We start from the raw sequence: 60,948 nt of genomic DNA on the forward strand, positions 1-60,948 counted from the left end.
GCTGGTGGGAATGCAAACTGGTGCAGTCACTCTGGAAAATAGTATGGAGGTTCCTCAAAAAACTAAAAATAGAACTACCCTACAACCCAGCAATTGCACTACTAGGTATTTATCCAAGGGATACAGGTATGTTGTTTCAAAGGGGCACATGCACCCCCAATGTTTATAGCACTATCGGCAATAGCCAAAGTATGGAAAGAGCCCAAATGTCCATCGATGGATGAATGGATAAAGAAGATGTGATATATATATACAATGGGGTATTACTAGGCAATCAAAAAGAATGAAGTCTTGTCATTTGCAACTACGTGGATGGAACTGGAGGGTATTATGCTAAATGAAATTAGTCAGAGAAAGACAAATATCATATGACTTTACTCATATGAGGACTTTAAGATACAAAACAGATGAACATAAGTGAAGGAAAGCAAAAATAATATAAAAACAGGGAGGGGGACAAAACATGAGACTCTTAAGTATGGAGAACAAACAGAGGGTTACTGGAGGGGTTGTGGGAGGTGGGGTGGGCTAAATGGATAAGAGGCACTAAGGAATCTACTCCTGAAATCATTGTTGCACTATATGCTAACTAACTTGAATGTAAATTTTAAAAAATAAATAAATAAATAAAGAGTTCATACAAATTCCTAAGAAAAACACTAAGAGCCTAATAGGAGATGGAGCAAATTGTATATTAAAGAGGTTTCCCAGAAAAGAAAATACAAATGGAAAGGAAATATAAAAAAAATTAACCCAGCACACCACCAAGAGTGAACCCTAATGTAAATTTTTTTTTTACTGTTTATTTTTGAGAGAGACAGAGAGACAGCCCATGAGCAGGGGAGGGGGCTGGTTGGAGAGAGAGGGAGAAACAGAATATGAAGCAGGCTCTAGTCTCTGAGCTGTCAGCACAGAGCCCAAAGTGGGGCTCAAACTCACAAACTGTGAGATCATGACCTGAGCCAAAGTCGGTCGCTTAACTGACTGAGCCACCCAGGAGCCCCAAGTGAACCCTAATGTAAATATAGACTTTGGGTGATCATGATATATCAATGTAGGTTTGTCAGTTGTAAAAAAATGTACCACTCTGGGGGTGACTGGGTGGCTCAGTCGGTTGAGCGTCTGACTTCAGCTCAGGTCATGATCTCACGGTCCGTGAGTTCGAGCCCCGCGTCGGGCTCTGTGCTGACAGCTCAGAGCCTGGAGCCTGCTTCGGATTCTGTGTCTCCCTCTCTCTCTGACCCTCTCCCGTTCATGCTCTGTCTCTCTCTGTCTCAAAAATAAACAAACATTAAAAAGAATTTTTTTTAATAAAAAAAAATGTACCACTCTGATGCGAGATGTTGACAATGGGAGAGGCTGTGCATGGGTGGGGACAGGGGACATATGTGAAATCTCTGCACCTTCCTCTCAATTTTTCTGTGAACCTAAAATTGCTCCAAAAAATAGGCTAAAAAAAGACTATAGGAAAAAAATATTAACCTCACTAGAGATCAAATAAAGGGAACTATTGTACATGGCAAAATGCCCACTTTTTTCTATGAAATTAACAAAGATTACAAAACTGAACAGTCAGTGGTGATGAAGGCATTATTATATAAGGTATTATATAAGGTATTATATAAGCACTCTCACATACTTCTGATGGGAATTAATCAGTATGTCATCTCTGGAAAGCCATTTAACACTATCAAGCATGTTGAAATGTTCTTTTTTTTTTTTTTAATTTTTTTTTTCAACGTTTATTTATTTTTGGGACAGAGAGAGACAGAGCATGAACGGGGGAGGGGCAGAGAGAGAGGGAGACACAGAATCAGAAACAGGCTCCAGGCTCTGAGCCATCAGCCCAGAGCCCGACGCGGGGCTCGAACTCACGGACCACGAGATCGTGACCTGGCTGCAGTCGGACGCTTAACCGACTGCGCCACCCAGGCGCCCCAAATGTTCTATCTTTTAATCCAGTACAAAATATCCCCAAATTTAACACTTATAACACAATAACATTTTTATTGAGATACATTTGACATATAATAGTGTACATTTAAGGTGTATAACATGTAAATTTGATACATTTATGAATTTTGTGCCATTTATATATGTAATTGCCATTATAGTGATAATTAGCACCTGTATCACATTATATAATTGTTTCTTTTTAGAGATTAGAATAATTAAGTTCTAGTCTCTTAGCAGGTTTGATGATTATAATACAGTATTATTGTCTATATTCCCTATGGACAATAACATTTATCTCACATAGTTTCTGCAGGTCAGATATCTGGGAGTAACTTGGGCTAGACGGTTCTGTCTCAGGGTTTTTCTTTTTCTTTTTTCTTTTATTTATTTATTTTGAGAGAGGGACAGAGACAGAGCACGAGTGGGGGATGGGCAGAGAGAGATGGAGACAGAATCCAAAGCAGACTCCAGGCTCTGAGCTCTCAGGACACATGCGGGGCTCAAACTCATGAACCATGAGATCATGACCTGAGCCAGAGTCAGATGCTTAACCAACTGAGCCACCCCAGTGCCCCAAGCGTTTTTCAACTGTTCACCATGGCTTCAGTTATCTGAAGGCTTGACAGAGGCTGGAGGATCTGCAAACAGGACAACTCATTCACATAACAGTTGGCCAGTAGCTTCAATTCCTTACCACACGGACCTCTCCATGGAGACGCTGAAGTGTCCTCACGACGTGTCAGCTGTCTGCTGCTACAGTGAGTGATCCCACAGAGGGGGGAAAAAAAGAATGATTTTTGTAGCCTAGCCTCAGAAGTCACACTTCATCATGGTTTCAATATCCTACTGGTTAAACAAAAAGGCTCTGTTTAGTGTGGGGTTGGAGGTGGAGAAGACTTTGACAAGGGCAAGAAAACCAGAATGGGATCACTGCAGTCATATTGGAGGCTGGTCACCACAGTCTACTTGTAGAAAACCACTTTAATCAAATAATCTGAAATGCAGAAAAGACTTTATGCATTAAGATAATCATCAAAACAATATTGATAATAGTAACAATTTGGAATCACAGTATTCCAACAACAGAGCTGGTCAAGTAAATTAGAGCATACCTATCCAATGGAACATGATACCCAAACATTCGTTCATAAAGATAAATGTTTTAAATTATTGTAGAAAATGCTTACGCCCTGGTGTTATGTGATAAAAATTATTTAAACTATAAATATAATACTGAGTATTTATTATGTGCCAGGAACTGTTCTAAGTGTTAACATGTATTAGTTAACTTAGTCCTCACAATAGCCCTACAAAGTAGATTACTGCTATTATTCCGTATTATAGCTCAGGAAACTTGAGTTACAACTGATAATAAGCAAATTGCCCAGATTACCATAATTAGAAAGTGTAAAAGCCACAATTCAAACCAAAATTCTCTGACAATGTTAACCAGTATATTGCCTTAAAGTATCATAGTTTCATGTAAAATATACAATTTTCATATTTCTATATATATATTTTTATGTATAGAAAAAGGACAAGAAGAAAACACACTAAAATATTAATGACTGCTACTTCTGGGTGATGGAATTATGAGTGATTATTTTTTGCACTTTTCTTCATGTTCAAAATTTTCTAACATAGGTGTATATCATGCAGGTCATCAGAAATAGTACTTTCTGGGGCGCCTGGGTGACTCAGTCGGTTGAGCATCCGACTTTGGCTCAGGTCATGATCTCACGGCTCATGAGTTCAAGCCCCGGGTCAGGCTTTGTGAGGACAGTTCAGAGCCTGCAGCCTGCAGCCTCCTTTGGATTCTGTGCCTCCCTCTCTCTCTGCCCCAACCCACTTGCATTCTGTCTCTGTCTCTCTCAAAAATAAATAAACATCAAAAAAAAATTAAAAAGAAAAAGAAATAGTATTTTCAAGGAACTACTGCTGGAACACTGTGCCTCAATGCTAGTAGCAAGAAAGCACAATTTTAAAAACCTCTTTGATCTTGGAAAAGCATTACCAAAATTATTTCATTTTCAGTCATTTTGTGGAAGGTGGAATGTGTTAGTCTATGTGCATGTATTATGTACACAAAACAAAAAGAATGACAATACTTTTGGAGTGTTTTGTGGAGTTTACAAAGCTCATTCACATAGTTATTCACTTGATAAACCAGCTTAATTCTGCAATTAACACCCTTTCCAGCTATTTCTATCACTCTTGAGATGTTTGGAAAATGCCCTTTGTTAATTAGAACTCAACACAGCCAAATTCTTCTAGAACATGAGGTTGTACAACATTCACCGAGGAAAGCAACCGATTGTATGTGAGTACACCCCAGGCAGGATTGAAGAGAATTGAAATATGTTTGAGTTGAATCTTTTCCTTCTCTGGCTAAGTGGTTATTTTAACTGTGTTCCTTTCAAAGCTTTATTACACAGCCACGAAAATACTGAGCTTTTAAGCCTGCTGATGGGAAGCACGTAATCTTATTCTTTAAAGGGGCACTCACTCTTTCAGGTCAATAGGGTCATGTTGCAAGATCCTGAACGTTAGTGCCCAGTTGAATTAGAAAGTTTATGGTTGAATTTGCCTAGATAAGTATCTTAACAATTCAGTTGTCCCCAGCAGAACTTTGTTGAAGGGGAGGTATATTTTCATCATTTCTTGCCAAATTTTAAAGCATGGTATGTTTTATTGCAGAAACTAAGTTATTCTCCCATGGGGCAAGGGGTGTGTGGAGGAACAACTTCCATAGCACATATATGTTTCAGTTTACTTATGTAAGAAAACATAAAAAGGTATTGCCAGATGAGTGGAATGTTTTATTCTGAATCTAAATGATAAAGCAATCTTTTAGAGGGTGTATAATCAAGGAAACAAAGGAAATTTGGGTATTTTTCTGACAGTTGATGGACCGGTTATGTGCATAGGGATAAAGGAAAGAGGCAGTAATTTATTTATTTTTTTTTTTTTAATTTTAACGTTTATTTTTGAGACAGAGAGAGACAGAGCATGAATGGGGGAGAGTCAGAGAGAGGGAGACACAGAATCTGAAACAGGCTCCAGGCTCTGAGCTGTCAGCACAGAGCCCGACGCGGGGCTCAAACTCACAGACCTCGAGATCATGACCTGAACCTAAGTCGGCCGCTCAACCGACTGAGCCACCCAGGCGCCCCAAGAGGCAGTAATTTAAATTGCAGATCTAAAGTCTTCAAAACAAAGGGCACAGTCGACAAGGTGTCTGGTTAATGTAATGGGAAAGCCAATAAGTCAGGTTTCAAAGGAGTTTTTGTTGTTGTTTTTAATGCTTGAATTAGCTGGTTTGTCTCATTTAACTACAGCTTTTTCCTTTATGTTAAAAAGTGACCTTTCCTTTATGCTAAAAAGTATCACAGAATGGCAGGGAAAGCCCCATATAACCCAAAATATGTCCAGTTGGGTTCCATTGGTGTGATCTTCTGACTAGCTGCAAACTGTCATATGCTGCACATTATGTTCAAACCATTGTAGTACAGGAGAAAAAAGCAAAGGTGACTACAAATTCTTTGCAGAAACTTTAACAAGATGCTGATTCTAGGGGCACCTTGGTGGTTCAGTCAGTTAAGCGTCACTCTGGATTTCAGCTCAGGTCATGATGTCATGGTTCCTGAGACTGAGCCCGTGTCAGGCTCCACACTGAGCATGGAAACTGCTTGGGATTCTATCCCTCCCTCTCCCACTCTCTCTGCCCTTCCCCTGCTCTCTCGTGTGTCCACACACTCTCTCGCCCTCAAAAAATAAAAAAATAATTTAAAAAAACAATTAAGATATTGATTCTACGTCCCCACCTCTTGAACCTGGGCTGGCCTTATGACTTGCTTCGGACAATGATGGGACATTAGCAAATGTAATGCAAGAAGCAGCTTGAAAAACATTCATGCAGTGCGGCTGGTCCTTTCTTACTGTTTTTGGCAGTTGGTTTAGTCAAAATGTTCAAAATGTTTTTGATAAGAGATATTTATATTTACTCGACAAGGAACTATGCAAGATTTATGAAAGTCATGAAAATGAATACATTCCTATCTGTGGCCTGGAGGAAAATAAAGTAACTCAAAAAGAAATAAGGCAATAGTCCTAAAAATACTCAATAGGATCCCAAGTAACAAATAGGTTATACTGTAACAATTATTTATAAGTCAGTTGTCAGAATCTTAGAATATGTATCCATGCATATATCACAGTGTCTGGCAAAAAAAGAACACAGTGTCTGGTGTCCAAGATATAGTTCTTGAATAAACAAATGAATTAATGCATGTATGAATGAACGCATGAATGAATGAATCAATGGAAAGTATAAATGGCTGTTATATTTCCTGACCTGTAGCAAGAAAGAAACTTGATGCGCCTTGTGATGGTTAATTTTATGTGTCAAACTGGCTTGGCCATAGTACTGAGTTATTCAACTTAACACTAACTGAGGTGTTTTTATTTTTTTTCTTTTTTCTTTATTTTTTCAATGTATGAAATTTATTGTCAAATTGGTTTCCATACAACACCCAGTGCTCATCCCATTGAGGAGGTGCCCTCCTCAATACCCATCACCCACCCTCCTAACTGAGGTGTTTTTAAGATATGGGTTTGAAGATATGGTTAAGATTTACAGTTAGTTGACTTTAAGTGAAAGAGATTATCCTGAGAATCTGGGTGGGCCTCATCCAATCAGTTCAAGGCCTTAAGAGCAAAACTATAAGAGAGGGATAAGAACAGAAACATCAAAAATTGGTGAATTTATATGAAGTTTATTGTACTGTTATTGTAACTCACTGAAAGTTTTTTCAGAATTAAAAATTTTTGTAAAGATAGGAGGAAGGTAAATGGAGTAAAAGTGTTCAAAGACCTCACACTATCCATGAAGTGGTAAAAGTACTTACTTACATTAAAATTTTAATTAATCAAGGATTCATGTTATAATTCATGTTATATAACCACTAAAAGAATAGTAAAAAAAAAAATAATAATAACTAACACGCTAATGGGGAAAGGGGTGGGCAGCAAAGAAAGAATAAAGAACAATTACTTCAAAAGAAAGGAAGAAGTGAGGGGGGAAAAATAGAACACACTGGATAAAATAGAAAACAAATAGTAAGATGTTATTTTTAAGTCCAAATGTATTAGTAATTACATTAATTGTAAACAGACTAAAAGAGAATGGTTGTCAGGCTGGATTTTTTTAAAAAAATGATTGTTTTTGGGGCGCCTGGGTGGCGCAGTCGGTTAAGCGTCCGACTTCAGCCAGGTCACGATCTCGCGGTCCGTGAGTTCGAGCCCCGCGTCGGGCTCTGGGCTGATGGCTCAGAGCCTGGAGCCTGTTTCTGATTCTGTGTCTCCCTCTCTCTCTGCCCCTCCCCCGTTCATGCTCTGTCTCTCTCTGTCCCAAAAATAAAACGTTGAAAAAAAATTTTTTTTAAATGATTGTTTTTATAATAAAAGTAAGACATTATTTGCCGTTTTCACTCTGTTGACACTTGCACTGACGGTGGAAAAGGCAGTGGTGGGAAAACTGCTGCTGGTCCCTTAGCCCAAGTCAAGGCGGCAACACCAAACTGTACTCACGCCATTGTACTTTGCCCTGCCAGGCACTCACCAAAACAAAAAGTCTGTTTCACTTAAGAATGCCCTTGATGAAGCATTAAACATTATTCATTTTATGAATCCAATTCTCAAGTACAGTTCTTTCTAATTAGCAGTCTTTTCCACTAGTCCTCTTCTCACCTACAAATCACCACTTTGGGATTCTAATAAATGGCCGATTGGTTTTGGCTTGAATGCTGCAAGGTGAGAGGGAATGTGTTTCCTATAATAGTTTATTGAGCAGTCATCTATTCCTACTGTCACATCCCTGACCAGCCTCTTAGTACCCACCCACCCCCCCACCCCCCCACCCCCCCCCCCCCCCCCCCCGCCCCCCAGGACACAGGTGCTCACTCCTCTGCAAAGCAAACGCGTGCCATCTTTAACTCTGCTAATTGCTGAAAGCAACATTTCAGCAACTTTGTAATAGCCTGGAAAATACTTGGTAACAAAGCTGGAGATTTCACAAACATTACAAAACAGCTAATACCAAAAGAGCCAGGAGTTTACCATGTTTAAGATAATCAAATCCACATCTTGTGGGTTTATACATTTTATCTAACCTTACATTGAGCACATGCAAGTTAATAAACTATTATGGCTCATTCCAAATTTTACAAACACATATATTTGAACACACCTCCTAAATTTGTTTTTAGAGATATAATGGGCACATCACTAACTCTGAGAATTATGGGAACTACAATTACACATACAACAATAATTACCTTTAAGCTTAGAGTGCTGTGCCTTTCCTATAGACTCATAGTAACCTTCACTCTGCCCTGTTTCACTAAGAAGTAAACTAACTGCTTTTCTGACGAGTAACCACCCTGGCAAGGAGGAACTAGCATCTTATAGAAAACAAACTAAACAGAGCCAGGAATAAAATAACCGACACTGTTTAGGTTGACAAATAATGTGAAAATGCCAGCCACATTTAAAATGAGGCACAAAGACTCAAGGAGTCAAAATTGTATCTGATGGTCTTTACGGTTATATTTTTGGAGACAATATTTCTGACATTCCAACTAATTACCAAGGATGTTCAGGGCAAAAACCAGTCTAACCAACTTCTCTGATGGATATTATTCATAAAGTGTGTCCTACCATCAAAAAGAGACAGACTCATGCACACATTCATGGCAAACAAGCAGCGGTTATTTACATTGTTTAAATGTTGGATTTGCCTGTTGGATTTACCAAGAGGCACACAAGATTTCTAAAATCTTTGATGGCCAGTTTCATTCATCAGTCCCCAGTAGGTGCTTCTAATATAGAAAATGATGGAAAACGACCTCAAATAAATGGTCAATAAGCTTGGGCATGACACAGAAAAATCTAACCTATCTAATCTCTTAGAAAATGTTAAAAGCTGAAGAAGCCTAAATTTGAATTGAGTAAGCTAACGAAGACAATATTTCTGGAAAATCTTTTGCAAAATAAAAATGCCTAGCTTAGCAAAAAAAAAGAAAAAAATAGTTGATAGATTTAAGCTACAGACCTGAGAATCTTAAAAAGCAGAACTTTTAAATGCTGACAAAGAAGAATTCTTATGGGGCAGAGGAAGCAGGTGAGTGGTTAAGAGAATACAACATAAAATATTTTAAAAATATTAAATAGGGGTGCCTGGGAAGCTCAGCCGGTTAAGCATCCAACTTCGGCTCAGGTCATGGTTTCACGGTTCGTGGGTTTGAATCCTGCACCGGACTCTGTGCTGACAGCTCAGAGCCTGGAGCCTGCTTCAGATCCTGTGTCTCCCTCTCTCTCTTTCCCCTGCTGCTCATGCTCTTGTCTCTCTCTCCCTCTCAAAAATAAATATTAAAAAAAAATGTTTTAATGCATTAAATAAAATTTTCTGCCCTCAAAGAATGTATTATGTTCACTTCATGCACACTTTATTCTCCTCTCTTTGTTCTATTGTCTTTAACTTCTTTGCCAAATGCTAGCCAATATTTAATTTTTTTCCTCACAGAAGGAAACCACACTAAAACTGTTATTAAAAGAAAAGTGGAATCGGTATATATGCACTCATATTTATATACCAGTAAAAAAGGACGGTGAAAACCAAGTCAGGAATAAATGAGAAAACAGTGGTAACCAAAGCTAAAAACTCATTTTTAAGAATCAATCACATAGTGCCAATAATATCAAACATTTATCGAGCACTTACTATGTGCCAGGTATCATCTAGCATCTGTCATGTACAACCCCACGTAAGGCTTACAACCAATCTGTGTGTCTGCTGGATCCTCTGAGAAGCACATGGAGCTCAACTGGGGGACAATGCTGGTGAGAAATTAAAAAGGAGGATTAGGCAGGCAGTCTTCAGATCACACTGCCATCTGACACTTATCAAAGGAAAGGGGGAGGCGACACTTTGGATACGGGGAGCCTCACTGAGACCTCGCTGCAGTTTGACAAAGCCTTGACCATCAGGAACTCTTGAAGCAACATTTGCCCACCAGAGGGGTCTCATCCTGGGCTGAAATGCCTACACCCAACCCCCACGGAGCTCAGTCACTAGTTGGGGGCTATCCGGGAAGATCACGACTCAGCTTCAGAATCCAAGGTGGCTCCTGAAGGTGCTAGGAGCTAAAGCACTCCTTAGAGCTGAAGAGCAAGTCCCTTCCTGCAGGGAGATCTGAGCGAACTCACAGCCACCACCGTGAGGTAGGTTTTATCATGATCCCTGTTTTTCAGAAAGAAAAACAAAGGTTATGTAAATTTCCTGAAGTTACACGAATAAAGAGCTAATAAATGTCTCTTCTGTTCCTTGTGGCTGATAGTAAAAATTACTTTATAGTTTATTGAAGTTTTTAGAAATGTTCAACTTTCATCAATAAGTCGTTTAAAAATGCCTATTCAGGGAGCGCCTGGGTGCCTCAGGGGGTTGAGTGTCTGACTTTGGCTTAGGTCATGATCTCACAGTTCGTGGGTTCAAGCCCCGGGTCAGGCTCTGTGCTGACAGCTAAGAGCCTGGAGCCTGATTCGGATTCTGTGTTTCCCTCTCTCTCTGCCCCTCCTCTGTTCATGCTCTTTCTCTCTCTCTCTAAAAAATAAACAAATATTAACAAAAATTTTTAATGCCTTTTCAAAATATTAAATGTTTGATATTGTTTTTAAACCTGCTAACTAAACAAAAAGACTGCCATGTAACAGTTTTCATTTAAAAAAAGCAAAATGATGTGGGAGAATATATTCCAAGGTCCAGAAATGTTTAAATCTTATTTTCCTTTTCTCCTCAGTCAAAAGGTGGTGTTGTTTTCAACAATTAAATCTCTGGGCTTCAGTCAAAGGTGATAAGTTTCAATGTGGATGAAGAGTTTACAAGATAGTTCTAAACATCTGAAAACTGGAATTGCAGGAAAGTGCTCAGAGACCCGTCATTACAGTAGCACTCCCAAGTGCTGTTATTACTATTTTATTGCCAACACACTGGTGTCTTGTCTCCTTCACGAGGGAGGTAGGAAGGGCCAGAGGAAATAGTCAAGCAGCAGGCAGTCTAGCAGTGATAGGTACCATTTGCCTAATGACATTTTCTAAATCTATTTCTTTATTATCTAGAGACCCTTCTCCTCTCCCTTCAATTGTCAGGTTTTTTGGACTCTGAGGAAAACACTGCTTGGAGCAAGCAAGCTGGAGAGCCCAGGTGGCACGGGCCTTCAGAATTCCAGACTCCTCCACTCTTGCCCATGTTTTCACCACAGTCTGTCATGGGAAAGAAGAAGGGCAGAGGAAACCTAGAGAAGCAAATTTTAGACCTAGAGTTGGGATCACCTTTGCATGAAATGTAATTCTTCTGGCTCTTTCGTTTTGTTTTTAACATAACTTTTTTTTTTAATGATTTTTTAAGTTTATTTATTTATTTTGAGAGAGAACGAGAGTGCAGAGGAGGGACAGAGAGAGAGACAGAGACAGAGAATCTCAAACAGGCTCCACTCTGTCAGTGCAGAACCCAACATGGGGCTCAAACTTACAAAACGTGAGATCATGACCTGAGCTGAAGTCAGACACTTAACCTGACTGAGCCACCGAGGCACCCCTATTTTTAACATAGCTTTTAAAAAACACATCCTAGGAGCATGTGGGTGGCTCAGTCGGTTGTGTCTGACTCTTGACTTAGGCTCAGGTCTCAGTCTGGTGGCTCGTGGGTTCGAGCCCCATGTCCGACTCAGCGCAGACAGTACAGAGCTTGCTTGGGATTCTGTGTCTCCCTCTCTCTCTCTCTGCCCCTTCCCCCTCTCGTATTTTTTTTTTCTCTCTCTCTCCCAAACATAAAAACAAAACAACAACAAAAATACATCCTAAGTTTATTGTGGAAAAATCAGAGAATACTAGGAGGGAAGGAAGGAAGGAAGGAGGGAAGGAAGGAAGGAAGGAAGGAAGGAAGGAAGGAAGGAAGGAAGGAAGGGAAATGAGGAAAGGAAGGAAGAGAAAAAGGAAAAGAAATAAAAAACCACTACCCAGAGCTGTCTGACATGTTACTGTAACCCCTTCCAGTCTCACTCTTGTGTATTTTGTTGTTATTCCTTAAATATTATTTTGTAACTAGCTCTTCTTTACTCAATATCATGAACATCTTTTTACGTCAATAAATTAATTTCTACAAATTTGTACATATGGCTCTAGCACAATGTATTCAAAGAACATCCCATCGTTGAACTTTTAAAACTTTTTCTCTTCCTTCTTTTGTTATATTAAAAGTAACTAGTGAAAAAAACTAGTGAACATCCTTGTAGCCAAATTTTCTTGTAAATTTTTTGAGATAAAATTCACGAATAAAATTTACCATTATAACTGTGTTAAGATAAGATGTACAATTCACAAGATTGTGCAACCGTCACCACAGTTCCAGAGCATTTCCATCACCCCAAAAAGAACCCCCATACTATTCACAGTCACTTCCAATTCCCCTCTCCCCCATCCCCTGGCGACCACTAATCTACTTACTGTCTCTATGGGTTTACCCATCCTGGACATTTCATACAAATGGAATTATGCTATATGTAGCACTTTGTGCCTGGCTTCTTTCACTTAGCAACACGTTTCAAGATTCATGCAGGTTGTGGCACTTCAGCGCCATAGGAATCATGGCGTGCCTCATTCCTTTTTACGGCTGAATAATATTTGGGTGACATTTGGGTTGGGTAAATGTCAGATAAAAAAAGATGTTGGGTAAAAAAAGATAAAACCATAGGGGAAAAGCTGCTGTAGCTCTTCTGCCACATGCTCATGTGGAAAATGGCTTATGTAGCAGGGAAACATAAACAGCCACTGAGAAAGAACAGGACTAGATTGGGAGCTCCGCAGCTGAGGACAAAGACAAGGCTATTGGAAGCTGGGGTTGGGAATGGACAGTTGGATTGACAAGCTTTTTTTTTAGTTTGTTTTTTATTTTTTTAATTATTTTTTTAATTTTTTTTTTCAACGTTTATTTATTTTTGGGACAGAGAGAGCCAGAGCATGAACGGGGGAGGGGCAGAGAGAGAGGGAGACACAGAATCGGAAACAGGCTCCAGGCTCTGAGCCATCAGCCCAGAGCCCGACGCGGGGCTCGAACTCACGGACCGCGAGATCGTGACCTGGCCGAAGTCGGACACTTAACCGACTGCGCCACCCAGGCGCCCCTAGTTTGTTTTTTTAAATGTTGTTTGGGGGCTCAGTCAGTGAAGCGTTCCACCCTTGATCTCAACTCAAGTCATGATCTCGCAGTTCCTGAGATAAAGTTCCAGGTCGGGCTCTGTACTGACAGCACGGAGCCTGCTTGGGATTGATTCTCCCTCTCTCAAAATGAGCAAACATTAAAAAAAAAAAGTAAAAATAAAAATGTTCTTCCATTATCTTTACAATGAGAATACAGCTTGGCTTTGTAGCTCTGGTTATTTGTTCAGAGGGAAGGACAGTAATGTTCAACACACCAATTGCACCCTACATAACCTGAGGAGAATATCGGCAGTCAAGAAAAACTGTGTGAACTTATGCACCTAATACATACATATATATTTTTAAATCAACAAAAGTAGAAACCTGTATCTAACCAAGTAATAACTGAGTTCTCTCACAATGTGAAAAAAGAAATAACTAAAATGTGGGCTTTAAACAAAGTTAAGGTTAGGGCGCCTGGATGGCTCAGTCGGTTAAGCATCTGACTTTGTCTCAGGTCATGATCTCATGGGTCGTGAGTTCGAGCCCCACATCAAGCTCTCTGCTCTCAGCAGAGCCCACTTCAGATTCTCTTTCTCCCCCTCTCCCCACTCAGAAATAAACAAACATTTTTTTATAATTTAAAAATAAACATAGTTAAGGTCTAAAAGCTCTCTTCTTCAGATGAGTAAAAATCAAGCAGCTTGGTTCTCTAAGCTGTCTGGCGAGGCTAATACCAGAAATACGCACAAGGGTCAAGTGGGCAGTATTTTCTGTAGAGTGCACTTTGCAGCTTCACTTCAGACCCTTTAAATCCCAAGCAGTGCTGCTTTCTGACCTCCTTTGACTGGAGAGAGACCACTCCACATGATACTGTTTTCCCCCTACTTCCTATCAATGGCAAGCCTCCTTTTCCATTACATATAATGTGCATTTCACAGGATACCTTGTAGCAAAGATTTCTCAAACAGGACTTGAACAGGGGCGCCTGGGTGGCTCAGTCGGTTAAGCGTCCGACTTCAGCTCAGGTCACGATCTCTCTGTTTGTGAGTTCGAGCCCCGCGTCAGGCTCTGGGCTGATGGCTCGGAGCCTGGAGCCTGTTTCCGACTCTGTGCCTCCCTCTCTCTCTGCCCATCCCCCATTCATGCTCTGTCTCTCTCTGTCCCAAAAATAAAAAAAAAGAAAGAAAGAAAGAAAGAAAGAAAGAAAGAAAGAAAGAAAGAAAGAAAGAATTTGGAATTACTATAAAAACTCAACACGGGACACCTGGGTGGCTCAGTCAGTTAAGTGTCCAACTTTGGGTCATGATCTTGAGATTTGTGAGTTCGAGCCCCACATCGGGCTCTGTGCTAATAGCACAGAGCCCGGAGCCTGCTTCAGATTCTGTGTTTCCTTCTCTCTCTGTCCCTCCCTGCTCACACTCTGTGTCTCTCTCTCTCAAAAATAAATAAACATTAAAAACAAAATTCTTGGGGCGCCTGGGTGGCTCAGTCGGTTAAGCGTCCGACTTCAGCTCAGGTCATGATCTCGCGGTCCGTGAGTTTGAGCCCCGCGTCGGGCTCTGGGCTGATGGCTCAGAGCCTGGAGCCTGCTTCCGATTCTGTGTCTCCCTCTCTCTCTGCCCCTCCCCCGTTCATGCTCTGTCTCTCTCTGTCTCAAAAATAAATAAAATGTTAAAAAAAAAAAAAGTTTTTAATTCTTGAAAAAAAGTCAACAGTTCAAAAAAAACCCACAAAAACCAAAACAAAACAAAAAACAATAACAACAAAACAAACCTCAACAGTTCTACCTGGGTGGCTCAGTCAGTTAAGGGTCTGACTCTTTGACTTTGGCTCAGGTCATGATTTCATGGTTCATGGGTTCGAGCCCCACGTCAGGCTCTGTGCTGATAGTGTGGAGCCTGCTTGGGATTCTGTCTCCCTCTCTCTGCTTCTCCTCCACTTGCTCTCTCTCTCCCTGTGTCTCTCAAAATAAATAAAAATAAAAACTTAAAAAAAAAAACAAAACTCAATAGTTCTTAGGTCTCAGTTCCTCTAAACCTGGAACTGACCACGCCAGGCACACCTCCCTACACGAATTAAATTAAGAACATTCGAAAGATACCATTAAGAGATCTAAAAGGCAACCTACAGAGTGGTAGAAAATATTCGCAATACATATATGTACACACACACACAACTCTTACAAATCAATTTTTAAAAAGACAATCAAATAGAAAAAGAGAAGACATTGCAGATATGTCGTTAGAGGATATACGAATGTCCAAAACACATCTGAAAAGTGCTCAACTCATCAGTCATCAAGGATATGTCGATTAAAGCTAACATGCGGCCAGAATGACTAAAATGATAAGATGCTAAATATCAATTGTTGGCAAGGATATGGAACAAATGGAATACTCACACACTGCTGGTGGAGTACAAAATGGTATACACACCTAGAGAAAGCATTTGCCAATATCTCTGAAAGGTGAACATATGCATATTGTATGATACATTAATTCCACTCCTACTATATACCCAACAGAAGTGCATCTATATGTCCACTAGAAGACACGTACTGCAATGTTCATCAAAGCTACCCAGCTATCTAAGAAAAAGTTAATGTACATTCAGATGATGAAGTATTACACTGTGAGGAAAATGAGTGATCTAAAACTATTGCAACAACATAGATGAATCTCACAAACAAGGTTTAGCAAAAAAAGCCAGATAGAAAAGAATACGTGCTATCCAATTCCATTCATATAAAGTACAAAAACAGGCAAAGTTAATCTATACTGTTGGAAGTCAGGGGAAGGCAGTGACTAGGAAGAAGCACAGGGGGCTTCTGAAAAACTGGTAATGCTATGTTTCTTAAACTGGACACAAGTTACACGGTGTGCTCAGTTATCAAAAGTCATTGAGCTTTACATTTAAGACAGTGCCCTTCCTTTCAGGTATTTTACTTTGATGAAAAGTTTGAAAATAAATGTACCTAAGGAAGCTTAAATTTGGGGGGGTTAACATGTTTCTTTTCTCTATAAAAACTTTTCAAATTATTTTTTAGTTTTTCAGATTTCTACTTACAGAATTTTTGGTATTGGCATCGAAATGGTTTCTTACCAGTTGGCCTTTCCGAGCCTCTGTTTGCTCATCTGTAAAATGAGGATAACAGTAGAATTTAAAAGCCAGTGCGAGGGCTCCTGAGTGACTCAGTTGGGTAAGCATCCGACTTCAGCTCAGGTCATGATCTCAGAGTTCATGAGTTCAAGCCCTGCCATCGGGCTCTGTGCCAACAGCTCAGAGCCCGGATCCTGCTTCAGATTCTGTGTCTCCCTCTCTCTCTGCCCCTCCCCTGCTTGCACTCTCTCTCTCTCTCTCTCTCTCTCTCAAAAATAAATAAACATCAAAAATAGAATAAAATCCAGTGTGATTTTTAGGGGTGCCTGGCTGGCTGGCTCAGAGGGAAGACATGTAACTCTTGATCTCTGGGTCGTGAGTTCAAGTCCCATGTTGGGTGTAGAGATTACTAAAAAAGATAAATAAACTTAAAAAATAAAAAATAAAAGCCAGTGTGATTGTTTTTTTTTTTTTTTTAGTTTTTTTTTTTTTTTTTTTAAAGTAATCTCTACACCCCATGTGGGCTTGAACTCACAACCCCGTGATCAAGAGTCACATGCTCTTCCCACTGAGCCAGCCAGGTGCCCCAGAGCCAGTGTGATTTTTAAAAGTGCTTAGCACAGGGCCTGGCACAAAATGTTCCATGGTAACTTAATACTTTCCTCTAAACCAGTGGGACTGGTTTAGAAACCCTTCCCATGTGGCTACTATAGCATCCTGTACTAATCCCTGTCTTAATATTTCTTACTGTCTAGTTTCCAAGACTGTGAAGCACTTGAGAGCAGGAATACTGTGCAATACACAATATTCCCAGAGTCTAGTTCAGCATCTGCACGGAATAAGAGCTTATTATTTATTAAATAGATGATTGAATATAAATTTCAGACACGTTGCAACATCTATTTTATTGATTACGGAATCACATTCAGTTTCCTTGAAACAGCACTCTTGGTTTCTATCATCCACTAATAATTTCTCCCAAAATATTCTGACTTGATTCTATTCCAGGAGAACCTCTTTCTACTATTTCCTCATATTTTTCTATACCTGTCATATTAGGGCAGCCGTAGACCTTCATTTTTACAACTGCTAAATCTAAATAACTTATTTCTACCCTTCACTCTCAACCTTCCTTAAAAACTTCTGCAAGTAGCAAATTTTTTTTTTTTTTTTTTTTTTCTGTTCTGGCCTAAATGAATGAATAAGCCAGTTTGGTCATTCCCACTAATTTTTACAACGTTTCAACATGATTAAGAAAAAATAATCTGGGGCTAAGAATTGTAGGTATCCAATTGAATGGCAAAGGCAGAAACTAGAAGTTCCCAGGTAAAGCCAGGCTTTTGTTTCCTTTCCACTGATGAGACGGTATGCTTAATAAATTTATTCCTACAGGATGTCCCATTCTGAAAAACACACAATTCTACATGATAAAGGGAAAGGAGAAGAAACAACCATTTGATAAGCATGTATTATAAAACAGTTCTGGCAACTGTCATTCCTCCTTCCTCAAATCTAGGAAAGGTCCACAAACCTACTTTCAAGAAAATTATCTCCTGGACGTGAAAATAAACAGCCCTCACCTCCAACCTTCCATGGCTCTATGGTTTCCAGAGCACTGATCTTCAAATACTTTTAAACTTCTTATTGACATGTAATACACATAGAGAAGCACACAACTCCCTAAACATTTCTCATCTTTTTAGTTTTCATTAGTAAAAAAAAATGAGTATGTAGCTGTTTCATTTTTACATATTACACACATATATAGCACTGTGCTGATATTATGTGTACTATAAAACATAACACATATTAAAGTTTATCAGAAGAAAAAAATTCTTGTAAATATGAAGGGTGACAGATGTTACCTAGACTTACTGTGGTGATCATTTTGCAATCTTTATAAATATCGAATCCTTGTGTTGTACACCTGAAACCACTACACTGCATGCCAATTATACATCAATACAAAAAAGAATGAGACAAAAATAAATAGAAATGGCAGTCTTCTAGGATAAAGACATGTAGAGAAGGAGAATACTTTTTCTCCCTTATAATAATTTAAAATTGCAGAAAACAGTAGGGCTGGCTTTGAGTTCTTATTAAAGATGAAAATTGTCTTGGGTGGGACACCTAGGTGGCACAGAGCCTGCTTGGGATTCTCTCTCTCTCTCTCTCTCTCTGCCCTTTCCTACCCCTCTCTCAAAATAAACAAACATTTAAAAAAAAAAACTGTCTTGGTAAAATAGATCTAGAATCTACAAATAGATTCTTCCAACATTTTAAATCTTACTAAGGCTTACATTTAACCTGAGTGACTACTTAGCTATGGATGATGCAATGGATTAACACCAGTCTTAGTTCCAATAACTAACTACGTTGGTGACCATTAGGCAAATTTCTTTTTTTCTTTTAACAATGTTTATTTTTGAGAGGAGAGTGTGAGCAGAGGACGGGCAGAGAGGGAGACATGGAATCTGAAGCAGGCTCCAAGCTCCAAGCTGTCAGCACAAAGCCTGACACGGGGCTCGAACCCATGAACTGTGAGATCATGATCTGAGCCAAAGTCAGACACTCAACCTACTGAGTGACCCAGGTGCCACAGGCAAATTTCTTCATTTGTAAAATAAGCATACAAAACTGGATGATCCTAAAACATCCTCAGAGTATTATGTGTGACTAGCATCACCCCATGGACCTTGATATAATAAGGGGAGCTATATGGCCAGGATAGGAAAGCTGGTTAAAATAATAGTAAAGGGCTTAGTTCTTCCTGGCAGTTCTATATGGCAGCCTCCTCAATAATTTATAGTTTAGTAGGGATATAGGAATGGCTTTAGTGCTTCAGAAAAAAAAATGAAAATTATAATTTTTTTTAACGTTTATTTATTTTTGAGACAGACAGAGACAGAGCATGAACAGGGGAGGGGCAGAGAGAGAGGGAGACACAGAATCTGAAACAGGCTCCAGGCTCTGAACTGTCAGCACAGAGCCCGACGCGGGGCTCGAACTCACGGACCGTGAGACCATGACCTGAGCCGAAGTCGGATGCATAACTGACCGAGCCACCCAGGCGCCCCAAAATTATAATTTTTAACTATGACAGGTTTCTTCCTTCTACCAATTGACAGACTGACACCCCCAGGATGCTCTAGAAACAGCCAAACACCTCCCTACTGCCTTCCTCCCTCATCACTGGCTTATTCGGAAAAGAAAGAAAAGATTACAAAGAAATCTGACATCTGTCTAATGCAGAGTTTTAAGAAGCAGGGTCTCGAGCTGCAGGAGCTTAAAGCAGCTCTGAAATTCTGCACTCCAGTGCCATGGTCTTGGGCAGCAGAGTAACCAGGGGAAGAGGGCAGCATTTTGGTTACAATGTGAATGGTACTCCCTTGGAGTTATTCCAGCAGGCGAGGCTAGTGGAAGCAGGCAATTGGCCTGGCTTAAACTGTTCAGATTTGGGCCTCGAGGCTAAGAGGTATGCCGTATTATTTCAGCATGTTTTATGAATTGGTTCCACTGTTAAACACAGCCAAATTTTACCCTTCAAAAATCATCCCGAGAGCCTATCTTGGCCACTCCCTGCATTTCAGCACACTTTTGCACAGCTTAATTACTGTGTATCTGGCACCACTTCATGCCCTCTATACACTTTCTCAACCCTGGGATTCATGGGCTGCCAAAGCATAATAATCTTGTAGCGAATACATTTTCTCCTTTAAGCACTGAAACTTAAGAAAGCTTTATAGAGATTTTTTTTGAAGGGGTAGGTGTCTTGATGTGCAATGTTTAAGACCTTTCCTGTGTTCACCATAACTATAGATGATAAAAAATTTTCATTTCTATTGTATCCACTTAGACCTCAAAGATTAAAATAACAAATGATGGCACAAACCTTCCACTGTACATGAGGCCAGGACTTTTAGGATGCATTCTCTCATTTTATTCTTACTGAAATTCTGCTATATTTCCTCCAATTTACAGAGGAGGAAATGAGCTCAGAGAAATGATCTGAGATCCTATAGCCAGAAAGCACCAAAATCAAGATTTGAATTCAAGTCTTCAGCCTCTAATTCCATTGTTTATTCATCTATGTCCTGGTGATATTTACTAATAAGCTCGTGTGCCAAACATAGCCCCTACACACCATGCACATCTTTACTTCTGAATGAAAACCACAGAAAAACCAAGAAAATAAAAGTTAAATGCAACTAAAGGGCAAGAATAAGCACAACACCTTCAGTGAGCTAAGATCCTCAAAGGACTTAAGGATTGCTTGACTTCTCAAGTGTAAGGAACTATTTAGGATATTTAATAGGGTCTTGGGACATAGGTGCTCAATGAATACTTGAAAGTTTGTTTGAAAAGTCTCCAGGCACCTGGGTGGCTCAGCTGGTTAGGCACCCGACTCTTGGTTTTGGCTCAGGTCATGATCTCACAATTCTGTGGGTTCGAGCCCGTGTGGTGCTTTGTACTGGTGGCACGGAGCTTGCTTGGGATTCTCTCCCTCTCTCTGTCCTTCCCCAACTAGCGCTTTCTCTGTCTCTCAAAAGTAAACTTAAAAAAAAAAATTTTTTTTTAAGTCTCACAGTACAGGGGTGCCTGGGTGGCTCAGTCGATTAAGGTCAAGGTTTCTACTCAGGTCATGCATGACTTCATGGCTCGTGTGGTTGAGTCCCACATGGGGCTCTCTGCTGTCCGCACAGAGCCCACTTTGAATCCCGTCTTCCCTCTCTCTCTGCCCCTTTCCCACTAGTGACACATACTTTCTCAGAAATAAACACTGAATAAAAAACTTACAGTACCACCCCACAGACTGCTCATTTACAAAAGGGAAAAAAAAATGTACATTAAAATGGAAAAATCTGGCAGTCATCTTAACCAAATGATCAATCTTAGCATCACCAAACAGTGCCAAGTTAACACTGTGTACATCTTCATGACACAGTAAGAGATAACCACACAGCCTGTTATACTCCTACCAAAAAGTATAACCCAAATCTACTAAAAAAGTCAGAAAAATATCCAGGATATGGGACATTGTAAAATGGATTTGGACACTTCAAAAAGTTCAATGTCGTGGTGGGGGGCGGGGGGAACGCAGAGGACTTAGCAGATTAAAATGTATACAAAAACCTCATTGGCTAGATCCTGGATGAGGAAAAAGTTTAATAAGATATTCTGGAACAACAGGAGCAATTTATCTCCTACAAATCTATGTTAGATGTTATTCATTTATTGTTAATTGTCTCCGGTGGAGCAATGGCATTGTGGCTTCATGTATAAAATTCTTATTCCAAGGAGATGAATACAGGAGATGAATAAGTATACAGGGAGGAAGTGCCGTTTTGTCACAACTTACTTTCAAATGATTCAGCAAGACAAATTAGATAAAATACATGTGGTAAAATGTTAACAACTGGTGGATCTAGGGAGAGGCTATACTCTTGTACTGCCCTTTCAAGTTTAAATATATTTTAAATTCTTGATATTCATCAAGACCAATAGCATAAACTCAACTCTATGAACGACTTCTGAAACTACAAAATTATAACCAATAAATATGTATTGTGCTCCTGTTATGCATTTATTCCTGGTGCCTTCCACAACCTCACACCCTTTCTATATAGCCCATCTCCTGGTTCCATTTACCACTCCTCCCCCTCAACCTTTCAGACCTAAAGGTGGTAACAGCACCATTACCAGTCCCAGTGCAACGGGGCCTGAGAACTGCATTCCCCCCTGGGGTTTCCTTACCCTGTGCACACAGTTTTGTAAAGTCCCTTTACTAAAGTTTCCTTAAATTATCCAATTGCAGTAAGTCATCTATTTCCTGCCAGCACCCTGATTGATAAAAAGCTCTGGAGATAGACTTGGAAGATGCCTGCATATTTTACATAGTGCATGGGATTGTAGGAATGGAGATGGTCTGGGAAGAGGGCCGAAGATGACCCTGGCCAATTGAGCATCCGAGGTAGGAGAATGTAGAAGCTGTAGTTATTAGCCAAGAATGTTTCAAAAAAGAACGTATCCATTAAATCAAGTGCTGTTGAGAGGCTGGATGAAAAAAATGAGGGCTTTGGAGAATTCCCCATGGGAAAGCCATCAGTGATCCCTGGAGTGGTGGGGACAGAACCAACAATGGAGTGGATTATAAAGGCAGTTGTAGGTAAAGAATACACTTGTTACCTTAAAGGTGGGGAGGGATGCATAATTGTTCAGGCTCCTATTTTAATCATACCAATTACTTGCTGAGTAATCTTGAGATTTTTGAGACTTAATTTTTGATATTTAAAACAACCACTCCTTGTATGGAAATAAATTTCATATTTTAAAAAAAATACTCTTGGGGCACCTGGGTGGCTCAGTCAGTTAAGCACTTGACTCTCAGTTTCAGCTCAGGTCACAATCTCATGGTTTTGTGAGTTCGAGCCCCACGTCAGGCTCTGTGCTGACAGTGTGCAGCCTGCTTGGGATTGATTCTCTCTCTCTCTCTCTTCCTCTCTCCCTGCCCCTCCCTCACTCATGATGTCTCTCTCAAACTGAGTAAATAAACTTAAAAAAAAATTTTTTTTAAAAACCACCACTCTTTCTTGTCATTACAAAAATGCAGAAGCAAAAACCATGGATGTTAAAGCTAGTAAGCTGTTAAGTATAGAGAACTGAAGTTCTACAATGGAGTAAATGATTTTTCCCCTTTCAAGCACTGAGACAAAAGGACAGGCTTTGCCAAAATCTCTTCAGTTTTCTAAACTGAAAGATTAGGCTCTTTCAGACTAAAGCCTGCAACTATGTATGTCCAAGACTCCCTAACCCAGCATACAGTAACAAGCAGTTTCTAACCTGGGTGCAAGATATCTGAAACCTAAAGCATTCTCATGATCACAATGAGTAACCAAACTCCACAGCTGAGAAACTGTTAGAACCCTCAGATCCCTTTGAGAACATGAGTCTGTGAAATTATCTTTGATCCAATTTGGCTTTTTCCCCCTTTCCCAGTTCACTGAACATCACACAAAATGACTGCCAGAAGTACCACAATGCTAAATCTGGAGCATTAGGAAGCTGTCATAGGGACGATGGATCAAGAGGCTCCCTGGGTGCCTTCCATTCTTCACTGCAGAGCAAGCAGTTAGCTTTGGACACCTTCATTTATTTTTAGAATATCCAGTTGTTTCACTAAACTGCCTGAAGACTATTTTCTACACAAAAAGACAGTGTATTAATAGGCACAACATCAAAATTAAGAAACAAAACTTGAACAACTGATCTAGACAGTTAACAGCTAACCTCTCAGCCAGGGTAAAACTTGCCTCCCATTTTCATCCTTCAAGAGAGCAAGGTGACCACCTCCAAATGCAGGTTAAGACAGCAGAGACGGGGGCCGATTCAGACAGCAAAGGCTTTGGAATCAGGAAAGTTGATTTTATTTAAGTTACATGACCTTCTTGCACTTCTACTTACTCACCTGTGAACAGGTTTGTGTTTTTTTTCTAAACTTTGCAAAGTTGTTTAAACAATGTTTAAAAGTGCCTGACCCACCGTAGGGGAACTTTTTTTTTTTTTTTTTTGGTACTTGCTACAGAAAGCACTTGTAATGTAGGGCAAAGAGGCCCAATTTCAAGTTAGAAAAGAAAATGAGGTGCTGTGGCAGGTAACACTCTAAGATGTCCCTCATGGGCCCCACACCCCACCTCATGGTGTTCATTGTGTAACCCTCTTCATTAGAATGTGGGAAGGACCTGAGGACACTCCGACTCACCAGCAAACTGGCTCTGGAGACCTGCTGGCTCCATGCACCAAGCAGCCAAGTCAGGAGAACCCAGGTGGTAATGAGCCAAGGGGCCCTACAGCCAATAAGGAATCTGAACTCTCCATCCTAAAGCCACAGGACACAGATGCTGCTGACAACCTGAGCTTAACTTCAGGGTAACTTGGTAACTTCACCGTTAACTAAATTAGGTACTGGCAAATCATCTGCAAGATCCCAAAGCAAATTTAAGCCCTAACGATAGTACAGAAAGTTTGGCCCACAGGATCCACTTTTCCCAACTAATAAGCAATGTTTTTAAAACTTTGATATGGATTACATACATCCCTTTAGATTCCTCATAATTCTATAAAGTAAATAATTCTGGAAAGTAAATTATTTTACAGAAGTTTGGAGGCTCACAAATGCAAAGAGACTCAAATGGCTAATAAAGGGGCAAAGCCAGACATCAGAGACCAGGTCTGACCCCAATGCCCAAATCCAGCTTTCCCTATAACCAATTTTTATAATTTCTTTAAAGTCTCAATGACGATTCCCACTATGCCCATAGACAGTAATAATAAAACCACAACACAGACCTTAAAACACTGGAAACATTTAAAAAGTAATAAAATTAAGTTAAAATAAAATAGAAACAAAATCAACCAACCAACCGTTGAAGAGACTTTATCCTTCATTGTTAAAATCATCTTATCTACTAGGTCAACTCTTGGGCATGTCAATTAAAACGTCTTTTATTTTAAAGTATCTCTCGGTAAAGAGGCCTTTTTCTCTCAGGGCTTGTTGTAATACGAAAGGGTTAAAACTGCGTATCTGTGAAGGTCAAAAACATTCTTACCTAAGAACACCTTTTCAACAAAGCCACAAAACATCTTCTTTTATTTTCTAGTAAGACTAAATTTATTCAATACCCTAGTAAAAGTTTTGATTATAAGTATCCAACAGTATAAAAAGTACAAAACAGATTTGTAGATTTCTAATATATTAATACAAAGTGCATGACTACATACAGTACATCCTACAGGCAAAGAGGTGGAAGGGGAAAAAGAAGGCTGTGGTTGAGGTCTAGTAATAAATAAATAAATACAGAAGTAGAGATGATCCATATTATAGTATATTCTACCACCAATACTGTAGCCAAAATGTACAAAAAAAAAAAAAAAAACCATTTCAAAACAACAGGAGGAAGATGATAATGGCTGGGACTCTTGTAATTCACCTCAGAGGCTGTGGGAGAGTCAACCCAACTCACGGTGTAATCTGTGCACATGGTGGCTTGTAGTTTTTGCCATAAGGAAGAAATACAAAATTTTAAGTTTAGATTAAGAATTATAAAACTATATGGTGCCCGTAAAAAGTGGCTCACTCCTTACTGTCATTTATACTAATTTTTAAAATCCAGTTTTAAAAATAAGCACTGAGTCATGTTATTATAAGGTAGGCAAATGATCCTCCCTAATTATGAGAAGTCTGAACCGGTGATAGGTTATTCCTGAACGTTTAAAAAAGAGGCAATGACAATACTTTGGTTTGGGTTCAAGTAAAAAGGCTTCAAATGAAGATTTTGGAATCGAAGAGCTCCGTGTTCAGGATGCATTATCTAACATCTCAATGTTCACAAAGCCTGACTAAAAGAAGTCAAACCTAACCAGCCCACTCAGCATTAACACACACCTCTTTTCTTTTAGAATTTTACTTTAATATAGAGTGGAAAAAAAACAAAACAAAAAAAAAAACCCCAAACCCTAATAGGTTAAAACCAGTCAAACAACCACTCTACACAGACAAAACCTTCACAAAGGTCAACTGAAGTAATCCAGAGCTAAAACTGAATTGCGCAGATTTTCAATGAAGTCACCAGTCATGTAACACAAACTAAAGTCAATTATTTACACACTAAGCAAGCCCTCTAAGAAATGTGCCCCAAGAAGCATTAACCTTTTTTTGTGTGTGCCATCCTGAAGACTTGTACATTTTTAAAGATAATTTAACATTTTTAATAGAATGTGATCTCTACCATGCGGTAATGCTTTGGTTCTCTTCATTTAGGATTGCTCATCCTAAAACTTGACATTTCCCCAGAGGAGCTTTGATTCTGCTTTAGAAGTTTCAATATAGATTAAAATCTTTATCAAAAATGAATATGGAGGGAGGTGATAGAGGATGCAACATATACACTCAAGTTACCTCTCTGTATGTTTAGAAACTACTCCTTCAAGGCATTTGCACCAGAGAGCTTAGTCTGTCCTGCTTAATATTCAGTAGTACAGGTTTGAATCATCAGAACCTTGGCAAGACCTTAAATTATTAACAACTACCTCTTGGGGCAAGTCCACGTTACTGAGTTGTGACAAATTTATTATCATGAAGGAAAACAAGTATAGCCAGCCATCTTAAAAATGCCCCAACCACTGCTTCTCAATATAGAAAGACTAAAACTACATACGTTTATCATACAACAAATCCCATCTCTGTCCCCTGAAATTCCCCTAGATTCATTCATTAGAAGGGGATTTAAAAAAAAAAAAAAGACTTAAAGAGCACTTTACAGCAGCATTCAGCTTTCCTATGAAATACTCAGCATCTTAAATATTATGTACACTTTTTTTCTTTTAGTAAGCTAGACACTGGCTTCAGAGTTTGTGGAACTGGAGGAGAAATAACAACCCATTCAAAACTATTCTAGAAAGTGTCTTTTGGCAGAATAGCAGGTATCCAAGTTAAAAATAGGAGGGTTTTGTTGCTTTGTTTTCTTTCCAAAATTTAAATCGTTTTTTTGTTCCCCTTCTACCTAAACCTCAGTCACCACTCCTGAGTGGAGATGGGCAGAGGCTCTGGCCCCTGCTCCTCCGGCTTCTCTGCAGCTGCTTTCTTATTGCTGCAGCAAGGCTTGAATAGATGTGTGTCAATGAGAACTTCTCCAAAACGGCCTTTATAGATAATCCCACAACATATTTTCTGTCTAAAAGAAAAAAATGGGAGAGGAATATATTAATATATATTAATATATAATATATTAGGTAGAAAACTAGCAATACAAGGAAACAAAAAAAAAAAGAAAAAATCTACATAATTATAACTAGTACAACATGATCAAAAGGTTCTACTTTTACAGTCTTATCACATTCCAACTGAAAGGCTCCTAGAGAGACCCCAATTAACTGGGTAATGGGAATTACCCAGGTCCCTTAAATTCCACACTGGAACCTTATCAAAGATTAAGGTGTGGGGATCATTCTGAGAGACAGCAGTTTCAGAGGCTGCTCCTGAAGTTGTAAACTGTTTCAAATATACAAATAGGCATTAAAAATGACTACCAAACACCCACGGATCACATACTCTAAGGGAATAATCATTTCCTGTGAAGTCCCCCTGTATGTTTCTCTCCAGTCCCATCCTGCCCAATCTCATTCACTCCAACTTCAATTTAAGCCTATCAGTGCCTTTTTTCTTTACACTTCACAGTTTTAAAACAAGTCTACATCTCTTCATATATTGCTCAACTATCTCCTATTTAAAAGAAACACATGTATGGAATCATACTCTACTGCTGCAATTTTCTCAACATTAATTGAGGTTCAGACCCATTGTCAAAGTTTTATTTCGTTTTGTGTATAGTATTCCACCATGTGAATTTATTCACACTCCTTTTGATGGGACTTTTGCTACCATAAACATGCTGTACACATCAATGTGCGTCTAACGTTTTTTTCTTCTAGGTTATGTGGCTGGTATATAGGAATTGAAACGTGTTCATGTTTCTTCGAAAATGCCAATTATTTATTAATGCAGTTCCCTTCTATCCCTATTTACTACAGGTTTTATTTTAAACCTTGAAGGAACATTCAAATATATCAAACATCTTCAAAGTACTGCTAAGATGACAGGCATTTTTTTCCTTCCTTTACAAACTGTCAGTGTGGCAAATTCTAGCAGTTGACTTTTAATGTTTAAAGCAATCTTACACCCCTAGAATAAATCCAATCTGGTCATGATATACTCTTTTGGTATCAAAGTTATATATATTAGCCTCATAGAATGCTTAGGGCCTATGCCCTCTTTTATTCATAATCTGAAAACATTATGCAAGATCAGAATCATGTGTTTCTGGATTGTTTGGGAGAACGTGCCTAAGATGAGCCTCGGATTTTTGGAGAGAAGACTTTGGCCACTGAATCAACTTCTCTATTGTAACACTATACAGGTTTTCTATTTTGTCTTGAGACAGTTTTGGAAAACTGTCTTCTACTAATGTATCCACTTCATCTGTATGTTCAAATTTACTAGCATACAGTTGTTTTAATGTCCTACTGTCTTTTACATTTGTCTTAATTATAGATAAATCTCCTTGTTTTGTCTAAGGTGCTTATGAATATGATCTCTTTTTATCTGCTTCATCTCTACTAATTTTTTTGGTCAGGTCTTTTTCAAGATCCAACTCTTAGCTTTACAGATCCTGTTCATTGCTTACCAGTTTTCTACTCCATTTATTTCTACTTGTATCTTTAGGACTTCATTGCTTTTATTTTTCTTTGTACTGGGCTTCATTATCTTTAAACTGAATGCTTATCATTTCACAAATTTTTAGTTTTTTCTTTTCTAAGCATTGAAAGCATTAATTTTTCCTCCAATTCTTTTTAATTTCATACCATGTTTTGATTTGTGGTATTTTTCAGGTTTTTTTTTAGTTATAAAGATTTTCTAATTTTTATTCTACTGTCTTCTTGGACCCATGGTTTCTATTTCCATTTTGTTTTGCTAGGTATATTTTTAAGCATATTTTTACATTTTCTGCCCTTCCCTTCTTGACTCTGGAGGTATTCACTCTTTTTATTTAATTCTCAACGTTTATTTATTTTTGGGACAGAGAGAGACAGAGCATGAACGGGGGAGGGGCAGAGAGAGAGGGAGACACAGAATCGGAAACAGGCTCCAGGCTCCGAGCCATCAGCCCAGAGCCCGACGCGGGGCTCGAACTCGCGGACCGCGAGATCGTGACCTGGCTGAAGTCGGACGCTTAACCGACTGCGCCACCCAGGCGCCCCTCTTTTTATTTAATTCTATGAGTGGGGACACAGTTACTCAAGTCCCAAAGTTATTCAACATATTTATATTTAACAAGGCAAAGGATGTTAGGATACCTTAACTCCTATCCCTTTTATTCCCTTGATTTATATGCTACTGTTTTGTAACTCTGTTTTTACCCCCACAACTATTATTATTTTAAGCAATTTGTTTAAATTTACCTAAATATTTGCTACTTTATCTATCCTTCTCAGAATTTTAATCTAGGATCTCTTTTTCTGCCTGTAGAACTTTGTTATTTAGGGTCAGTCTGATGACAACTTCTCAACCTTTTTCCTAGTCAAAGTCTTATGCCCTTGTTCATAAAAGGTTAAGTTTGTTTAATCTCTACACTCAATGTGAGGATCAAACTCCATACCTCAAGATCAAGAGTCACATGCTCTTCCCACGAGCCAGCCAAGCACACCCCCCCCCCCAAGGATATTTTTGCTACACATATATATAATTCTAGGTTGATGGGGCGCCTGGGTGGCGCAGTCGGTTAAGCGTCCGACTTCAGCCAGGTCACGATCTCGCGGTCCGCGAGTTCGAGCTCCGTGTCGGGCTCTGGGCTGAAGGCTCGGAGCCTGGAGCCTGTTTCTGATTCTGTGTCTCCCTCTCTCTCTGCCCCTCCCCCGTTCATGCTCTGTCTCTCTCTGTCCCAAAAATAAATAAACGTTGAAAAAAAAATTTAAAAAAAAAAAAAAAATATATATATAATTCTAGGTTGAGAGTTACTACCTCTTGGCCCACTGAAGATATTAATCTATTATTTTTTGGCTTCCTTTGTCCATACTGAGAACTCAGCTTTTAGTGCTGTTCCTTTGAAAATAGTCTTTATTTCCTCACTGTTAAAGAACTATTTTGTCTTTCATGTTCCATAGTTTCATATAATCATCTATGCGTGAATTCTATCATAAAATAAATGCTTATTATCTCACTTTTAATTTGTTAGTCTTCTCGAATCTGTGAAATAGAAAATAAAATCCTTAGCTGTTTTTCTCTTTCCAAATCTACTACCTCTTTTCGACTTTGGGGTTCCACATTTACTTAGCATTTGGTCTGGTCTCTGATTATTCCTTACTAATTTGCTCACTTATCAATGCTACTTTTAAAGACTTAAAAATATGTATTTCTAGCTTTTACTTTTTTCAGTGAGAGTTGGTCAGAAAGAATACCCAGTCTACTCCATTACAGGAAACATACATTCCCTAACATGATTTTTATTTTAAATCAATTTTAATAGGAAAAGCACATAAATCACAGCTCTCGGCTCAACTCTTGCTTGTCCACCTCCAACCATGTGTGCTACCAGCTGTATGCCAAATGCCATTTAACTGCTAAGGAAGTGGGAAACCATCGCCTGTAATTAAGAAGGTTTGCTGGTTAGAGAGATATTTTGTTGCTTTTACCTTTTCCAGTATGTGAGATCTAAAAAGGAAAAAACTGGCGTTCTGTTAGAGCCAGAAGCCATCTCTGTATCTGAGCCATCATCTGACTGGTTACTATAACAAGGAGACTGAGCTGGGGAGGCACTTGAGGTGGTACTGTGAGCATCAGAATCTGCAATAAAGAGGGAAAAAAAATTGTAATTTAATTTCATTACATGTAACTAAGGCTCAGCATAAAAAACTGTGAGTTAGTAGAAAGAAAAAAAGAATTTATTTTCTATTCACTACTGATATTTGAAGATATTTGTACAAGTGTTTCTAAAAAGAAAATGAGGCCGTAAGCTTCCAGGAAGATAGGAGTAGACATACCTTTCCCCATTCCTCCTGCTAATAAATAAGTACAACTAAAAACCCAGGATATTGCATATAAAACAAACCTAATGACTCTGAAAGTTGGCAACAGCTAGAGAGAGAGCTCGACCTAAGGAAGGACATGGTGGTGCGTTCTCTGGTTTTTATGGGTTTTCTTTTTTGCCTCATAAATCCAGTCTTCGAGCTAGAGAAGCCAGCAGCACAGAAATACCGATGGGTATAGACAAAAAAAAAAAAAAAGAAAGAAAGAAAGAAAAAACAACAACAAAACCCTGCTCTCTAGTCAAAGGGGCAGAAAAGTGGCAGCCTAAGCAAGACAGGAAACTTTTATCAGAGTAATAATTTTATCAGAGTAATAATCACTCTACTCCAGCCAAACACCACAGAAAACAGAGGCCGCAATCCCACCCACTCCAGCAGAGGCCAAGTGGGGAGCCTAAGATTTCCATCCTCATAAGACTGTTACAAAGCACCAACACATCCACCAGGGTGTCAGAGGAAGCCTGTTGAGAAGTCAGGACTTTAGCCATGGCCCACCACAAATGAGTATCCCCACCATGTGCGAACTTCAACTCCCACCCCCATCCCACAGCAATGAGGAGGCTCCTCCCACCTCAGGTGTCAATGAAGGTTAACTGGGGAACCTTTTAACACCACCACACAGTGACAAAGTGATGCCTCTGTCTCATTGCCCCTGATAAAAGGGTGTCCAAAAAAAGACAGTAAAACCAAAGTTTTAAAGAAGATCCATAACATAATTTTTAAAAATCCAAGTTTCAATTAAAAAAAAAAAGTCCCTCAAATCTAGAACCAAAATCTCAAACTGAGTGAAAAGGGAAGTAGATGTTAACACCAAGAGGACAGAGATGTTAGAATGATCTAACAAAGATTTTAACATAACCATGACAAAAATGCTTCAGTGAGCCATTATGAACATGCCTGAAACAAAAATATTATCAGCGAATAGGTCTCAATGTATTTATTTTTTTTTAATATTTATTTATTTTTGAGAGAGAGAGAGAGCGAGCGAGCGCGGGAGAGAGCAGAGAGAGAGGGAGACATAGAATCTCCAAGCTCTGACCTGTCAGCACAGAGCCCAACACAGGGCTCGAACTCACGGACCGTGAGATCATGACCTGAGCTCAAGTCAGACGCTTAACCAACCGAGCCACCCAGGCCCCCCAAACACGTCTCAATTTAAAAAAATAAATAAAAGTTATAAAGAAGAACCAAGTGGAACTGAAATTTGAGCTGCGAAAAAAAAAAAGAAAGAAAAAAAATGCAATAAAAAGCTCAGTGGATGGAGCTCAACAGCAGAATGGAGGGGACAGAGGAAACAATCAATGAACTGGAAGAAAGAACAACAGAAATTACCCAACCTGAACAACACAGAGAAAACAAATGAATAGAGCCTTAGAGACCTCTGGGACTATGACAAAAAAATCTACATTCGTGTCATTGCAGTCCTGGAATAAGAAAGAGGGCGGAGGTGAAAATATACTCAAGGAAATATAATGGCTGAAAACTTGCCAAATTTGGCAAGAGACAAACCTATAGAGAGATTCAAGAAGCTGAGCAAACCCCAAACAGGATATACTCAAAGAAATCAATGCCAAGACACATTGATAATTAAATTTCTGAAAACTAAAGATAAAAGGAAAAAATCTTAAAAGCAACCAAAAACAACACCCTACCAATAAAGGGAAAACAACAGATCCTGATTTAATAAGGAATAAAGGCAATTCATCAGATACAAGCTAAACATTAAACATGATTTAGTACTTTTGCCCTTAGAAGACTCCATATAAATTTACTAGCCAGAAAATGAGTCTTTTGGTGGATGGTCACCATGCTCTAAGGCTATCAAACTGCTATTCTACAGTGACAGCAGTATCACAAATAGGGGTTGAGATTACCACACACACACACACACACACACACACACACACCACACCCGCCCCCAGGATAGGTGGATAGAGCAACCCTCCAATTCAAAGAAGCAATTAAGTATTTATTAAGTACTTATCTATTAGACCTCAAACCCCATGTCATACTCTACATGGGAAGAAATAGACCAAAGAAAACCTACGAATAGACCGTAGAATGCTTTGTATTAACAAAATTTTACATATAAAATCCTCAAGAATAGCAGGCTTTAAAGAATGTTGAACATTATTGGAATGTTTAAAAGGCTTCCCAAACAATTAGCAGCAGCAGCAGCAATCAGCTCTATGCTGGAGAAGAAAACTCACTATCCAAGGAAGTGCTTAATAGCTATGGAACATTTGAAGCAGCAGTTATTAGATCATTTTCTACCTATAAAAATGGCCGTTTCTTATGGTTTAATCTAACACTTGAGACACTAGAATATAACTATATAAAAAGCAGTTAGGAAGAAAACTCTTCTGGAATGCAGGCCTGGAAATTCTTCAAAGAACCACAATTTTTAAAATCTTAAAAATTGTGGGATTTGAAAAGGCACAAAAGAGTAATTAGCTAAGCATGGGGTAGTGGAAGCAGAACACACTATGCACAGGAAGGGAATGGACTCAGCCCAAATATTCTTTGCCTAAAATAGGACCTCCAAAGACTCACTAGGGATTTTCAGCTTTATTCCATAGCAACAAGAATTCATTGTAGATTTTAGGAAGAATGACAAAAAGAAGAAACTAACATTTATACAGGAATTTGTTTTGTTTTACAAAATCTTTTTAGTTGATTATCCCCTTTTCTCGGATAAGAAAATTATGGTTCTATGTTAAGTTAAATTTCATGAACGGTAACTCAAATCCTGATCTTCAAGCTCTAGGTCTAATGCCTTTGCAGTACACCACCCAAAGGAAAGGATATCTCAGGAAAAAAATCAGGTAAATGCAGGATGCAGGGAAGCAAATATATAACAAGAGACAGGGACACCATTTAGTGGGTGATGTATATAAAAATTGAAGTATATCAAAACTGCTGTGTTGCACACAGGTGCTAGCAATTCACAATGCACGTGGGAAAACCCAGTTTCAGTCTAAGCCTCCAAAGCCCACACACCTTTTTCAAAGGGATTTATCTTCAGTCTCCAATCCCTCCTTCCACAACACAGCTTTATAATAAAAATCTAAAATTACACTGGACATATTCCCTTAGGTAAGGTGAAATTTAGTCAGGTTTCACTTTTCCCATAATTAAAGGGAGGAGCTAACAACATACATATGAATAATCAATTCCTCTAACCTTCAAGTGGTAGAAGAAAATTACTATTTCTCAAACGTTCATTAAAACACTTATTGAGAATGGAGGGTTGGCTCAGTCTTTTTCTTTTCCCCTGGTGATAGCTGGTTAAGAAAGGAACATGTATAAACAATCCAGTTACAAAATGGGTAGAGGATGTTAATAGACATTTATCCAAAAAAGATAAAAAAGGACAAGAAATAAGTGTTGGCAAGGATGTGGAGAAAAAGGAACCCTCATACATTGTTGGTAGGAATGCAAACTGGTGCAACTACTGTTGAAAACAGTATGGAGGTTCCTCAAAAAACTAAAAATAGAACTACCCTACAACCCAGCAATTGCACTGCTAGGTATTTATCCAAGGGATACAGGTGCACTGTTTCGAAGGGGCACATGCCCCCCACTGTTTATATCAGCACTATCAACAATATCCAAAGTATGGAAAGAGCCCAAATGTCCATCGATAGATGAATGGATAAAGAAGATGTGGTATATATATACATAAAATGGAGTATTACTCGGCAATCAAAAAGAATGAAATCTTGCCATTTGCAACTACGTGGATGGAACTAGAGGGTATTATGCTAAGTGAAATTAGAGAAAGACAAATATCATATGACTTCACTCATATGAGGACTTTAAGAGAGAAAACAGATGAACATAAGGGAAGGGAAACAAAAATAATATAAAAACAGGGAGGGGGACAAAACAGAAGAGACTCATAAATATGGAGAACAAACAGAGGGTTACTCGAGGGGGTGTGGGAGGAAGGATGGGCTAAATGGGTAAGGGGCACTAAGGAATCTACTCCTGAAATCATTGTTGCACTATATGCTAACAAATTTGGATGTAAATTTTAAAAAATAAAATAAATAAATAAATTTCAAAAAAAATTAAAAATAGAATGATTATTTGATCATATTACCCTAATATTTTGATAAGATATATGCACCCCTGTGTTTACTGCTGTGTTACTTACAATAGCCAAGATATGGAAGCAACCCAAATGTCCATCTATATAGATGAATGGATAAAGATGTGGGGGTGGGGAGTGTCTGCAATGGAATACTACACAGCCATTAAAAAGGAGATTCAAAAAGAAAAAGGTTTCCAATGAAGTAGATGGAGCTAGAGAGGATTATGCCTAATGAATAAGTCAGAGAAAGACAAATACCATGTAATTTCACTCGTGTGGAATTTAAGAAACAAAACATGAACATAGGGAAAATAAAAAGACTCAACTATAGAGAACAAACTGAGGGTTAATGGAGGACACTTGTTGTGATGAGCAGCGGGTACTGTACGTAAGTGATCAATCACTGAATTCTCCACCTGAAACTATTATTACACTGTTTGTTAACTGGAATGTAAAGAAAAACTTGAAAAAAACTTTTAAAGAACATATAGTTAAAATACATACCTATTTCATATCACCTAAATATTTTACTATAAAGTATTAAAATATTTTAGTCGAAGATTAAATATATCATCAGAATAACTATGGACTGGTAACACCAACTTAAAAGAGCAGAAAGTTAGCAGATGATCTGCAAAGGCTTCAGAGTCGTGGGCACTGGTTATATACTACCTCAAGGAGCAGGGTGGTGTTGCAGAAAGAGCAAACAGCTTTGAAGCTAGACAAACCTGAGGTCAAACTCATCTCTATCATCTTTACTAAGTAACCTGGCTCAAGGTTAAATCACCACTCTACTTCCTATCCTAATCTCTAAAACAAATTACTGAGATAACTATGTGTGTAAAATGCTTGGTACATCTACCAAAATGTCCCAAGAGATGACAGTTTTCCTTTCCTCACTCTACCTTATCAGTGTATTTAACTCTCTTTTACCATTTTTCTAAAACAAGCATTGATGATATTTTGTCTAACAGCGTCCTACAAATTGTTTTTATAATCCTGAAAACTCTCTGACCAGTCCACAACCTCATCTACAGTTTTGAAAAAGCTCTGAAAACAGAGTCTATTTATTCCTAACCCATTTGGCCACAAAATCTGGCCTGACATGAACTATAACATGAGGGTAGCCAAACCTGACTAGCCCATGCAAGTTTTATTTATTCCACCTTTGTGAATATGACTACATTTCTACGACAGAAATACTAATGCGTTTGATTTCAGTTGTTTTGCCTCAGAAACCCTCCCCTCATTGTGTTACATATAACAAACAACATTATATGCACTGCAATTCCTTTTCAAAAGCTGAAATCTAAATTCCGAAAATACAGAAGTACCACTACAGGTGCTCTCCCCCTCAACAACTTCCTTTAAGAGTAGATGAACCTGGGGCGCCTGGGTGGCGCAGTCGGTTAAGCGTCCGACTTCAGCCAGGTCACGACCTCGCGGTCCGTGAGTTCGAGCCCCGTGTCGGGCTCTGGGCTGATGGCTCGGAGCCTGGAGCCTGGAGCCTGCTTCTGATTCTGTGTCTCCCTCTCTCTCTGCCCCTCCCCCGTTCATGCTCTGTCTCTCTCTGTCCCAAAAAATAAATAAATAAACGTTGAAAAAAAAATTAAAAAAAAAAAAAAAAAAGAGTAGATGAACCTGATATTAATTTATCATTCCTTTCCCATTCCATCACTCCACACAACACACACTGTCCCAGAAACCTGAAAGTCCTGAGACTAGCTTTACCGCAATATGTAAGTTATGATTTCTAAAGTTACTTTCCAGAAAACCTGGGCTTTAGTCTCAGGCTGTCCACTAATATTATTTACATACCTTTCTGCACATCTCCAGACCTCTATTTCTTTATGCATAAAAATCAAGTAAACAAGCTTGAAAAATTCATCTTCTAGAACTTAACATGTCAATAAACAGATCAGAGTGGTCAGAGCGATCTCCATACAATCTGAAGAAGTGGTCAGCTAGTCAAATTACTTTTATGTCATCAGGACTAAAGATAGAGTTTCAAGGGGCACCTAGGTGGCTCAGTCAGTTAAGCACCCAGCTTAGCTCAGGTCATGATCTCTCAGTTGGTGGGTTTGAGCCTCATGTCGGGCTCTGTGCTGACAGCTCAGAGCCTGGAGCTTCCTTCAAATTCTGTGTCCCCCTCTCTCTGCCCCTCTCCTCCACTTCATGCTCTCTCTTAAAAATAAACATTAAAAATAAAATACAACAAAATAAACATTAAAAATTTTAAAAGATTTCATAGAAATATCTCTACCACGTTGACAATGCCTTGCAACACTTTAAAGAAAATAACTTTAAAAATCTATACATACCATATGCCACCCCCAGGTAAAAATAAAAACCAAACAACTATTCTTAACTACTCTTGTTTCAGTATCAAAACCTCAAACTTACTGTGACGTTTGAATTCCTTCTGTAGTTTACTGATCTGGTTGCTTTTTATCCTGTTTCCAGATAAAGTTTTCACTTTCTTTGGTTTCAATGTTGTCTTCAGACTGGGTCCTGCCCTTGCATCTACCACCTGGAAGAAAATACTGAATATTTAATACCACTTAAAAAATGACACCTCTTGTATTCCTTTAGTTCAGACAAATGCCTATTTGAAGGAGCCTAAATTGAGAAGCAGTTTTCTACTTAAGAGTGTTTGAGAGCCCATGTGCATTTTTAATCATCACATGGTATTAAAGAATAATTTATCTCGTGGGGTTTTTTCTTCAAAGCAGGCAATAGTAACAATATACTGTACAAAAAATTTAAATAGATTTATATATGGTAAGAATGACCCAAAAGGTTAAAGAAAATCAAGACTTACAACAACTAACATTTCTATCAGACAGTGTTTTACAGTCTGCAAAAAGCTTTCATACTTTTTTTTTTAAATAGAGAGTAGACACACGCTCCCAGGAGGGGCAGAGACAGAATCCCAAGCAGGCTCTACCCTGTCACACTGTCGGTGCTATGCCAGAGGCAGGGCTTGAACCCACAAATGGTGAGATCATGACCTGAGCCAAAACCAGGAGTCAGATGCTTAACCAACTAAGCCACCCAGGCTCCCCTTTCATACACTTTTGAGTTTACTTTCACTACAAAGCAGTAAGGGGACTATTTGTTAACTCCAATTTAGGGTGAAAGAAAACAAGAAATTATCTTTTGCCTTATTTCACTAAACTAGTAAGTGGGCAAGAATGGGTAGAGAGGGATACAAGACTCAAATTAACGTTTTCACAACTATGCTTTATGTTCTTTTCACCATACACTTTAATCCCTAAGGTCATTTACATGATGGCAATGGCATGTTCTCCCATAGTCTACCATGGCCATTGGTCTAGACCTACACGGTACTATTTCTTACAAATTTATTCACATTTACTATTTGCAGATTTGTACCCTTAAAAAGGTTGTCATCACCTTCAAAATCACAATTTTCAACTTCTCCAGACAAACTATTAAAGAAAATTCCCTTTTTATAAATTAACAGACCCACAAAAACCTATCAAAATAATGTAACACAATAACCAAAGGAAAATGTAAGGCTAATACTAGTGTTAGGGGGAAAAAAGATAAAGAATAAATGCATGCTGGCTTAAAAACAAGTATTTTGTATAAATGCCATAAATGTTTTAAAAGCTAGCATAAGACTTAACAGTGCTGTTCTGATCACTGAAAACCAATGACAAAGGGCAAACAGAATACACATTTACATACCACTATAATCTCAACTAGATTTAAATATACAGAGTAAGAATAGCTTCCACATAACTGATCACTATGTGTTATATTTTATACATAAATCTCATTCAGTTCTCACAACAGCTCTGTGGGATAGCTACTATGTTTCCATTTTATAAGTAAATGGAACTTGCCCAAAATTCGCAACTAGTAACGCAGGATTCAAATCCAGTTCTGGTGCTAAATCCTATGTGCTCATTATACTACCTCCAGGAATTAGGATAAATGTTCCCCTGAGATGAAAAAAGGATCCATATCTAATTAACCTTAGGAAATACATGAAATGTACACTGTGAATCTCTAAAATGGGGATACTGGATACAGCCTTAGGGAAATGATACACTACTCAAAATTTTGCTTCTAAACATGCCAAAATGTTAAGTAATTATATCTGAGCAGCAACTTGTGTTTTTCTTTATTCTTTTCACTTTTCCATCTGAGGAACGTACTACTTCCTAAATTGGGAGAAAACTAATGTTACTTTAAATGTAATAGAAGTTATCTGGGCACTCAGGTGGCTCAGTCAGTTAAGCACCCAAATCTTGATTTCAGTTTAAGTCATGATCTCACGGTTCATGGGATTGAACACTGCGTCTGTTAGTGCAGAGCCTGCTTAGGATTCTCTCTCTCCCTCTCCCTCTCTCTCTCTCCCAAAACAAATAAATGTAATACAGGTATAACTGAGAAAGACAAAAGATGAACTAACATGATTCCAGTTTTTTTTTGATCCTGCTGGCAATTTCTTCCATCTTTTCACAAGCAGGACACAGGCATTACAGATGTCTCCTGAACGAGTCTCATGCAACCTAGTAAGAAAACAATCAAACTTTTATTAGACTCATTTATATTTAAGAATTCATGCGAGTGTATTTCTTTTGGGAAAAAAAATCCAATTACAGTTTATACATGCTATTGCTAATTGTCCTGGATGATACAGTTACATAGTTTCTATAGTACATTTTAGAAATATAATTAACTCCTAGATCCAATGAACCAATTCTATGTACTGCAATTTGGTCATTTTAAAATAAAATAATAATAAAATTTAAGACCTAGAGGAGATCCTGGTCACTATGGTTTAAAACAAGGTTGTCCACTTAATCTTTTCTGAAGTGTGTAGATATTTCCATAAGCAACAAAACGCCACTCTTTACATAAAATAATGTGTCATGATATTCTGGTTTTATAACACACAAAACCCAAGAGGCACTGTAATTTTTAAAAAATGATTATATCTGCATAAGGGAAAGAAATCTGTAACACTAGTCAACCAAGCTCTTTATAAATTATATCGTTGAAGAACTTTCATTACTACACTTTTCCTGTATTATAAATACATACAGAAAAATACTGGTAACTTTTATCATGTATACCATTGGAAATGAAGACATTAAGTGACAAATGTAATTTAAAAAGGCAAAGTTGGCAGAAATTCTTTTTGACAACCTTCAAAATAAGCACAAAATACAGGATTAACAATAAGTAATCAACAAGTATTTTGATAAGAGAAACAAAGTGGTAAAAATAACTTCTAACATGGGAAATGGTTCAACATGAACTATTCTATTTTATCCAAGTATTTGTTGGAAAGTAAATTCCACTTTACTAAGCAGGTTTATTGTGAAAAGATAAATAAAGAACAAAATTATAAAATGAAATGTACCCTGACAGATCTCAGGGCAGAACATTAAGTCTTATTAGCATCCTCAGCAGGATGGGTTAAAATACATTTCCATAATTTAGAAAAACAATGCAAAGAACAGAAAACTACCAGAGGACAACTAGTATAAGAGAGAATAAGAGTAATTTCTTCAAAGTCTTTTATATCTTGGTGTTAAAAACAAAAGAGTTTGATTATAACTACAAGGGGCTTCACAATTTGTAGTTCCTTATAATCTGGAAAAGGGTAGGCTGTCAGTATTGATTTGTTTTAAAAGCAAGAACCTTAAAATAGCCTAGATGAGAATGTAAGTGATTTTAATTTATTAGCACATTGCTCCAATTGCCTGCCTCGCCTGGAAGGATTTCCGTAAGCTATGATCTTTTTCACTCTAAGAATGGTAAAAACATCAGATGATCTTACCCAAAACAGCTCTGGAAGTCCTTTTCATAGCGTTTACTGTCAGTGAATCGAGAACTGGAGGACTTAGCTCTGCAAATACAGCAGCCCTCTATACTTCGGTACATCTTTGGCTTGTGAAAACCAAACATCTTTTCTTCTGGGCAATAGTCTGTAAAGCCAGGGGAATTGACACAGCTTTATGAGGGCTATAACAAGAAACCATTAAAAGAGAGTTGTCTGCTCCACCCCAACCCTGGCAACTTGATATTACATGACCAAGCCAGACAGAAGGGCTGTGGGGAAGTCCTCCTGGATCTCCCTCCATTCTTGGCACTACCCCGGCAAGTGTATAAAACACAAAAAATAACTCAGTTTTTTAACAAGGTCGGTCTCTATCACACCTCCTTCTACCCTCCTGGCCACACTCATTCTAAAACTGAGGGGAGGGAGGCATTTTTAAAAATCAACTTTTTAAGCAAAAAATGTAACAAAGTCTCCCCACTATAAAATGATGGAATCATGCACAACAAAGGGCACATCCTAAAATGTAAAGTAAGGCACCCCCTTTCTATTCTGCACCTTTACACTGAAATGATTCCCAGCTGGGGAAGTTTTGAGCATTTACCATGACCACTATTTGACATTAAGCACACAAGTAGCTCAATAGTCATCAACCCATAATACCTTGCCCTATGGGAAGTTTAGAGGGGATTTCTTCTGTGATAAAGAGAAGTTCTAAGCTGGCAAGTTGACTGAAAGGAGGATGTAAAATTCACAAAAATCCAAAGTCAGGATTTAAGAATAATAATTTTATAAAATCATTAAAATGGATTAAAAACGAGCTCATATTTCCTGACCATTGGTCTGTTCAGTTGTTACAGAGGTTTTTAGAGCTCTTCTATGAAGTCCTGTGCCTGAGCAGTGAGGCAGATATCCAAGAAATGTAGGGTGAGATAAACTATTGATTCTCATGATCAAAAAAAAAAAAAAATCTCAACATCATGCAAGGAAGGAAGAAACAGTCCTAGAGCTAGACGTATAAAAAAAATGTATTTGGCAGTAAATACATGCCTTAGAAGAAATTTAGAATATCCAAACCGGGGGTACTTTGGTGGCTCAGTCGGTTGAGCATCCGACTTCGGCTCAGGTCATGACCTCATGGTTCATGAGTTGGAGTGAGTCTCACATGGGCTCCCTATTATCAGTGCAGAGCCCTCTCTGGATCCTCTGTCCCTGGCCCCTCTTTTTCTGCCCCTCCTCCACTCTCTCTCTCAAAAATAAATTAGAAATATTAAAAAAAAAATACAAACCAAGGGCCATTTTCACCAGAACATCTGGACTAAGAGAGGGAATAAAAGGGCAATGAATATACAAACTAAACCCCAATGGACAAGTGTATGTAAGGATCCAACTAAAAATCATCATAAAAGCATCACATACAGCATCAATAAGTTACTAATACCAATTAGATTGGTGCTTATACTGTTAGGAGTTATAACCACAGAACACTATCCTTTTAAAGTTCTTTTAGAAATACACTGAAATACAGGAGTAAGACAAAAACTTTAGTACTCTGGATGATCTCTCGTCTGATCCCATTTCACCTCAGTTCTGGTTAGTATACCAGAGCAAGTACTTATGAAAGCAATTCAGAGAAATAATGTAATATCCAGGCTGTGTGTATGTCTCTCTGAGATGGAGGAATTCTGAAATATGGGCAAGGACTTTTGATTTGTCTTTAAGAAAATATTTTATTAGCAAACAATCAGCTAAACACTGAAGCTTTCATTTTAAACAAGGGCTATTGTTTATCAAGTGTTCGTTAATGTTTTTGTTGGTGAGAGAAGCAGGCAAAGAAGGGAGATGGGTGGGGCAGAAGTGCACTGATGCATTTCAAAATTAAGTTTAAAGTTTCTTCAATTTAAGAATTGTTAAAACAAGAAAATATTCTTAGTTGATTATTTTTGTTCAATGGAGTACTTGGGAACTTGATTTTGAGAGAAAAAAAAAATAATGAAGATACTCCATAGTAGGAAAAGGTGTGGGGAGGCCTGTGAAATGAAACAGTTTTTGTTTGCTTTTTTTTCAAATAAACCCAAGTGATAAATGAAAATGGTTATGTGTTGCTTTGGAAAAAAATGTCAAATGACACAGGATAATTAATACAAATTAAAAAAAAAAGTGGTAGGAAAGTAGAAGTTATTGCTTCAATTTGTATATTCCTGTTTTGAGGCCAAAATGTTCCATAACTCTTTCCAGTCCTCGCACTAATATGGGGGCTCCCCAAACTCCCCTAACATTCTCCATTACCATCAAGAAGGTCAAAAGTCCACACTTCCTCTTACAGCTTCATCAATGACTCTAGAAAACTTCAGCCTCCCTTCTCAGCAAGGACAAAGGAAGTACAGCAAGAAAGGCCAGTTCATTCCATTAATACACAGACCAAATCCTATTACAACAGATAGATTCCTATCTCTCCCCTCACAATCCCCTACCCTTTCCACAAATAAACATGCCAACAAAACCAAACAGTATTTGAAAAACAAAACAAAAAAAACACAGCATTCGGGTAGGAACTACTGCCTGGATTGACCCAAGAAACCAGTTTGTGCCAATCATTATGCTTGGGTCAATCGTAACCCTAAGAAATGTTAGGGTTATAGCTAAATACTGAGGCTTTCCTTTTTATAATCAGCTATTGTGAATCAAGTGTTCATCTTCAATATGATTTTTTAAAATTTACTTTAATACTTTTTTTTTTTTAGTTTATTTATTTTTGAGGGGCGGGGGGGAAGGGCAGAGAGGGAGAGAGCAAGAATCAAAAGCAGGCTTAGCACCATCAGTACTCAAACTCCAGATCCAGGAGATCACGACCTGAGCCCAAGAGCCCCTTCAGTATGATTTCTTTGTTGGTGGGGATCTCCACAAAACTTACCCAACAGCCCTGCAAGACATCCCATTCTTCAGATTTAATAATATTCGTCTTTACATACCAGGCAAAATAAAATAGCCTGGTATCTTCTGACTGATCCTTTATGCAGCTCTGTGACCTTACGTTCGTCCTAATAAAATTCAGCTTAAATATCTGAAAGTGGTCTAAATCCTAGGTCCACACTCTTCCAAGCAGTGTTAAATGCAGTAAGGTGCAAGGCACTTGCCCTGATGCAACACACAAGTAGCATATGAACGTTTTAATGGATGATTACTTAATAAACTTATTAAACCTTTTCTGAGCTTATTCCTGCACTCAAGAGGCACCTGGGAATCTGCAGCAAATACACAGGGGTTTCATTTTGGGCTTTGTTTACAGCAACCCAGTTAAGCAGTGGTTGGTGTTTAACCATTTTGAGCTTTGCGGAGCCCAGAGACTAATGAAAGCATTTTCACAGAATCTATAGACCTACATGTGTTAAAAACTAACAAACAAGAAAAACCCCTACCTAATCTCCAGAGGAAAATTAAGGCCACAAAATGACTCTGAAAGCAAGTGATTTTTAGTATTTTTTTAATGTTTATTTTTGAGAGAGAGAGCATGAGCAGGGAGGGGCAGAGAGAGGAAGACAGAATCCCGAGCAGAATCCGTGCTGTCAGCAGAGCCTGATGTGGGGCTCGAACTCACGTACTGTGAGAACATGACCTGAACCAAAGACAAGAGTCAGACACATAACCAACTCAGGCACCCAGGCACCCCCTAACTTACTTTTTATATAGAGAAGGAGGTAGGTAAGCAAGACACAATTTGATTTTAAACTTGGGATTTCGTTATTTCAACAAACCTGGTGGTTCTTTAGAATACTTCTTTCCTAGTTCCACAGATGTACAATATTAAATGATTCCTCCAGAACAATTTATTTGTTCAAATGACACTGTAAACTGTTCAAGTATTTGTGACTTAAAAAAAAATTTTTTTTTTAATGTTTATTTATGCTTGAGGCAGAGACAGAGCATGAACGGGGGAGGGCCAGAGAGAGAGGGAGACACAGAATCTGAAACAGGCTCCAGGCTCTGAGCTGTCAGCACAGAGCCCCATGCGGGGCTCGAACTCAGGGACCACAAGATCATGACCTGAGCCAAAGTCAGATGCCTAATGGACTGAGCCACCCAGGTGCCCCTATTTGTGACTTTTGTATCTATTCTCATAGGTGTCACATTAATTCAGCAGTTTAAAAAAATTTTTTTTAATGTTTGTTTATTTCTGAGAGAGAGTGAGCAGAGCACAAGTGGGGGAGGGACAGAGAGGGAGGGTTACAAAGAATCCGAAGCAGGCTCCAGGCTCTGAGCTGTCAGCACAGAGCCCCACGCCAGGCTCGAACCCACGAGATCATGACCTGAGCCGAAGTTAGACTCTTAACCAAATGAGCCACCCAGGCGCCCCTAATTCAGCAGTTTTAATAGAAGGAAGCTATTACCATCTGCTCCCTAATTGATGAATAATTATAGAAGAGAGTGGACACATACAATCTCGCTCTTAAGCATGTGGGGAAAACAGAAGAAAATTAAGTTTTGAGATAGAGCCAAAAATGAGTAAAGACTTAAAATGATTATTAAAAACTGCCATTTGTCTTCTAAAATTAGATAATGGTAATGGATGTAAAACTCTGTTAAGTATACTAAAAACCACTGAATTGCATACTTTAAAAGTGAATTTTACAGTGTGAATTATATCTCAGTAAGCTTGTTTTTAAAAATGAAAATAGGGATGCCTAGGTGGCTCAGTCAGTTAAGCATCTGACTTCAACTCAGGTCATGATTTCAAGGTTTCTGAGTTTAAGCCCTGCACTGGGCTCTGTGCTGACAGCTCAGAGCATGGATCCTGCTTTGGATTCTGTGTCTCCCTCTCGCTATGCCTCTCCCCCACTCACTCTAGGACTCTCTCTCTCAAAAATAAATAAACATTAAAAAAAAAGTCTCTAGCAGGTGAGGATGGAGGTTGTGGAGAAATGGGAACCCTCTTGCACTGCCAGTGGGAATGCAAACTGGGGCAGTTGCTCTGGAAAACAGTATGAAGGTTCCTCAAAAAATTAAAAATAGAACTACCCTATGACCCAGCAATAGCACTACTAGGAATTTACCCAAGGAATACAGGAGTGCTGATACACAACAGCATATGTACCCCCAAGTTTGTAGCAGCACTTTCAACAACAGCCAAATTATGGAAAGAGCCTAAATGTCCATCAACTGATGAATGGATGATAAAGATGTGGTTTATATATACAAAGGAATTTTACTTGGCAATGAGAAAGAATGAAATCATGCTATTTGCAGCAATGCGGATGGAACTGGAAGGTATTATGCTGAGTGAATTAAGTCAATAAGAGAAGGACAGATATCATAAGTTTTCACTCATGTGTGTCTTGAGAAACTTAACAGAAGTCCATGGGGGAAGGGAAGGGGAAAGAAAGTTATAAACAGAGAGGGAGGGAGGCAAACCACAAGAGACTCTTAAATGGAGAGAAGAAACTGAGGGTGGATAGGGGGGTGGGGGAGAGGGAAAATGGGTGATGGCACTGAGGAGGGCACTTGTTAGGATGAGCACTGGGTGTTGTATGCAAGCCAATTCGACAATGAATTATATTAAAAATAATGATAAAAATAAAAAATCTTTAAAAAAAGACCTAATCTCTCTAAATTAATTAATTAATAAGAAAAGATGAAAAGAAAGAAAAGAAAATAGACTAGGGCACCTGGGTAGCTCAGTTGGGTATCTGACTTGTGGGTTTCAGCTCAGGTCATGATCTCATGGGTTCATGGGTTTGAGCCCCAAATCAGGCTCTGTGCTGACAGTTCAGAGCCTGCTTCGGATTCTACCCTGTGTCTCTGTCTCTCTCAAAATAAATGAATAAACTTTAAAAACAGAAATGAAAACAGACTGGGTTACGAATTCTCCTGTCTTTATATATCTTCGCAACCTCAACATCTAGAATAATGCCAGTCACTTAGTAGGTACTCAATAAACGTGCTGATTCAACTCTTTTAAAAAGTTGTTTTTTAAAAAAAGTTGTTTATACAACATTTCATGTTTTACAAGGCACTTTCATTAACATTATTTCTTTGGCTGCTATCAGCAAACAACCACAAATTTTAAAAAACAGTCAGGGGCACCTGGGTGGCTCAATCAGGTAAGCATCTGACTCCTCATTTCAACTCAGGTCATGATCTCATGGTTTGTGGGTTCAAGCTCCACATCATGGAGCTGTGCGCTGACAGGGCAGAGCCTGCTTGGGATTCTCTCTCTGCCCCCTCTCCTGCTCGCATGCACACTCTCAATATTAAAAAAAAACTGTAACAAACACGAATCAACCAGCTAAATTACTGTTCTGTCCAAATTAATTCAATCTCCCAAAGTTAACAAGATTAAATGGTTAAGTCAGCAAAAACTAGAAGAGAAATAACTGTAATTATATGGGCAAATATTGTAACATAGACAACAAAAAGTGAATTTTTGAAAATGCAATAATTAATTCTAAAATATGATTAATTGGTTGTGGTTTTTTTTCACTTTAAAGCTGTACATTTCATATAAATCTAATGATCAAATTAACAAAAGGATGGGGAATGCAACCTTAGTGTTAAAACAAGGAAAGTGTGGGGGGGCAAACTGTTTAAAAAAAAAAAAAGGAGCAAATCTATTCTTTATTTATTTATAAAGTAATCTGTAGGCCCTACATGGGGGGCTTGAACTCATGCTCTTGCCAATTGACTGAGCCAGCCAGCAGCCCCATCGAAAGGACCAATTCTAGTGTGATTCGGCAGCACATATACTAAAACTGGAACAATACAGAGAAGATTAGCACGGGCCCTGCACAAGGATGACACGCAAATTTGTGAAGCGTCGCTTATTTTTTGGAAACCAATTTGACAATGTATATTAAAAAAAAATGATAAAGGAGAAAAAAAAGGACCAATTCTAATCTAAAGAGATTATGAAGCCAAAGAGCAGGGATGATATATTTTACACTTAATTCAACACACATAGGTTTACTAAGTGCAATGTAATATAAATGGAAACAAAACGAATCTTCACAGCAATAGCTAATACTAAAGGTATAATATTTAATTCTAAGTTTATTTATTTTTTTTAAACATGTTTTTTTTTTTAATTTTTTTTTTAACGTTTATTTATTTTTGAGACAGAGAGCCACAGAGCATGAACGGGGGAGGGTCAGAGAGAGAGGGAGACACAGAATCTGAAACAGGCTCCAGGCTCTGAGCCGTCAGCACAGAGCCTGACGCGGGGCTTGAACTCATAGACCGCCAGATCATGACCTGAGCGGAAGTCGGACGCTTAACCGACTGAGCCACCCAGGCGCCCCTTTAATTCTAAGTTTAAAGATGATCTTTTAACAACACTAAATTCACTTTAAGCCTGACTTTAATCAGGAAACAGTATCAAGAGGGGGACCTGAGTGGCTCAGTCAGAAGAGCGTGCAACTCTTGATCATAGGGTCAGGAGTTCGAGCCCCATGTTGGGTGTAGAGATTACGTAAATAAATAAAACTTTTTTTAACAAGGAAACAGTATGAAGAGTAGTAAAATGCAAATTTTAAAGTTTTTAAGTACCCTTTTAAATATGGAATTGGAGACAGGGAGGTGAAGAACTTAATTCTGCAGAGTATTGTCTTATCTTTTAAATCTTACAAGGGTGATAATTTAACATCAAGGAAAACAGAGATTTATTTTGTTATGATAAATACAACATCCAATAGGCTCACCTTTTTTGGTACACTTTGAAGGACACCAATAGTTCCTCCTAAATATAACTTCCCAATTCCACTGTCCAGATTCCTTTCAGGATGTAAAGTTTTTCTTACTTTCAAAAATACCTTTCAAAACTCAAAATGCAAGGGGCACCTGGGTGGCTCAGTCGGTTGAGCGTCCGACTTCGGTTCAGGTCATGATCTCACGGTCGGTGGGTTCGAGCCCCGCGTCGGGCTCTGTGCTGACAGCTCAGAGCCTGGAGTCTGCTTTGGATTCTGTCTCCCTCTCTCTGTGCCCCTCCCCCACTGGTGCTCTGTCTCTGTCTCTGCCTGTCTCTCTCAAAAATAAACATTTAAAAAAAGTTAAAGAAAAAAGAATGCAATAGATATGTAACATGTGCAGCATGGGAACTATCCAAGATATCTTGTCTGTAATATTAAGCAAGTTGAGTAACAACTATACAGTACAATCCCATAATGGGTTTTTTAAATGGGACTTTAAGTACATAAACTGACTTTCTAAAATATATTTTTAAAAACGAATAACTAGTGGTTACCTCTGAGGGAATCAAGAATGAAGGAAGATTACTTTCACTTTACTCCCCTCTAGCACCATGCCCCAAAACCTTAGTTATCATCGCACACCTTGACTTAACCAAAGTGGTAGTAGCTGAAACAGCTCAGAGAGCTTAAACAAACTTCCTCAAAGACATACAGATGGAGCGATACCCAGTGGGAAACATAGTCCACAGCAGAGAGTACAGAATAGACATAGAGTAGAATGGGAAGGAAGCTGCAAAGAGACAAGCAAAAGATTTGTAAAGTGGGAAGGAAGCAGCAGTGAACAAAGACAAAAGGAACCAAGCAACCAAAGACAACTTTGAAGTGAAGGAGATGGCATTTCTTTAGAGCTGAACTTTAAATGACAGGATGATGGGAAAGGAAGAGATATAAACACGAAAAAACACCCATGATCAAAAGTTATGAGCAACCCTTAGTTGCTGTAATTTTTAATGCCACCCGCGACACCATTTTTAGTCAGTGGTATGCTATCTTTAATCACCTGTAAGTACAGGATCCAGTAAACACTAACAGTGTAACTGGAGCAACACTTCACATAAAGAGTCAACCAGGACTAAGTGTGTTTTGTGTTCTGCTGCTAGGCCACTTGGTTGCAATGTGCCCTAACAATAAGACCTGTGTCATCAGCGCTTAAGGAAAGTCATGAAGCTATTGAACACGATTATTTCCTCTTACCTGTTTCCAGACACTAGTCCACATCCCAGCATCAGAAGTTCTGAATTTACTTTACTCACTTTTAAGGGACAAATTTTAACTTGCCTAGAGGAAAACTGAGAAAGGATGGTAGACCCCACCTGTTGCCAATGGCTTCTCCAAAAATGCACCTAGTCTCTGAGAAATTATACGGTAAAGTATTTATTATGGCTGTCTACGAAACCCACACTTAGCAGAAGAATGTAGAACTCATCCTACAGGAAAGAGGTCAAACTCAGAAATAAAGTCTTCAACTGAAATAGCATAGGTTAAAAATAAAAAAAAATCACAAATCCAGGTCTCTGGAGTTTCAGACAGTGTAAAAAAATACTAGGTCCTCCCATTTTGATAGAGTGAAAAAACACTGGGTATGCCGATTCTAGATTAAGAGTGATTCCAGTGGATGAAAAAACTGTAAAGGTTGGGGAGATAGTATTAATCTTCTCTTAGATGATTAAGCAAATAATCAGTTAAGAAATGTAACTACTGTTGAGTCTGGTGAAAAAAGCACTATAATGAGTCAAGTTGGGAGTCTAATTCTGCGTTTGTCTTTACAACTGACTAGGAAGTCACTTCTAATTTTATTTGCCCCTCTGCAATATTAGGGTGAAATCTCACCTCCACTTTCCAGGGATGCTGTGAATCAAGAATATGAAAACACCAGTGTCTATATACCACTTATTCCCTTGAACTTATAGGACTTACACACAGAAATATAAACTCAAGGCACCAGGGTGGCTCAGTCAGTTAGGTGTCCAATTATTGATTTCGGCTCAGGTCATGATTTCACAGTTCGTGGAATCAATCCCCGCGTCAGGCTCTTCACTGACAGCACGGGGCCTGTCAATCCCTGTTTGGGATTCTCCCATCCTGTCTCTCTACCTCTCCCACACTCACACTCTCTCTCTCTCTCTCAAAATAAATAAATAAACATTTTTAAAAAATATATAAACACTATCCCAGGATATGTCCAACAAATTAAACTAAGGGTAGAATCCTGATTTCTGAAGGCTTTAAGTTCCGGTTTGTGCGAAGAGAAAATTGGGTCTTTTCTAGGAGATTTTAACATCATGAAATTGGACTATATTCGTTCTGTGAAGCTGTTCTCCTTTCTGAACTTGAGAAAAATGTTAAGAAAGGGGGTATAGCCATACATACCTGGTCTGACCCAAACCGCAGAAAATTTCCTTAAGCTGTCTGACCCTTCCATTTCCTCACCTATAAAATAAGGATAAATCCCAACTCTTCTGAGTACGATCTGTAAAGCACCAACACAAGGACTGGCAAGTCCCAACCTTTAAACACTCTAAATTAATTACATAATCTTCTCTCCCAAACATGTTCCTCCAGAGTTCACTTAACCTTGGTCATCACATATACAGTCACACAAAAAATCTGGAAGTCAACTGGGCTCTCCCTTCTCATCTTCTGCATGACCCTCAACATGTCCACTATGAAATCCTTAAAAATTCTGTTTCTTCCTTCACTTCTCTGGTCCATGTCCCTTCTGTCCCTGCTGCCTATTTGTCCTTCATCGCTGGAGCCTCATAACCGACTTCCTCAGAACCTTCAAACAGGGGATCCCTTCCTAAAGCTCAAACAATCATCTCTTCCAAAGTATCAACATGGGCTTCAGGATAATATCTAAACTTCTTGGCAAGAAATGCAAAGCTTTTCAGGATCTGGCCCTGCCTACCAGCTGCTCCGAACTTGGAATCCTGATATTCCAGGATTGTCAAACCAACTTTATTAACTAGCCACATCTCTACTCAGGTTGTTTTACCTGAGATGGTTTCTCCCTCATCCCCTTAACTCAGGAATTAAGAATTTTTAACAAAATCTGTCTATATGTGTATTGTAACACCTAACACAAGATTTTCACATACTTGTTTGCTCTATTATCTCCTCTACTCAATGGTAAACTGTTGCAAGGCAGGAACTAAGTCTTATATTACAACCAGGTGCTGACTGTACATGGTATACAGACACTGGCAGAATTTGTTAATACCTGAAGACTGGGATAGGCAAAACAGATCTGAATACTATATTTATTGCACAGAATGGGAAACAGTGTCCACAATAAAGAGGTGTATTTAAAAACTAGTGTTTTTAATTTAATGGAGTCATTTTTCTTTAACATTTAGTCTAGAGACTTTTGTATAAAAAAATTGTGAGGTTCAAAGCTTTACAGGAAATGGAAACCAAGTGAATTACTTTAATTAGAGAAGATTAATAATAAATAACTCAATGCTTTCATAACAACTGGTAGAAAAATACTTATTGCTTATTTGAAGCAAGTATGTGGGGAGGAAAAGATCAGGGGCAAAATAAATCTCCAAACGAGAGCTGTTCAAACTCACCATACATTAACATGAACCAAATTAAAATAACATTAAAACAAATCAAACTTTTAATAGGTGGAAACAATACAAAGCTAGAAACGCATCATTTTAGATTAACTGCAACTTTCGTACTTCTGGTGCAAAAAGAAAACCTCCCTTGAAAACAAACTGCCTTCTCTTGGACTAGATGCATTCCCAGATCATTTCCATAATACAGAAAATCTTAGTTGCAGACTCAACTAAAACAGAAACTGAAGAGCTAAAAGACAATTAAATATTTTCAATTTATAACCTCCCAGAGTCAAGATTAAGTATGGGAAATCCAGGTCTCTTGTGGACAAGAGAAATCAGGAAAACAGAAAACGGCATCCTCTCCATTTCCACAAGAGTTTTTGATGTAAAATGGTTGAATCAGAATAATGTCTTCCCAGAACCAGTTTCTGAAGGTGGGGAAGAGGGCCAAAGATACTCATTCTTTCCACTCAACATTTACTGAATATTTTCCCCCAGCAATGTCACTGGCCCCAGGCCTCAGTTTTGTCTCCTGTAAAATGTCTATTCCCAAAGTTGTGAGAACAGCCAGTATTTGCCAAGCATATTACCTGCTTAATTATTTACAACCTTATGAAGTAGGTATTGCTATTTTGCAGATGACCACAAAGTGACTTATTTAACATGAGCACAGCCTTGCAACCTAGGCATTTTAACTCAAGACTTCCAAACTAACTAGTACTTCAACGAAGGTGTTCCCTTCTTTCTCAGCCAATTATATTCCCAGCACCAGTAAGGAAGAAAAAAAGTTATATTTTTGAAGCAACCTACTATGTGTTGGCATGGTAAATTAACTAACTTGTCCTAATAAAGCTTATGAAGTTGGTTTAGATTTCAAATTAAGCTTAAGCTTTCACCGGTGAAAAACTGATTTTTACATGGAAAATCATTATCAAATTGCTTTTTCACATAAATCTGCTAGAGTCTGAGCCCCATGAGCCAGCTTTTTCTAGGGCTTCATTACAACTCGGGGAAAAAAAAACGAGCCATCCAGGCTCCAGATCTACAGTTAAGAAAACTATGCAACAGCAGTCTTGAGGCCTGCTGCCCACCAAGGTTCTAGAATATACTACCTATTGAACTTTTCATCACCAAACTCCCGCAAAAAGTCTTGCAAGAAGGAAAACAGCAGACCTTGTCTATTGGTCTTTCCCACTCTCAACTCATTCACCTTGATAAACCAAATCTCCGTTGCACATACCACGTGATATTTAAAACAAAAATTAAGCTCTATTGTATTTGAAATTTCCCAGGATATTGAAATTCTAGCTGTAAACCCAGGTATAAAATACTGATTAAGAAAAACAAATGAACGAATCTTAGTGTGCTTACAAAACATCTCTTATGCATCTTAAATAATCACAGAGAAATAAATGCCCAAAGGGAAAGCCATACAAAGTTTTTCACTTTCTTGACATGTTCTTTCTATCCACTGCAGATATGTACTGTTACTATAGTATTAAAAATTGCCTTTAAGTATTTGTACTTTGGTCACCAAAACATGGGAGAAACATGTCTGTTTAATAACAAAACAATGAGAAGCACAATCTGTACAGATTTTTGGTCTGGGTGTGGCATCTAAAGATACTATTTTCTGGTAACGACCACTTTTAGATTCTAACCCTTAAACATGATCCAAATGCAGGAGAAATCAAAAAAGCAGCAGCAGATACAGTGCTGCTTATCGGATGTCTAGACTGCAGGCAAACCCCAAATACCAAAGAAGCATCCATGTGTCAAACCAGCATAATTTTTGAGCTATGCCTGGGGCCACATACCAAAAAAAAAAAAAAAAAAAAAAAAAAAAAGATTGGCTTGAAAAGAAAATCTAAGAGGGGTAACCAGAAGGTCAACCCCAGTTTATAGGAACTAGGAAGAAGCTAGCAGGGACATCCAGCCTTTTACCCTGTCAGCCCCCCCCTCCCCGCAGCTTCCTTCCCAACCCCCATATAAAATCTCCAAGGCCCAATTCTCCACGTGCTAGCTTCTTCAAGGTCATCCTAAGATAAAGCAGTGAACAACCACCAAACATTGAGCCGGCATACCTTTAGGGCAAAGGGGCGATTTTCCCCTTCCCCAAATCACTATATAAATATTTTAAATGCCATCAGGCTTTTCTCCAACTCCTACGGAAACAAACTCCCAGACTTTAATTTAATTTAGATTGAGCAACTAAAAAAACGTGTTCGGTTTTGCGACATACATTATTAAAAGGCTTTTCAAGTCTGGCAAACTCCAGTACAAAAACAGGTGCTTTCAGTGTACTTGTAATGACAAGGTCAAACTCATATTTTTAATTACTAAAATTAAAAGGAAGAAAAAAGTTTTTTTCTTTTTAATCTTCCTTAGGACAACCCGAGGTGTGGGGGCAGGGGGAGTATTGCTGGGGTAAAACTGTCTCGCACAGGATCCGTGTTGTTCTAGTCACTAATTCCTAGTCTTCCCAGTTGTCTGTAGTTACCCAAGGTTAGACGGAGAAAATAAAAACAAAGAAATCTACTAGGTCTCGCTACCAGAACAAACTCTGCACCGCCCTGCCACCCCAATAAACCAACCCCACCCGCAACCAAAACAAACCTCGCCCCTCCCGGATCCCCCTCCCACACGTAAACACACAAAGAAAACAGCGGCACGCACAATTCAGCCACAGTCCTCACTTCCCTTTGTAGGACAACGGGGAGCCCCGAAACTTCCCCACGGTGGTTTTTTCGTGTGTCGTCGGGGCTGGGTCCCCTGAAAGCGCGAGCCACGGCTCGGCTACGAGGGTTTGGGGGTGCTCGCCGCATGCGCCGGCTTCCACGAAAGCAGCAAAATGCCTCTTCCTAGTCCTCCTGCGGCCCTCGCCGCCCCCCCCCCAACGCGCTTCCCCCTCGGGCAAGCGATGACGGCCGAGAGAGGCACCACGGCAGCAAATAGAAACGCTCCCCGGTGGGTTTGTTGGTAAATAGAACAACTTGGGTCGGGAAGAAAGTTCCTGCGGAGAGCCGCTCGCCTGGGCGAGGGCGGCAGGAGGTGACCCGCGTCCCTCGCCGCCTCCTCCCTCACCTGCGCCGGAACAACGGGCCCCCGCGCACGCCCGCCCGCCCGGCGCCTCCCGCAGGCCGCGCCTCCCGCACGCCGCGCTGCCGGGGCTTGTTCCTCCTCATGGCTTTGCCCTGACGTAATTCAAACATGGCAACAGTTCGACTTCAAAGGCGAATCCACAGACCTCCCAGACACAAGCTCCGGACCACGGGTAACGGGCCAAGAAGTCGGGGCCACGCTCTCCCGGCCCCTCGGCTGTCGCGGCCCTCGACGCCCGTGCTGAAGCGCGGGGGCCCCGAGACCGCCGCCTCCCTGCCCGCCCGCCCGGAGCGCGGAGCACGCCGCCTCTCCGCGCACCAGCATGGCACCTCATGCGAGCACCGCCGCCAAAGTTTCCCCGCGAGGGGCTGAGGGACAAAAGCCCCTCTCGAAACTCGCCCGAAGTTAGGGGGGCCCGGCCCACACGGCCCTCCGCCCGGCGGCCGCCCCGAGCGCCGGCGGGGCCCGCACGGGCACATGCAGCTCTTTGTTTTCTGTCCAGCCGGGCGCTGCCTACGTGCAGCATCAGGGATGTCGGATTGTTTCTCAGAGGCGAGACACTTGACGATCACCCCGGGGAGAGGTCCAGACCCCGCGCCCCGAGAGTCCGGAGCCTCTCCCCCCGTCCTCCCCTCAGCAGCAGGCCCATTTAATCAAAGTTTTGCAGTGTCCTTGATGAGAAACGCCGATTGCCCGCCCCGCATCAGCGGAGAGTTGGCGACTTTCACTCTGCTTTTTAAACTGGCAAGACGCCATCATCAGCAAATCACATTGTCCTGCCGGCCGGCCCCGACAGCGCCCGCATCTCGCTGCCGGCCCGGATCTGGACACTCACACAGACCTCCGGCGAAAACCAGGGTCGCAGCCCCAAGCACGTGGTCTGTCATGTAGAGCACAAAAAGCAGTGCCCTCCGGAGTTCTCTCACTCCTTCGGCGCAGACAACGCCGTTGCCTCCATCCCCAAGTCAACTTGGCTATGACTGGCCATCTTAAGCCGCACACAGTCGCCTCAGAAAGCCCTCACCGTGGCGCCCACATCTACGCTACAGGTGACTAAATTGCGAACAAAACTTGAGGCTCCACAGACACATTGGCCCCCCGCGCTGCCTGGGCGCGGTCCGGGGGGTGGGGGGGGGGGAGGCGTTTGGGAGCCTGGCTGCTTCAGAGCGGCCGCGTGTTGCTCTCATTGTCGCATCCGCATCCCTCCGGAGTTCGGCAAACAACGCCACGCCGCGTGCACTCCGGCCACCTCCGGCGCTGACCCAAAAGGCCGATTTAAACCCTCTCACGCCCGCCAGCTCGCAAGTAGACGGCAACTTAAGTTTCCGAGCCTACGGCGCTCATTGTCCACCCTTCTCAAACAGGCGCAGGGGGACTGCAACGAAACTAAACCACGAGGTTCAACCACGGCGCCCGACCACTCCCGAGGCGCGCGCCCACGCGGATGCACCGGCCCGGGGCCCCTTCGCGATTGCCAGCAAGTCGTTTTCCTCTTGGGCCTTCCAACCACCCGCCTCCTTTTCGCCAGAGAACACTACGGCTAAGAAAAGTCATTGTCACCTTCAACGTGGATCCCTCAACTCCGGCGACTCCTCAGTCGTTTGCAGCCTCCACTCACTTCCCCCACCCCAAGACTTTCGGTTTGCCTCCACTACCCTACCCAATTAGAAAAGGCAAACTAAACGTGTATACAAAAGAACCCGGGGTCTGAAGATCACGAGAACGTTGCTCCCAGCAATGCCATCTCCAAGACAAAACTTCCTGTGCGTGCGTGTGTCTGTGTGCGTGTGTGTGTGGAAGGACTGGGGGGTGGGGGGGAGGTGAACAGAGAAAAAAAAACACACACTCTGAAATCAAAGCCTCGTGAGACAGTTTTGCACCAGAGTAATGGTTAGAGTCACTCACCTTCCAAAATCAGCGGTTCCACGCACAATAACGTTCCCGAGGTCTGGAGTGCACGCCAAGCCAGCCCCCCCCCCCTTCTAATCGCTCCCTCCTCCTCAACTGCCTTGTCTAGAAAGATTGTCTCCTGCAGTTCTGCAGTTGCTACCGCTGGCCGGGAAGGTGTAGATTCCGCTTTCCCTCTGCGCACGCGCGTCTCCTGGTACAAAATTCTCCTGAATCGAACTTATTTGCATACGGGCGCGCGCGCGTTGAGGGCTGGGAGGGGAGAAGGCCCGGCGGCCGCGCGCGCTCCCGGGGCCTCTATTGTCCTTTTAAGGGGAGAAGCGCCGCGGCGCGGGAAACGAGGCGGCCAGAGGGAAACGGGGGCGGGGACTGCTTACTACGGCTGACGTCACGTAAACAAACGCCCCCTGGCTGGAGGCTGCGGCGAAGGGGGAGTGGCGGGGTGGGAAAGGCGGAAAGGTTAGCAGTCTAGGGAGAACGTTCGGCTGCTTGACTTGCTTTCCACCCTGAAGTTCTTGGGGCGCACCATTTCGCATCGAAAAATAGTTTTGGAAGCTGTTTTTGCAAAATTCTCACACCTATGCCCAGTTTTTGGCTTGAGGCGACAGGGGAGGTGGTCTTGCAAGCACCCAGACGGAATTTATGCCTCCTACATTTCCTAAATTTTGTTTGAAGTTGGGTTTTTGAAGCTGTTTTTTTTTTTTAATCCTTTGGGACCAGAGGAGGCTCATTTTTCGTGCAGTTTTAATGAGTCGTTTAATAAAGTCCCATTTTGACATTTTATCCATTCACAAACTCCCGCCTGCCCTCCTCAAGCAGTAACCCAACCCATAACGATCCAATTTCCCACCCCCTCCCCCAACTTTGGCCTTAAGATTTCAAGCCAGTCCGAGTTGAATGGTTGTTAATTTCCGTGGGAACAGTGTAGCTTTCCTAAAAGACTAGTCAGTGGAAAGCCAGTAATCTAGGAACATGCACACCTCCTCCAGCTGCTTGTAAAGGGTGTTCCATTCAACCAGAAATAATACCACTAACTGGTGGTCTTGGGAATGGAAAAAGTAGCCAAGGAAGTGCAGATTTTCCCTGGTGGAATATATAATAAACCAACAATCTAAACGCTTCCTGTCCCAGGAGGAAAGAAAAAAAAAACAAACCTGAAGTAACTCTTTTCATATAAAGTGGAAAATGAAAAAAGAATGATTTTGATACATCTTTATTTGGAGAACACAACTAACACCAATAGGCTGAGACCCTGATTTAATATGATAGAGGGAGGGTGGGGAGAGAGGAAGGATGTTTTTCCCAGAAACTTGATATTGTTCCCAAGCTACAAAAGTGTGGACATCAACCATAAAACTTAATCATCTGCTGACAAGTTTCACTGCTTTCACTGTAATGTCAACAATATGGATTTAAATAGATACTTCTGAACCACTAATTTAATTCAACAACCAATTCATAATACATGCACGACAAACCCACTTCTAGAGTCTGCAACTAATGTTTCTTCTTTTTCTTTGGGTCCTGTAACACAATATTTCTGTATCTGTATGTGAAAACCATATATTAAATACCTGCAAAAGAGAAAAAAAACAACACCCTCACTAAAATGTGAGCTCCCTCAGGGCAAGAATTTTATACTATATTCATTTTTGTACTCCAGTGCCTAAAACAGAGCACAGCAGATAACAGACTCTGAATAATTGCTTGTAAAGTAATAAATACATGGACATTTCCAAATTTATTATAGATTTATCTCAAATCAAAACAGCTTTACTTTAGTGTAGAATTTTTGTATTTAACCTAAAATGAGTTTGGAAGTTATAGTGCTCACCTCAATTAACATGATGTCTATGATGCCTGTTCCTATCATAATAAATAAAATGGAGTAGGCTTACTAGCTGTTGCTAGGCTTTCATTGGTAACAAGTTGGACCCGCAACATAAACACCTACCTTCGTTTTGAAGAAAATTTTAGGAAGTTGTTCTGGGTTGTGTCATGCACTTATTTGGTTTATGATAGATCTTCTGAAAATAATTTCAAATTAGCACATGCTTTTTGCAAGTATGAAAATTGCAAGTGTGATAATATTTTTCAAACTTCAATTATTGCTTATAGGATATATCCATATATTTTATATAGACAGATAATATAAAATTGTATCATGAATGCCTTTTCTCTTGAAAGTTTATGTAAAGAATATATACTGTAATTCAGGGATGGAGTAGATTTAAATGTGTAAGCAATACAGGAATTACAGTATTTAGGATATAATGTTCAGATAAAAAAGTACCTGTAAGCATCAGAGCTACTAAGTCAATATTGTACAGCAAGACTTCCTCAAAGTAGAGGTCTCAAAGTAGAGGTCAAGAAGTAATCTGGTAGTTTTTGTAGGAAAGGTAGCAAAAAAGTCCTTAATGAAAAAGTTGAGTTTCTTAGAATCTTTAAAAAAAAAAAAAAAAAGAAAAAGAACATGTTATTTTTTAACAACCAGTTGCATTCCAAAGGTTCTTTTGTTCATTTTGTTACTTGAACATGTTGTTATGGCTGTCTCTATCCTGGGCCAAGAGCTCATTTATGGGCTACTTTAAAATACTGTTATATAAATAGCCCAAGTGAATTTTTCAAAAGAAAGAAAGAGAGAGAGCAGGAGGAAGGAAAGGAAAGGAAAGGAAAGGAAAGGAAAGGAAAGGAAAGGAAAGGAAAGGAAAGGAAAAGAAGGAAGGAAGGAAGGAAGGAAGGAAGGAAGGAAGGAAGGAAGGAAGGAAGGAAAGGAGAGAAATGAGGAAAGGAAGGAAGAGAAAAAAGGAAAAGAAATAAAAAACCACTACCCAGAGCTGTCTGACATGTTACTGTATCCCCTTCCAGTCTCTCACTCTTGTGTATTTTGTTGTTATTCCTTAAATATTATTTTGTAACTAGCTCTTCTTTACTCAATATCATGAACATCTTTTTACGTCAATAAATTAATTTCTACAAATTTGTACATATGGCTCTAGCGCAATTTATTCAAGGAACATCCCATCGTTGAACGTTTAAAACTTTTTCTCTTCCTTCTTTTTTTTATATTAAAAGTAACTAGTGAAAAATATAATACATAAATTTGGATTATACTAGATTGAATTACACAATGTTAAAAGTATTTGAGTATTTTTTAACGACTATAGTACTATGTTAAACTCACAATGAGTTCTCAAAAATAATGAAACTGAAAATATAGAAAAATTGAAATTGAAAATAAGTTACCAGATACTCTGGTTAAGCCAGCCACCTTCCTTATAGTATATTGTCCCCACTGTAGAATTATCCCTAGTGCCTGAACATTTTTATTCATTTAGCAAACATTTAAAGATCATAACTATGTGCCAGATAGTAAAACCATTTCAGAAGTAGAGGAGCTCAAGCCCTCCTTACCTCTTCTGACTTATTTCTGTATCATTCTATTTGCTACTTTTTCTTTGGTAACATTTATTGCCTTCTTTTGAGACTTAACTATTGAGCAACTTTACAATTTCTTATAATATTCTTTGCATTGATGATAAATCATATGTAAGGGACTGAAAATGTCAGTTTTTACCTGGTAATGACGGATATTATCAGCAATTTAGTAACGTTTCTAATGCTAACTCCAACTAATGATTGTTTTTTAAATGAAGGCTAATACCCTCATCAGAGGCTGGTACCAACCACATCAAAACATTTTGTTGAGCGCAAGAAAGAGCTGATTATTATTATTAAACCTTGGGTTTGGTTCCTTAGCAGATAATA

The 60,948-nt window shown here is 39.5% G+C and overlaps 1 protein-coding gene and 1 non-coding gene across 4 annotated transcripts; one reads left to right on the top strand and one right to left on the bottom strand.

Annotated features, from left to right (window-relative positions):
- Window positions 1–23,880: 23,880 nt before the first annotated feature.
- On the bottom strand, window positions 23,881–57,370 carry SINHCAF (SIN3-HDAC complex associated factor). 3 transcript variants are annotated; one of them, XM_043562784.1, is made up of 6 exons: window positions 57,178–57,370; window positions 40,866–41,013; window positions 39,489–39,588; window positions 37,448–37,574; window positions 30,556–30,706; window positions 23,881–27,041 (listed from the first exon to the last, which is right to left on the bottom strand). In XM_043562784.1, the coding sequence occupies exons 2-6, from the start codon at window positions 40,991–40,993 to the stop codon at window positions 26,882–26,884; spliced, it is 666 nt and encodes a 221-aa protein (XP_043418719.1). In that variant the 5' UTR covers window positions 40,994–41,013; window positions 57,178–57,370; the 3' UTR covers window positions 23,881–26,881. The 3 variants fall into 3 exon arrangements, with proteins under 3 accessions (XP_043418719.1, XP_043418721.1, XP_043418720.1); XM_043562786.1 differs by lacking the exon at window positions 57,178–57,370 and adding an exon at window positions 56,833–56,947; XM_043562785.1 differs by lacking the exon at window positions 57,178–57,370 and adding an exon at window positions 54,847–55,018.
- Window positions 47,584–47,688, top strand: LOC122474096. Its single transcript, XR_006294789.1, has one exon. It is a non-coding gene; the product is annotated as a U6 spliceosomal RNA (small nuclear RNA).
- Window positions 57,371–60,948: the final 3,578 nt, after the last annotated feature.

Source organism: Prionailurus bengalensis, chromosome B4 (genome assembly GCF_016509475.1).
Source record: "Prionailurus bengalensis isolate Pbe53 chromosome B4, Fcat_Pben_1.1_paternal_pri, whole genome shotgun sequence".
Lineage (NCBI taxonomy): Eukaryota > Metazoa > Chordata > Mammalia > Carnivora > Felidae > Prionailurus > Prionailurus bengalensis.

Excerpts from the sequence above, each read along its gene's own strand:
- SINHCAF (XM_043562784.1), bottom strand. The coding sequence starts at position 40,993 with ATGTTTGGTTTTCACAAGCCAAAGATGTACCGAAGTATAGAGGGCTGC. Across the intron at positions 37,575-39,488 it reads CAAAAAAAAACTGGAATCAT|GTGGTAGATGCAAGGGCAGG; the intron begins GTTAGTTCATCT and ends ATTTTCTTCCAG. Across the intron at positions 30,707-37,447 it reads GAAGGAATTCAAACGTCACA|ATTCTGATGCTCACAGTACC; the intron begins GTAAGTTTGAGG and ends TCTTTATTGCAG.